This window comes from Condylura cristata, unplaced genomic scaffold (assembly GCF_000260355.1).
Source record: "Condylura cristata isolate star-nosed mole 26May11 unplaced genomic scaffold, ConCri1.0 scaffold00025, whole genome shotgun sequence".
NCBI classification, from domain to species: Eukaryota; Metazoa; Chordata; class Mammalia; order Eulipotyphla; family Talpidae; genus Condylura; species Condylura cristata.
Window position 1 is genome coordinate 10,572,118 of NW_004567126.1, and position 51,630 is coordinate 10,623,747.

The following is a 51,630-nucleotide window of genomic DNA, read 5'->3' on the forward strand; positions in this document are numbered from 1 at the left end:
GTCGGATCCCCATAATTAGCAGGACACTGCTCTGGGGTTTTCACGGTCTGTTTGTTGCATTTGTTTTGTTGTTCTGTTTTCATCTGCTGTCCTCCTGAAAGCTTTCAAGTACAAACCAGCCCAGCATCAAGGCCTTAGGTTGAAGCATAGCTAAGGCAAAGCCTGGCACACTGAGCTCACACTGAAGTGGCAGCGGTCATTCTAGAAGGCAAATCTCAGGGAAGGCTGAATCCAGGAACACAGGAGGAAGGAGACAGCCAGACAGGTGCAACCCCAAGTGAGCCAGCTGAGCAGCCTATGCTGCTAATGATGTGATGGTGATGGTGATGGTGATTCTGCTGTGGTTGAACTGAGGCAGAAAAAAGTCCCAAGTTCACTACCTGACCTCTCTCCAAAGGGTACTTGGAATGACCTGACTTGGGAGGTGATTTATTCTATTTAAAAAAAAAAAAAAAACAGCTGAGATCAGAGATTTCCAAGGATAACTAAGAGTTTCCCTGGTCTGGTTAAGACTCCCACCCCAGTCACACACATACATTCAGGACAGCAAAGGGCACAAACATTCAACCCCACGCTTTTCAGATGTTTACCAGGGAGAAGGAAGGAAACTTCTAAGGCTTTGTTGCTATTGAAAATCAGAAGTTTCACTCTGGAAAAAGGCCAGTAAGGAACTTGAAGAAGCAAAGACCCTGATGAAAAGGTTACAACCACCTTGAAACACAGCTGCCTCCCAGGCCCCTGGGACTGTTCCACCACGGTGCTGAGATGAAGTGGTTTGCTCATTTTGGGAAGTGTTAAAGAGGCCATTTTTTCCATTCCCCTGTTTCCAGAAGTGTTTCCCCGAATGTGACTCGAGTTATTCCTATCTTGTAAATTATCCAGGAAAGAAGATTCTGCAGTGTGCTAGGTTGGAAAGTTGATCCTTTCATCTAATTCAAAGCCAGCCCTCTGTGTTTCTGAGCAAGCAGTGAGAGGGCACACTGGGAGGGAACTTGGCAGGGCTTCCCCTGGGATCTATCGTCAAAAAGTACTTTGTGGCTGTGAGAACCTCCTTTTTGGAAGTAACTTGCCCTGAGAGTCTCATGCAGTGCTGGAACTCTGGAGCTACTGAAAGGGCCTGGATGGATTAAAAAGAGATCGGTAGGTCTCCCTGGTAGTGCAAGGGGTTAAGCCTCAGCACTGTGCAGCTCTCAGCAGTCACTGCAGCATAGGTTCAATCCTGGCCAGGGAGCTACAGACCTCTCTTGCCTCACCTGCTGCTCCCCGCAACAGTATATTTCAGTCGTCCTGGCTTATACCCCAGCACTTGTACACATAAATAAATAGAATAAATCTTTTTTGAAAAGGACAAGTTTAGCTATTCAACCATCAATGCCCCTAACACAGGCAGAGATCAGGGTAGTGGGGTCATGTGAGCTGGCAAAGGACTATAAGGTCCTGATCCCAGGGAATATCCCACAAGGATAACTCAGAGAGGGGTAACTCCAGAGCCTGTACCTGGAGAACAAGACCTTGAATCCAATCCAGACCCACGCCATTACATTGGCGTGCCATTAAGTGCTGTGTTTTATCACCATGAGCAAAGATTATAGACCCTGCCAATCCCCTCTCCCTAGTTTCAGGGTCCTCTCAGGTAGGGGGGGGGTGTGTGTGTGTGTGTGTATGTGTGCAGTGTCAACTGTCATCCTCCATTGTTCCCAGTGAAAGGCCACCTTTCCCGAAGTCCCCCAGTAACTGAGCAGCATTAGAGAGGAGTTCTCAAACAAGCAGTTTCTAGAAGTCTGCTGCCCTCTTAGGGAAAGGCTTAATTCCCTCCGGGGTAATACCACTTGGCTGCCAACCTCACCTCTGGTGATATTTTGTCTCCATTCCCACCCAGCTTGAGGTGAAAATTAACCCATGCCACGTTGTTTACTGGGAAGCAGGATTTTAGTATGCCCTTTCCCACCTCTCTCTAGCTTTAACTTTGAAAGCTTAAACTTCTCCCCAGACCTCCCTCTTTTGAGGCACAACTGGATTCCCATACGACCCAGCAGGGATCGGAACACTGCCCCCGTGGCCGTGGTGTGGCCGGGGCAAGAGGTTCTCGGAGGGTGTGTCCCGGGTACTTGGCCTCATAGAGGCAGGAGGAACTGGGGCGTCCCCCAGCACTCCGCCTGCTGGGCCAGCCCAGCACTGGAAGAGTTAAAGTGGTTCTCGCACAAAGCCCGGAGGAAAAAGTTGGAGTTGACACTTACCGAAGGGAGGGAGGAAGGCGAAGGGGTGGGGGGGTGGGGGGACGACGAGTCTTGCTGACTCCTGATTGGTTTTACATTTCATCCAAAAAAATTTTTTTTTTTCTCCTCTCTCGCTCCCTCTTTTCAGTTTCTCTCTGATCCCAGGGGAGGGGAAACGGGAATAGTGAGAGATCAAAAATAAACCTCTTATGTCAAAGCCGGAAAGGAAGTATAAATACGAAGGGATCGGCAGCCCACTCGGTGCTTCCCGGGGTGGGGAGAAGGCAGAGGCCACCGAGCTGGGACAGCGCGCGGGCCGGGCGGAGGAGCGGCGCACGCGGGCTGGCTGACCAGGACACCAGCTGCTCGCGCTCTGCCGGTCGGGCGATCCGGGCAGGAGCTGGTTGCGCCAGCCAGAGGGGCCGCCCGGGGACCGCCGCCGCCGTCGCCAAGTCCCTACGGGCGCCGGAGGCCAGCGAGCTGCTCGATTTTCTCTTTCTTGGAGAGAGCGGCTGGGCCACGCTCCCGCCGCCCGCACCTGCCCGCGCCGGGCCCGCTTCTCCCCTCTCCCGCGCCGCAGCCGGAGTCCCCATGCCCCGCGCCGCCCCCCGGCGGCGGCTGCTCCTGCTGCTCTTGCTGCTACCGCCGCTCGCCCGCGGCGCCCCGGCCCGACCCAGTGCCGAGGGGTCGGCCTCGGAGCTAGTGGTGCCCACACGGTTGCCCGGCAGCGCGGGCGAGCTGGCGCTCCACCTGTCCGCCTTCGGCCAGGACTTCGTGCTGCGCCTGGCGCCGGACGCCAGCTTCCTGGCGCCAGAGTTCAAGATCGAGCACCTCGGGGGCTCCGGCGGGGCGGCTGGGGGCGAGCAGGACCTGCGCCACTGCTTCTTCTCCGGCACTGTGAATGCAGAGCCCGAGTCGCTGGCCGCCGTCAGCCTGTGCGGCGGGCTGAGCGGTTCCTTCCTGGTGGAAGGCGAGGAGTTCACCATCCAGCCCCAGGGTGCAGGGGGCTCCCTGCAGCAGCCGCACCGCCTGCAGCGCCGGGGGCCGGCAGCGCGCCAGAGAACCCACGGCGTGGCCACTGCTGCCGCGGAAGCCCACCCTCTCCCTGCACGACCAGAGTGGGAGGTGGAGAAGGGAGAGGACCAGAGGCAGGAGAGAGGAGACGACGAGTTGGAGGAGGAGGAGGAGGAGAAAGAGGAGGAGGAGGAGGGCAAGGAAGAGGAGGCAGAAGGCGCCAGCGACCCGCCGCCACTGCTGGGGGCCACGAGCAGGACCAAGCGGTTTGTGTCTGAGGCTCGTTTTGTGGAAACGCTGCTTGTGGCCGATGCTTCCATGGCTGCCTTCTATGGGGCCGACCTGCAGGTAGGACTCGCTTTGCCTGGAGACCCCCCCCCCCCCAGCCATGTTCCAGAGTCTCCAAACCCTTCCCTTTGCAGTCCCGCTGAAAAAGCCCTTCACGCTGCTCCCCCTCCCAAACTGACCACAGACAAGGAACTTATCTTTCAGAGAAAGAGTAGTAACTTTTTCTTACCTCTGACACCCTAACACCTATCCCAAGCCTTCCCCATTCAAGCAGAGATGGTGGTGCCGCCTCCTCTCTGCTGCTTGAGCCCGGATCTCCTGCAGCACTTGGCAAAACAAAACTGAAAGTGGGTTTGAAAGCCCCCCCTACCTGCTCCCCGGCACCTGTCTCTCCCAATAGAGATGCAAATTGAACACCACCATCACCACTAGCCACCCACCCATTCCTCAGCCCTCTGCTGTCTCCAGATCTGAGAGGCGCCCAGGGAAAGGCAGCTGGGGTGAAGAGATGCTATTGTATCCCCTTTGCCTACAGAACTGAGATTGCCAGAAGTAAAAGACATTGTTTGGAGAGAGTTGAACCTGGAAAGGAGCTGCTCAACTTCTGTGCGTCCAGCTGGTTCTGATCAAGGCCATGGGCTACCTTGCCAACCTGGCACTCAGCCCAGTAGAATTTGGCAGTGCCAGCATCAGCTCAAGAAGGGAACCTGGGGGCTCAGCGGGGGGGAAACTGAACCTTCAGTGGAAAAGGGAGGGGCGCAGGGAGGGGGATATGGACTCCTTCAGTTAATCTTCCCAAGGCAGCCAGAAGCATGCTCAGTCCACCCCAGCTGCTCTCAGCTCAGACACAGCTCTTCACTGAGCTGGACAGGAAAACTGAGTCAAGAAACAGCTTCTAAAGCCAGACTATTTCTAACTGGAGATGGTGGAACTTGTCTAGAGGAGTGTGTGTAGTGCTGAGACCCAACCTCCCCCAAGGACTAGATGTAATATAAGAATTCCAGGAGAGAACTAGATTTTCTCATCCCCTGGAGAGCACTGAACCAGAGTTGTCGCAGGTACAGAATTGCTTAGAAGTCAGCGTTCCCAGAAACAGGGATCCTGGTAGCGCAATTAATCATGGCAGGCTTGGCCACAGACCCAATTCTAGGCTCAACCTGTGCCCAAGAACTTTGTCATCCTCTATGCGGACAAGCCACAGTTAGTTTCTCACTGCATCTGCCCTGTGCTGCAGTCACTGGGAAATTGCATTCAAGGTAACCGTTAGGGGTGAGAGGTGTCTGGGGTCACTCTTCTGAGTATGGGAGGAGCCAATTAAACTAGGGACAGGCTCTCTGGTGGCTGTGTTGGTAGTCTCCCAGAGTGGCCAGGCAGCTTTGAGCTAACAAGGCAGCCTGCCACGTGGATTTTGGGTCTACACTGACTTAATATCTCCCCACCCTGAGAGCACCAGCTGCTTTCTCTGGCTCCTTTCCCCAAGCAAGTCCTCCAGAGGGTGGCAGCCCAGGCTTGTCCCATCTCAGGTTAGAACCGCCATGGCTGGCTGCTAAGAGCTCCCCTAGAAAGAGCCTGAAGCACATTCATTGCAAATGCAGCACTGAGAGGCTGAGATGCTGACACCCTATCTCAGCCTGCACCTGTTTCTGACATCTGCCTGAGCACCAGGAGGTAGGACAGCCAACAAGGACACAGAGAAGCAGCATAACAGCCATATTTTCCAGGCTTCAGAGCCCAAATGTCCCACCTAATGCTGCCTGCCATCTCACTCTCTCAGCTCATCACTAGACCCTTGAGCTACTGAGTATTTGCCTCAAGGACATACTTGGCATCTCCAGACTTACCATGACCTAGAAGCACACATGCTCAGATGCTAGACTCTGGGAGTCCCAGGCCTCTGAAGCAGGGCTGGGTTTTCCCAGGTTTGTTGCGCCAGACGAATCAGATGCAGACACTTCAGATTCTGCCTTTCTCTTGATAGAGCTCTATTCACACTTCCACCCTCGTGTAACTCCAGGCTGGATGGTTCAGTGCACGCTTGTCACATCCCTCCCCCTCTACATGCACAGGTTTCTGGAACACTCGTAGCCATGCCTCTGTACCCAGCCAGCCCACATGGCCCAGGAGAGCATCAGGTCCCTGTCAGGCTGCGTTCCTCTCCCTACAGGGTCTGCTTCTAGGTCTGACACCTAAAAGAATGTCTCTTCAATGGGCCAGTCCTTTTGGTCTCATTCTCTCACTGCCAACCTGCAAGGTAAGACTCACAGGAGATGCTGACCTTCTCAAGGTTGTGCGGCTACTAGGTGGCAGGCCAGAGTCTACCACGTCTCCAGAACTCTAGTCCAGTTCTTTTCACTGTGCCCCGCTGCCTCTTTAGCAGAGGATAGGACCAATGACTATTTGAACCTTACCCTCAAACACTTGTCCATGCTCTAAGATCAGGGACCTAAAAGCAGAAGACCAAAGACACCCAGGGAACATGGAAGGCCCTGTCCAGAGCAGATGCCACCTTCAAGCCTGGGAACAAGAACTTGCCCTGTTGAAACTGGGCTCATTGCTCAGCAACAGTGAAATTTTCCAGAACTCTGTACCCTTGAGTTCACTTAATCCCTCCAGAGAAGGGGCCGCTGCCTCCTGCCTCCTTATCTGGTTTCAGAGGAAGGGGCTCAGATAAAGGGGACTTCTGAAAGGAGGGAGCACCTCTTGAACAGACCACTAACTCTGTGTCCAGCCCCCCCACCTCCATTGTTTCATGGATGAAACTGGAGCAAGAGAGGAGTGAGCTGAGCAGGGGCACACACTCCATCTGGGAGAGCTGCCCACCCACGTATCAGAGCAGAGAGGGTGTAGAGATGACACTCATTTTCCCCACAATGAACCCAAAACTCCCAGGATATCGGGTAAGCTACCAGCAGGTGATTTCAGAGAAAAAAGTCACTGTCATTCTGCCTTCCATAGCCTCTGGGAAAATATCTCTCCAAGACCTGGACTGAAGTGACCAAGTTTTGCCCAGGTGGTTGGTTCAGCCCAGTTCTGGAGTGATTAGCAACAGGATTCTCTTTTAGTCGCAGAAGTATCCTGGTTTGAAAAATCATCAAAACAGATACAGTCCTCAGTCCCTCTAGCCACCTAAGTCTTCATGGGTGAACGACAAGTGTTATACTCATGTGAATTAGGTTCTCCCACTGGCAAAAAAGAAGAGTCTTTGCCATTTCTTTTTTTTTTGCTGCTGGCTTTTGCTACAGGTTTGCTGCTCCAGAGAGTGAAGTATATTTAACCCTCAAGCAGCACAGGTTTGAAAGGCAAAGGTCCATCTATATGCAGATCTTCTGGTAAACAACTGATGTAAACTTATGGTATTGACAAATAGGGTGCTGTAAGTGTGTTTTCTCTCTGAATTTCTTTTCTCTCCTTACTTTGTTGTGAGAATGCAGCCTACAATATATGTGACACAGGAAGTGTGTGTTAACCCACTGTTTATGTTATAGGTAAGGTTTCCAATCAACAGTAGGTTATATATTCGTGGTTAAGTTTTGGGGGAATCAAAAATTATATTTGGATTTTCAGTTGTGTGATGGTTAGCACCCCTAACCTTTTTTTTTTTTAGCTTCATTTCTCAAACCAAATGCTTTAATATGCAAGGTCCTTGCATATTAAAGTAAGGAGTAAGGAGGGGTGCATTGACAATGTGAGGGAGGTATTCATTGGGTTGCTTGCTTGTATTCATTGGGTTGCTTGCTTGTATTCATTGGGTTCATTTTGGCCATGCTCTAGCTTTCTTTCCAGCAACAAAGATGGGTAGTAGTCAGTATGTGATTAAGAACACAGACTTAGAAAGGAAACAGAAATAACTGAGTGTCCTCGAGCAAGTTACCAAATTCTCTGTATCTCCCACATAGGAGCAGTGTTAGCAGTGTCCTAGGATTGATTTGAGGATGTAGTCAACTATGAGAAGCACCCAACCCAGTGCCTGGCACATAGAAGGTGCTCAGCTGAGCACAGACTAGGACACTTGTCCTGGATGATGACATTGTCAGAGTGGAAGGACAGGCCACCATAGCCAGTCACTAATGTGACTGCCCCCCTGCAGGGCTGAGGCAAGCCTTTTCAGCATGCTCTGCTCACAATGTTTAAGCTTGTCTCCTCGTGGCTCTGGGGAGTGTGTGCTTTGGAGAAGCTATATGACAACTGGCTATTTGGACAATGAGGAGAAATGAAGGACATTGTGCAGACCCCCTCTTTTCCCTGTGGTTTCCATCCTCTTCCTTTGCTCCCCCTCCACCTTCTCCTCAGTGTTGTCTCTAGCCCAATAGAGATGCCCGAGCCAAACGAAAAGTGGTGTTATCAGTGGTGAGGTCAGAGTCCACTCTTCCCCTCCTCGCCCTGCCAGGCATACTGTGGGGAAAATAGTTAAGATGCACAATGTGAAGAGCAAATGAGCAAAACCTCATGGATGAGTTCTGAGCAGAAGGAGCTGGAAATGTGTTTGGCTGTGACCCAGTTTCCCTGAGATGCACACCACAGTTCGCTTTGGCTGCCATGGGAGCTCTGAGGGAGGAAGCTGTTTGTTTGTATCTCAAAGAATCAAAGACAGCTATGTCCCAGCCTGTTTCACTGGGGTGGTATTTTCTCCTTTCCTGGTCTTGGGGCACCAGGAGAGGAGTAGACTCCCTGAAAAATCCACACCTCCCCTGAGGAGAAGTAGGGCGTGAGATCCCCAAATTATTCAAGAGTCCAACTGGCCATAGGCTCAACCTACCTGACATGGTTGTGGGAAAGGGTCTGTTCTGCTGGGACCCCCCACTCCACCAAGGGGCCTCACATCATTCTTGTTCCTCCAGCAGCAGCCCTGGCCTGTGTAGTGAGCAGGGAGCTATAAATAGACACCAGGTGGTGGAGCATGTGGCCTGACCTCTTTGAGTGACTGTGGGGCCCACCATCCATGGTACCTCATGAGTCAGGCTGTCCCGTAAGCCCACGCCATTGAATGGCTGGAGGAGACTCAGAGATCCACAGGTGATGACACCCATCCCATCCAAGCTTAGTGGACATTTCCCATGCAGAACTGCAAGATGTATAGCAAATGTCAGGTATTCCTGAAACTATTGCTCAGAAACGTGTCACCAAGGAGAAGATAGTGGGTGACTGCTTCTCCCAGTGGGAAAATAGGTAAGGGAAGTAAGAGGGACAAGGATTAGGAGTTTAACAGCATTGGACACTGAATCCGTTCAGCCTTCTTGCAATGGAAATTATCCCCGGAGATAGCAGTCTGCAGGGCCTTCAAATGTGCTGAAGTGGAGCCCACTGCCTGGAAGGGAAATGGCTCTAAAACCAGCTCAGCCGGACAGTTACTTAGTATCTAGAGAAGGTGAGATAAGCTTTCCACACTGCAAAGGAAGATAATCCCCAAAAAACTGAGAGCCAGAGCTCGCACAAGGCCTCAACCTGTTCTATATGCAAGTATGCCCCCCTCCCCTGCTATATCTTAGGTTTTCTCTGGGGACAAGACCGTTGCACGATGTCCCCTTGGCTGCACTGCCTGAGAGCCTCAGCCTGACCTGGTCAGCTTGGGACACAGCCTCTTCTAAAGCTCGAGCATACATGCTGTATCTTCTTGCACCCGAGCTGACCAGCTGGCTTCTCTTATCATCACACCTTTATAAAATAACATCTTCCCCAACTCTGAGTTTGTGAAATTGGAACTCAAAGGAAAGAAACCATACAAGGACAGTTGCAGATTTCCTTGGAAGAAATTCCAGGGGTCCATCATGGCTCAGAGGACTCTGGCCCTTCCCTTAGGACAAGAGACCAAAAGACGCTTTCTGTTCCCTGAAATTATGAAGACCTGGCCAGGAAGGGGCCTGCAGCAAGCCACCACCACTCAGTCCGCACCCCCTGTTGCATAATGATGTGATTGCTTCTTCTCCCTTAGGAATCCAACTCCAGGAGCAAAAGCCAAGTTTCAGCTTTACTGATAAGATGTTTACATCAGCCTAAACATAGCTAGAGTGCTTGATGCTCTAAATAACCTGCCAACCCCTGTTTGTAGGGCTTACAAAATACCTGGCTTGCTGCCGGCGAGGTGAACAGACAGATCCCATTCACAAATAATGGGATTCGTCTGGAACGCCCACACATGGCCTCTACTGATGGAATGTCCCTCTCCAGTCTTTCAGTTCCTTTCCCCTCCTTCCACTCCCAACTTGGGGACTATGGGAGTAAAGAAGAAGAGGCTTATGGGAGCTGGTGCTTAATTAAGGCACAGAGAGACAGAGCAAATGAGGAGCAACTGAGCTTACCTTACTCCTACCTCAAGAAACACCTGCCTCAGCCCCTTTATCTCCCCTTCTGCAAATGATGCAAGAGGATTCCTTTCTAGAGGCCCTAGGGGCAGAGCAGTGGGCTCTAGCTGGCCTCCTCGAAAGCCTGGGGCAATTGCAGCGCAGAGATAGGCAGGAGCCAAGGGATAAGGCAGACTCCTTTAGCTGATGGGGGATGGAGGTGAGGGAAGGACTAAAAGCAGGTATGAGCCTAAGCTTCTGGGTCACATTAGGTCCACTGCATCCTCTCAAGCAACAGGCTGCAAGGAATAACCCCTTTGGCGTCGTCCATGGCAAAGCCAGAAGGCCAATCACTGCAAGACTTAACAAGAAGGAGTGTCAGACACAGACCCGCAGGCTGGCATCCTAACTTGAAGAGCTGTATGACTTCAGAATGTTCTTTAACATGCATGAGCCTCCATTTCCTCATTTGTAAAACTGGAATTATCATACCTACGTCAGAGCATTATTGTTAGAATTTCACGAGGTGGCATATGAAAAGTGTAGGCCAGACTGGCACAGGGTAGCTAATGCAGGTAGTGATTGTTAGAGGAAACTTCTCACAGTTAACCATCCATCCTGAAGAGTTTACCCCCAACAGGTATTAGGGACATACTCCACTAGATTCTATGAGGGAAATTCTGCTAACCTCAAGCACTCAGATCATTGCTTCTGGGCTGAGAACAGAGAAGGTTGTGGGTGACTGGCAGGGAAGCAGCTGATGTCAAGGTTAAAGCAGAATAAGCAGTGCAGTCAGACAGAAATTTCTGTGATTATGGAAATGTTCTGTCCGCTCAGTTCAATACATAGCCAAGAGCCATCAGTAGCCCTTAATGCATTTAAAATGTATCCGGTGTGATAGAGAACTGTCATTTTAATCATACTGAATTGTCATTGACTTAAATTTACACAGCCACATGTAAGTGCTCTAGATGTCAAGTGCAAGTGCTTGGGGTCCAGGCAGTCTGGGTTCAAATACTGGCCACAAGCTCATTAGCTTTGTGATGTTTGGTCAATCACTAAACCTCGTTTTTTTTTTTGACATAGAAAATGAAGGTAAATAACAGCAAGGTCTCAGGGGTCTTCCCCAGGTGTTCAGCACAGAGCCTGGGCACGTGGGATGCACAAGAAGGGGTGGTGGCTGCGGGTAGGCAAAGGCAGGATTTAACTTTCACTCTGCTGCTCCCTCCTCCCTGCAGAACCACATCCTGACACTGATGTCCGTGGCAGCCCGCATCTATAAGCATCCCAGCATCAGGAACTCCGTCAACCTGATGGTGGTAAAAGTGCTGATAGTGGAAGATGAGAAATGGGGTCCAGAAGTATCCGACAATGGGGGGCTCACTCTGCGCAACTTCTGCAGCTGGCAACGGCGTTTCAACCAGCCCAGTGACCGGCACCCAGAGCACTTCGACACGGCCATCCTGCTCACCAGACAGGTCTGTGGGCTGGCTCCAGAAACCCCGGAGAGGGAGGGAGGCGGGATGGGCAGATCAAAGCCAGGACCAGGCCTGCCCAAACATGGGAAATGTCTCCCTGCTGGTCCCAGCTGGACGCCAGGAGCCTCAAATGTGGAATGACGAGGAGGAGGTCATGAGGACAAGTGTGAGGTATTTGCAAGGGAAGGAAAGGAATCTCAGAAGGGCTCTTTTCCAAAAGTTTGTGACCAGCTGTCTGCTGAGGTCATAAAAAGAGGAAATGGGCTCAAACTGCCCAGAGAGAGAGAGATCTCGAATTGGAGGAAGAGAGAACTTCATCTTCTATGGCTGTTAAAATAGGGCAGGTAACCAGGGTGTTGCCTTGAGGTTTCCCTGAATCGGACACCTGTTCACCTATCTGGGGCAATTTAAATGTACAGCTTCTTGACGAAGAGAGTAAAACCACAGGGACTAGGCCCCTTTCACTCCTGCATCTGCAAAGCCACCCCACAAGTTTTAGCTCCATGTTATAATCAAGGAAACTGAGGCCGAGGGCCAGCACCATAGCCAAGCCAAGGCTGTCCTGCCACAGGTCAGTGCTCTCGGCTGCTCTGCTGTCTACCTCCCAAATGAGCTTTCACAGTTCCTGTGAGCTCTAGGAACGCCAACATGGAAAGAGAAACAGCTCCCTAGCATGAGAGTCCTATACACACTAATAGACATTGGCTTTAAAATTTTCCTTTCTCGGGGCCCTCCCTGGTGGTGCAATGGATTTAGAGCAGCACTGTGAAGCTATCGGCAGCCACTGCAGCAAGAGTTTGATTCCTGGCCAGGGAGGTGACCCACATGGCGTGGCAGACTTCTGACCTTCCCTCTCCTCAGCAGTGTACTTCATTCAGTCTGCCTATTCTGCTTCCCACTCTGTCTCTGGTGAATCCTCTCACACCCCTACACCTCTGGCCTGTACCCCAGTTCTTGTATGGATAGATAAATCAATCTTTTTAGAAACTCCCCTTTATCTCAGGAGGAACAGGAGTAGGGAGAGTCTTCTCTTCTGTCTGTGCTCATGCTCTCACTCTCTCCTTTGAGCAGAATTTCTGCGGGAAGGAGGGGATGTGCGACACCCTGGGCGTGGCCGACATAGGCACAATCTGCGACCCCAACAAGAGCTGCTCTGTGATCGAGGACGAAGGTCTGCAGGCAGCCTACACTCTGGCCCACGAGCTGGGTAAGCCCTGCCCTCCCAGCCCACTGACAGCACCGGTGGGATGTGCTCTTCCCGCCCAGGCTAGCCCAGGGCCTGAGGAACACGCAGCCCTCATGCCAAGCCCCTGCCCCTCACACAGCCGGCGCAGTGATTGTAGACAAATACATCTTGTGCTTTCACCACGCCCACCCGAGCAGAAGGCCAAAATAGTAAAAGTGTCCTGCCCTCATCAGAGGACACCAGGAAAAGGCCAAAACCTGAACCAAATGCCTCAGTAAAGTAGACAGGATTCTGGGAAGATGGACTGTAAAGAAAGGAGAGTAGAAACAAGAGAGTGATTGAGGCGAGTGTGGATTTAGGACAGACTGAGGCGGAAAATAACCTGTGAAACCTGAAACACAACTAAGAGGGGAACAGTAGTTCCCATGAAGAGCAGGTTATGGGTTAAGCCTTCTTTTGTCAGCAGAGCATGGGTCTCCCGCAGGGGTAGGGGTGGGGGTCATGTGGCCAGTCCCAGGGCAGGGCAGATAGCCAGGAGCCTTTGGCATGAACGGAGGGTCTCTCCTCACAGGGCACGTCCTCAGTATGCCTCACGATGACTCCAAGCCCTGCTCGAGGCTCTTTGGGCCCATGGGCAAGCACCACATGATGGCGCCCCTCTTCGTCCACCTAAACAAGACGCTGCCCTGGTCCCCCTGCAGCGCCATGTACCTCACGGAGCTCCTGGACAGCGGGCACGGTAGGCGTCCTCAGGCCTCTCCCTGGCAGGCAGCTTCCTCAGGCTGCTGCTGACATCGGTGCCGTTTCTGCCTGTGCTCTGTCACATCACAAAATGTTCTAGACATTTTGTAGAAGAGACTACAGAGATGGGTCCCTCATACAGCCTCGTGTGCCAAGCATTCTGGCCATTGAGTATACTCCTCCTGGCCCAGTCTTCCAGCAGCCTGGCTTCTGATTTAGATTAGTCGTCACCCAGCAGGTAGAATTGGTCAAAGGTTTGTCTGGAGGAAGCAAACAAAGCAGGAAGGAAAGGAAGAATGTGGCATAGGAGAGAGAAGACAGTCTCTAGGGCTGGCATAATGGATCTGTAACTTAAAAATGACAAAGGGGGCCCTCCCTGGTGGCACAATGGGTTGGGACGCAGCATGCAAGGTGGATGCTGCCACTTCAGTGCAAGTTCAATCCCCGGCCCCGGAGGTGACCCACATGGCGTGGCAGACCTCTCCTGACCCGCCCACTGCTCCCCTCAGCAGTGTACTTTGACGATCTGCCCGTTCTGCTCCCCACCTGTCTCTGAATCATCTCACTGCCCCTGTGCCTCTGGCCTCTGTATGCATAAATAAATAAATCTTTAAAAAAAAAACAAAAAAGAAATGGCAAAGGTTGTTCACAGGGATTACAGCTGAGATGAAAAAAAAAGGTACGAAATGAAGGATAATGTAAATATATATATGTAATGGCAAAGGCAGGAAATAGGGCACGGGGGGGGAGGGGGACAGTAAGGTGGTCAGGGGTTCTATGCTAGCTGAAACCATTGCAATTGTTGTGTTCAGCAGTGAAAATTTATTCTACTTCTTCTCACTGATGATGTAAAAATCTCATTACCTGAACATCACCACTTGGGTGTGATTTTGCCCTCAGGTGTTTTAAGACCCCGTTTAAATCCCCCTCAGATTTGTGATTCCATCCATGTGTAACAAGACAAGGAGCTAGCACATCCCAGGTGTGCACAGAATGAATGCTAGATGCTCTGAACAACAACAGAAATTCAATCCGACCCAAAAAATTGTCAACAATTGGATGAATCTTTATAGATGATTGACTGTTGATGCTTTCTTGAGGTGAAGGTTTATGTTATGTCTAGACCTAAAACCCCGTCTTGGGAATGTAAGTGTAATCTGGGAAGCACTAGAGTTGAGAAGGCGACTCCAGCCCTGATTCTTGCTCCTCTGCTTCCTCCATTTCTCAGGAGACTGCCTCCTGGACGCTCCCACCTCCGCCCTGCCCCTTCCCACAGACCTGCCGGGCCGCAGCGCCCTCTATGGGCTGGACCAACAATGCAAGCAGATTTTCGGGCAGGGTTTCCGCCACTGCCCCAACACGTCTGCGCAGGATGTCTGTGCCCAGCTCTGGTGCCAGACCGAAGGCGCCGAGCCCCTCTGCCACACGAAGAACGGCAGCCTGCCCTGGGCTGACGGTACGCCCTGTGGGCCTGGTCACCTCTGCTGGGAGGGCAGCTGCCGGCTGGAGGAGGAAGTGGAGAGGCCCAAGGTGAGAAGGGGCTGGCCAGTGCTGGGGAGGGGAGGGGTAGGAAGAGGGAGGGCTTGACAAGGGCTGGGGTGGGGGTGGGGGGCTGTCAAGGAGGAATTCACACTTGGGAGCCATGAACTAGGAGACTTGGGGCCAGACTGCAGCTGACTTCTAAGTATGATCACTCATCTTTTAACAAACATAGCAATGCTAATTTATTCCAGTGCATCTTTCCAAGTCCGTGGAGGCTGACTTCTAGTGAATGGAGTGACACAGCAGAGCTCTGGGCCTGTTGGGAAAACCCCCTTTGGAATGGCTTTGGAATTGACTTGAAAGCTTGTGAGGCTTGGTGATGGATGAGAAACTCCTCACAAGGTCCAGACGGTGGGCATGCACTAAGCGGGAGCTTATGGTTTCTATTGTAAACAGATAGAGTGACAGCAGAAGAGAAATAGTCAGTGAAGGACTGAGGAGAAAGTACTCCCATCCTACCCACGTCTGAGCTGGGTTCATAATTAGAGGTCAGGAGAGTGAGAGTAATTGTGGGATTTCCCTAATCAAAGAGGAGAAATTAGAACTGCTGTGACCAGGCAGAGAAAACTTGGCCCAGGACAGAGTCAACTTGCAAGAAAAAACAAGGCCATGCCAGGGAGAGCTTTTAATGATTCACTTCTGTGCCGTGCTCCTAATACTTCCAAACTGTGGGGCTGACCACACTTCTCATCTTGCGAGAGTTGAGCCATCTCTGGGAAACAGCATCCATTGTGCCCACAGCCGGGACCCAGCCCAGTGCCCACCTAGCTCCCCCTCTCTGAGAGGATGGTCCTCAGTGGCATGTCCTTCACTCTGAGCCTCAGGCCACTTGTTGAGCCTAGGGAACCACACACCTTCTCCTAGCCAGAGCTGGGCAGGTTTCGTGACCTCATCCTCAGCCATCGCTCACCTCCCTGCTCGATACGAACTGCTCTTAGGTCCCATCCTCTCCCAGGAGAGACTTCACATGTTACTGGTGGAAGGGGGGCCTCCAGTGTTCCCCAGCACCAAAGCCAGGTTCAGCAAGAGGGGATGTGGGCATGAAATAACTCTGGGGTGAGGTTAGTCCTCTATATGTTAGGGGAAAATAAAGTCCTAAAATATGATAGCCATGACAGAACCCTATCTTTGTAAAATAGAAATGGTCCATCTTGATGTTCATATATTCTGAGCAAAAGCATGAAAAAATTTTGATGAAAATCTCTGCCAATTTATCTGGGGAGGGGTGTTTATTTAATAACGTTTCTTTTCTACACTTTTCTGCATTTTTCAATTTTTACATAAGTAAATATTGCTTTTGTGATTTTTTTCAAAAGATGTATTTTATTTATTTATGCACAGAACAGGGGTGTAGACCAGAGGTGCAGGGGGTGGAAGGATTCCCCAAGACAGAGTGGGGAGCAGAACAGGCAGATCTATTGAAATACACTGCTGAGGGGAGCAGTGAGGAGGTCTGCTGTGCCATGTGTGGTTCAGCTCCCTGACAGGGATTAGAGCTGGGGCCTTAGCCCTGAGGCAACCCCTAGGCCACCAGGAAAGGCCTGATGTTTCTTTTTTCTAATTATCTTCATTTTGAAAACTCTGTAGCTGTCAAAGACAAAGGTTTGTTTTTCCTGGTCGGTTGTGAAGCCGAAGCACTTCTGTGTGTTCCAGGCATTACCATCCCACCGAACAGTAGCTGGCCGATGGGTTGCAACACACCCAGCGACTTTTCCCTTTAGTCTCGGCATTGATCTGACCTTGGCAATGGTGACCTTCGGGCTTCACTGGACTTGGTTGTTGGGTGTCCTCCAAACCCCTTTCCTCCACCCATCAGCGTATGCCTTCCTCCACTGTGACAACCAAAATGTCGGCAAACATTGCCAAATGATTCTGGAAGGCAAAACTGGCCCTGATGGTGAACAGCTGCCTTAGACCCAACCTTATTCCCATAAAAGATTTTCATTCAACAACTATTACATTGAGCAACTTACTAAGGGTCAGGCACTGTGTTAGACACTGGTGGGGTGGGACCAACAGTCCAGAACAGTCTCTGTGTTCACAAAACTACCAGCCAAGTGGACCTCACAGTCACTAACCCATGATCGGGACAGCAGGGTGAACTCAGAGAAGCAGAATGCACCTCGCCTCCCACATAGCATCACCCAGAGATCTGAGTCCCCCGGTGCAGGGTGACCTTTTGTGTTTCAGGCCGCGGTCGATGGAGGCTGGGCCCCATGGGGACCCTGGGGAGAATGCTCTCGCACCTGCGGAGGAGGAGTCCAGTTTTCACACCGCGAGTGCAAGGACCCCGAGCCTCAGAATGGAGGACGCTACTGCCTGGGTCGGAGAGCCAAGTACCAGTCGTGCCGCACAGAGGAATGTCCCCCCGATGGTAATGCCACCTCAGCCATACCTGCCCTGGCAGCTGCCTTTTGCTGATTCCCCAGAGGAGGGGTAGGGTGGGTCTCCCACAAGACAGAGCTTTCCTACCATCACACATAAGTGGACTCTGCCAGGCATGTAGTTTTAAGGCAGATCCTAGGGACCAAAAAGCATGCTCGTGCCTGAAGACCCTAGCAAAGTCGAGGGGAGTGAGATTTCTAGAAGAGAACATCGAGGTGTCAGTCCCAACCAAGCTTGCTCAGGATGCCAGGGTGGGAGCGGGGTAGTCTTCGAAGAGAGCTAGTATCTAGGATAATAATCCTGCTGGATGCATCTGAACCCACGTCTGCATGCAAAATGGAAGTGTTTTCCAAAGCAAGTGTCAGAGCCAAACCTCCAATATCTTTCCAGCCAACATTCAGCCCAGGGCAGAGGGAGGATTTCTGAATCTGATTCTAGTGCACATTCCTTCTCAGGAGAGCTGCCCATCTCCCCTTAGGGCCGTGGCAGCTGGCTGACAAACATCCCAGGGAGCAAAGCTGCCCCTGCATCCCCTTGACATTGCCCTACCGCCCTAGGGGTTGCTAGAAATCACGCACATTGACTCAGAAGGCAGTCAGGGGCAGCCGCAGAACTGATGAGAGGGAACCATTGTAAGTTTTCCCCCACCACCCCATCCAACTCCAATTACTGGCAGGCAGCAAAAGACAAGCAGAGCTTTAGGAGAGCTTCATCCAAATGCCAGACACTGGCACTGTATCTAGTGAAGTTCTAGAAATTTGGCCTCAGGATTGCAAGATATATAGGGCAAAGTGCTGCCGAGAAAGAGAAAGAGATGGAGGGGTTTGTAGATGGGTAGTCAGTATACATACAAAGCAGATGTGGGTAATAGTTTATGTGATTTCAGATGCACCAGGATCAGCCATCTCAATCAAGTGGTTTTTAGCACCTCTTGTGTGGCTTGAACTATAAGAGATGCTGCCAATGACGTAGAAATGCAGAAAGCATGGTCTCTGCCCTCAAGAAGCTGGCAGTTTAGTTAGTGATCCAAACCCACTTTACAAAGCAATTTAAGTTTAATCTATGAAACCCAGACCCCAGGTTTATGAGAAATTCAAACAAGAAAAGCCTGAGCTCTTCAGAAGCTTCATGGAGCGCAAAGGCTGAACAATGAGATAGAGACAGTGATGCAGTATGGGAGGTTGAGCCAGCTGGAAGACCAGGTCTGATTGGGCTGTGTGCACTCTAATGGAGTCAAACAACATGATGAGCGGTCAAGGTCAGATCACATGACCCTGAAAGCTATCAGAGCATCTGCCCTTCCTTTGGGTCACTGTCCCATCAGGTCACTTGGGAAACTTCTTCAGACACTGGGGCCCAGAACCCTCAGAGGTACTGAATCAGAATCAGGAATATTCCTGATGGCCTTTGCATGGCCATCTATGTCTGGAAAAGTAGCCACAGGCCATCTGAGTGTATAGCGAGGTTGGAGAACCTGGTAAGATAATGGAATGAGAGAAGTTTAATTTGAGGGTTGAGGGAAACTACGTGCCTTGTTGAGACAAATTATTCTGGAAGCAGCATCCAGAAGTATGAGGAAACGCTGGCTGTTTGTAGGGGACAAGGTGACACACAAAGTCATGAAGCCACGACTTGGGAGCCATGGACCAAGATGCTGACAGTGAGGTGGAGACATATAAAATCACAGGTTGTTCTGAATATAGTGTAAGACTTAATGAACACATTGGAAATAGTGTGTGCAGGTACTCAGGCATTCAGCCTGAGGCTGGAACATCCTAATTTCACCCAATGAAAATCAAGCCAGTTCATGGAGGGCTTTGCTGAGCTGGAGTCATCATGGTAGCTAAAAAAGAGTCCCTCACCCAGCATTAAGACACATGGGAATAGGAACTAAAGCAAAAATCTACACATCCATCATCACCAAGGAAATTAAGGTAGAGCACCATTAGCTGAGACCCTAAAATATAGCTCCCTGCCTCATTTTTGTGCCTGCCAAGCTTACTGAATTGTTCCCTGTTCCTGTCTAAATTTTTCCATGTGTAAAGTGGAATTAACATCTTCCCCAAAGGGAAAGAATATTTATCCCAGGAGACCCAGCTGAGACCAGATGCTCCTTTTTTTTATCCCTATGATGAAGTCACACATGGATATAGCTCAGTGTGTGTAGGCCCAGGTGACAGTGGTCCTGTGTCCTATGGGCGGATCCAAACCAGGAAGACGGAAGGTGCTTAAATCCACATGCTCCCCTGATGGGTCTGCCTGCTTCAGCACAGCGTGTTAACGCCATGCCGTTTCTTCCTCCTGTAGGGAAAAGCTTCCGGGAGCAGCAGTGTGAGAAGTACAATGCCTACAACTATACTGACATGGATGGGAACCTCTTGCAGTGGGTCCCCAAGTATGCTGGCGTGTCCCCTCGAGATCGCTGCAAGTTGTTCTGCAGGGCCCGGGGGAGGAGTGAATTCAAAGTGTTCGAGGCTAAGGTGAGTCCCCTGAACTCAGACCCACAGCCAGGGAGGGGAGCCTCCTGGCCTCGCCCACCTGCAGGCTCTACCTGCCTTCTCCTTGCTGCAGGTGATCGACGGCACCCTGTGCGGGCCAGAGACTCTGGCGATCTGCGTGCGTGGCCAGTGCGTCAAGGCTGGCTGTGACCATGTAGTGGACTCACCTAGGAAGCTGGACAAATGTGGGGTGTGTGGGGGCAAAGGAAACTCCTGCAGGAAGGTCTCTGGTTCGCTCAACCCCTCCAGGTGAGTCTCCCTGATAGTTGCACCCCCAGTTGCAAGAGCAGAGAGGGCTTTGGAGTCACATCAGCCTCAGTATAAATTAGGACTGTTCCTTCCCACTCATGGAGAACTGAACTTCAAGTTTTTTTTGTTTGTTTTTTAAGATTTATGTTTATGTAGAAGTGGGGCGCAGGCTAAAGGTGTGGAGGGGTGAAAGGTTTCACCAGCAATAGAGTGGGGAGCAGAACAGGCAGATTTACTGAAACACACTGCTAATGGGAGCAGCAGGGGAGACAGGAGAGGTCTGCTGTGTCATGTGGGTCAGCATCCCAGCTAGGGATTTAAACTCAGGCCTATAGTGATGTTGCTGAGACTTAACCCCTCGGCCACCATGGCGGCCCCCGAGTGGCATTCTTGATAAAATATTGGCAGTCTTGCCTGCTTTGGGCCCTTGCGAAAGTGCAGACAGAGCTCCCTGGCAGGGTCTGGCCCATTGAGAGGACAGCACCCCGGACAGCCGGAGCTCACGTGGGTCAAGATGTTGCATCGCTGAGTTGTCAGCAATAGTGCTCCGCTGAGTAAGCTGGATTCTTCTGGGACCATATGTGAAAGACATCTCACCCTGTGCCTGGCAAGTCCTTTCTGCAGGTGGATGTTCAGAAAAGAGGGTAGAAAAATGGGGGCAACACAGCCACCTCACTGCTTTCATGGATCTGAGAACTTCACATTCTCACTTCTTAATGCCCCCATTCAGAAAGCTTCTATATTTGCTTCCACTTCTGTGGCACAGTTAGATTCCACGACTGTGCTCAGGGTTGCACTGATTGTGGCAGCCAGGAGGAGAAGCCATGTGTCTTACTCCCTGGACGGTTTCTTCCTGCCATTGCATGTGCTTCCTGAGGAGGAAGGGCAAGGACAGCTGCTTCATGCCACCGTGCACCCCTCTGTCTCGCTCACCCCAGCTGGCTCCGAGAACAGATCAGCCCACAGCAGACAACATGGGCATCTTCTCAAATTTAAACTCAAAGGAGATAGACAAAAGGAGCATGGAACATGGGAAATTCAGCAGCTGAGTCCCTCAGCCTGCTTCTCTAGGCATCTAGGCCCATGGAGGCCTAACAGCTGCCCCAGACAAAGCTGCTAAGCTCAGCTGGGCACAGGCGATCATGGCCAAGGACCAGGTGGTTGTCTTCCTCTAACCCCTTCAGTTTCTCCCAGGCTTTATCATCCAGATACTTTTACTCCAGAAGGACAGAAAACAATGAAGTGGTGTCTCCATCCCACAAAAGCCCTAAACCTACAATAGAATGGAAACATTTTCCCAAAACAGCATCCCAGCCTGTGGAAGGGGTGGCCCCTAATGTGGACACATCCAAAAGGAGGCTTCTTGGAGGCAGCCTTCCACCCTGACTCTGACTAGAGCCCCATTAGCCCATCCTCGGAGTTGATGGAATTTAGCAGGTGGGCTGAGGTGGCCCTCCTGGTGGGGAGAACGGGTGTGTGGGGCAGACTTCTAGTTGGGTGAGCTCTGGGTTGGGAAGTGATGCATCGCACATACACCAAGGTGGCAGGTTTGACAGCCCCACGTGGCTTTTCTGGGCTGCCTACCCCTCTGTGCTGCTGTCATGACCCAGACATCGACACTCAATACCAACATTTCTTTTGTTGTTGTTTGTTTTTAAGATTTATTTATTTATGCGCACAGGAACTAGAGTACAGGCCAGAGGTGCAGGGGGGTGAAAGGAATCACCAGAGACAGAGTGGGGAGCAGAACAGTAAGATCTGTTGAAATACACTGCAGAGGCGGGCAGTGGACAAGACAAGAGAGGTCTGCTGTGCCATGTGGGTCACCCCCCGGCCGGGGATGGAACTCATGCTGCAGTGTCTGTGAATAGCTTCATAGTGCTGTGTTTTAACACCTTGCGCCACCAGGGAGGGCCTCAATACAAGTATTTCTAAGAGAGTTGCCAGACAAAGCACAAGTCCTTGAAAATCTCAGTGTACAGACATTCCTGTCAGCCTCAGTCGCTGATTTATTTAGAACTTTGGGATAGCTGCTGAGTTACTGCTTCATGGGTTTTGTCTGCCCAGCCCCAGTCACCAGCATGCTTACTTCCTGAGGTACTGAGCTGTGTCTTAACTGTCTCTCCTTCCTGTCACAGTTACGGCTACAATGACATCGTCACCATCCCAGCCGGTGCCACTAATATTGATGTGAAACAGCGGAGCCCCTCGGGGGTCCAGAATGACGGCAACTACCTGGCCCTGAAGACGGCTGACGGGCAGTACCTGCTCAACGGAAACCTGGCCATCTCAGCTATAGAACAGGACATCTTGGTGAAAGGGACCATCCTCAAGTACAGTGGTTCCATTGCCACCCTGGAGCGGCTACAGAGCTTCCGGCCCCTGCCCGAGCCTCTGACTGTGCAGCTCCTGACCGTCCCTGGTGAGGTCTTTCCCCCCAAAGTCAAATATACCTTTTTTGTTCCTAATGAGGTGAACTTCAGCATACAGAACAGCAAAGAGAAAGCAACCACCAACGTCATCCAGCCCCTGCTCAATGCGCGGTGGGTCCTGGGGGACTGGTCCGAGTGCTCAAGCAGCTGTGGTGCTGGCTGGCAGCGGAGGACAGTGGAGTGTCGCGACCTGTCAGGCCAGGCCTCAGCCACCTGCAACAAGGCTCTGAAACCTGAGGATGCCAAGCCCTGCGGAAGCCAGCTGTGCCCCCTGTGATTCAGGGGAGCCGGAGCCAGACTTGTGCTCATAGACTCGGGGCCCTGGGGTGCGACGAGGGTCCCCACTACGGTGACCCTATGTAGAGAGGTGGCGTGGGCTGGCCTGCCCAGGCCTCCCGTTGCCACAGCCCCTCCAGTTTGGCATGAATTCATAAGAGGGAGAAGAGGATGGGGACAACAGTCTACACCTTGTGGAGTGGACCTTGTTCAAGTAGAAGGCATAGGTTAAAAGATACAAATGTGCACTTATTGACCCAAATGGGAGATTCAGTCAGCCCATTTGCAAAGGACTAGCAAACACAAATGAAAACCATTTTCTATTTGATTTCCCCGATAAATAATCTACCTCAGAGGGGAAAGACTTAGTGAAACAGAGGGGTGGGGCCGGGGAGTGAATGGTGAATGTCAAAGCAAGCTCTATGGTTCCACTCCCGAGCTGTCTTCAGAAATGACCATGGCTGTCTTCAGTATTAAAACCCACTACCTAACTGGCGCAGAGTTGCAGGACTATGGAAGCCACCTGTTCTCAGGCTCCCACCTGCAGGGCTGGATCATGTCAAGTATTTAAGCAAATGTGTCTCTAAACTAAAGTATGATCTTATCCCATTGTAGTGGTCTGCTCTGTGTAGTATTTCTTTGGGAATGGCAGGGTACCCAGAGCCCACAAAGACCCAACTAGGTCAGCGCTACTTGAACTCACACAGGCAAACTGGCAGTTCACTGAGTCCCTCCTGGCCTCTTTCTGGGTTCTCATCCTGAAATGAGCCTGCCGAACCCCATTTACGGTGACAACTCTCCACTCCAGACCAGTGGGTCTCAAACATCGGATGGGCTTTAGGCTATTCCAGAAGGCTTCTTAAAGTACAGACTGCTGGGCCCCACCCCAAGAATTTCTCATTCAACGGGTCATGAATGGAGGGACGGGTAATTTGCATTTTTAACAAGTTTCCAGGTAACGTGGGGACTGCTGGTTTTGGAGACCATGATTTGAGTACCACTGCTCCAGTGGAAACTTCCAATTCGGAGGTAATGGCAGTTATGTGATAATGCCGGACTCATTATTCTTTTGAGAAAGGCTCTTGCCTTACTCTTTGCACATATCCCCATCCTCACACTTACATACTGACCAGCTGGGGGCACAGGGTTCTCTTAGGATCTGAGGCACCCTAGGGACATCTTAGGAACATCATCCCAATGCCTCAGCTCCTGCTGTCCACACCAAATTTCACTCCAACCCACAACTCTTTGTCCCAAGCACCTTGCAATGATCCCAGTCAGTCCTTTTGCTCAGAAAAGCATCCCCACAGGCACCTGATAGCTCCCTGCGCACCTCTCAGATCTGCTGTTCCTCTGCATAACTTCCCGCTGCTTCTTGGCACAGAGGACGCATCTCACTTGATCCTCCCAAGAGTCTGATATGGGGGAACTTAGTCCTCAGGCAGAAATGGGTGAAAAGAAACAGCCAACATCAAGAAGTGGCCCTCTAGCAAAAAGAACAAAATGTCCAAATTTGCATCTTCCCCTTTTCCATCACTGGTAATATCTTGGTCCTTCCCTTTAGCTTTCTCCCAAGATGCTTCAAATACATGGTGACAGGAACAGAGAGGAGGTCTGTGGAACTTTGGGGTGAAAGAGAAAAAGGGTGCCCTCGGGGAAGCTCAGACCCTTGGGGCACAAAGCAATGCAAATGAGATTTCGGTGTGCCTGCCCTGCCCTGTGGATGGTGCACAAAACTCTACACCACGGTGGCCCTGGATGCAGAATTGACCCCTTTTCCCAGCCCGCTGACTCACCAGTGAGTGGAGGCCAGGCTTACCTAAACATAAACAAGCACATACACAGCATGTTGATGACGACTCGTAAAGCCAGAGCTTTCCTTGCTGTGCCCCAGCATTGTTGAGGCTGAAGTATCTTTCTGCAGCTCTTCATCTCCTTCCGTTTCTCATTCTCCCAAAATAATCAAGGCCAAGTGTGTCCCTCATTAACTGCCACTGCCAGTCCAGCTGTGGCATCCTTGCTGCCTGCATCATTACCAGCCACAGCATATGCCCTGGAGTTCAGCCGGCAGCAGAGCCACTGATGTGCAAAGCAGAATGGAATCCAGCTTGGCTCTTCCTTGCTGTGTGGGCTCGGCAAGGCTCACAGAATACATACTTGTTTGTGTCTGGGAATTCAACAGCTGCAGCTCGGGGACTTAGAAAACAGATCTGCAGAGAGAGAGCACTCTTTCTCCTGGCCAACCATGACCACCCTTTTATCCCAGAGAAGGGAAAACTGAATCTCCTGTGCTGTGAGCTTGCATATTCCAGCTAGTGCTCCCACTGGATATTAGTGCCCCTGATGGGATTCCTAATGGCTCTGTCTTGGCACCTAACATGGTCATTACCTCTGAGCACCTGCCAGAAGTATTCCAAAAGTGGTACATTAGCATCAAAGTTCACATCCAACCTTTGCTCCTTAAAAGAAGGAAACCCTTACCTAGGTTTACTCTTTGTCCTTTATGCCTCAGTAGCTGACCAGAGAGGGTGGTGAATTTACAAAAGTATGCAACATTATGATCTGCTTTAGCACACCACCCCAGGGACATTTTCCAGGAGTGATGGGCCCACCTTCCCACTAGATCCATCTCTTATTCTCTGCTGATGTCCACTAGTTTCTAGATCCTTCACTCTGGACTTTTTAACCAAGAGGGTCCTCATAATAAGACACCCCCTCCTTTCCCAAGTCCAAATGTGTAGTTCTTATTTTTCTCTGGTCCTCTTCATGTTTTTTTACTGCCTTCTCCACCAAAAACAAAACAAAACCAAAAAACACACAAGAACCCTAGAAAAGTTCTTAAGAGTACGCTGACTATTGCTTTCTCTTGATATTTTCGATTTGTGCTGCAGGGCTAATAAAGAGGTCTTGTCACCACTGCATTCTTGAGTCTGTAAAGTGAGAAGGCGGCGTTGCTGCTTCATGCCAGGTCTTCACACAGCCCAGACTTCTGCATCCGAGTCTCCACTGGTTGTGGGAAGAGACTCGCAAGCCCACAGCCACCTTTCCCACACACACTCTACCTCAGCTCCCAGGCCCCTCAGGAAGCCACGAGTCAGTTTAGGATTAGGGGAAGTTTGTGTACAAGAGTGGAAGGAAAGGGGAACTGACCTATGAATCAAATGCAACATTACCCCAGGGCTTGCGGCCTTGTGATGCAACAGCTTCAGCACTCCCACTGGCTGTGACACCCACTTGAAGCTAAATTATTGAATGCATGGCCAAAATGAGGCTTGACAGGGGATGATGGAGACAGGGAAGGCAGCTGATCACCCCCAGATGAGCAGGCATTGCCATTGGCTGGGGTGGGGAGCAGAGGAAGGGGGCCCTGTAGCTGCATGTCCACCTGAGAAGCAGACAAGGATTTGCTTGCCGATGGTGGCCCTCCGCTGTAGGACAGCTTTTGGTGGAAGTTTCTCCTGCAGCACCCAGGGTGTTTCCCCCTATGGTTCTCTAGTCGAGCCTGCAGCCTTGAAAAAGCTGCACATGAAATGTGAAAGAATAAGGAGTTGGCCATATAGGCTGACATTTTTGTGGATTTGGTCTGGATAATCACTAACATGACATGTGATGGTTCTATCAAACTTACATATGAAAAAATTCTAAATGGTACAAAATAACACACCAATGGGAAATAAAAGAATGACTGAGTGGGCAGCATGGTTGGCTTGGAACCTCCATGCTTGCCATGGCTCCCAGGCACCTTGCTAGCCTTTCCCAGGCATCTGTCAGCCTTCGAGACTTTATCAAAATACGTGTGCTCCTTAACAGCTTGCTTCGTTCTTCTTCAGTTTCTCTGAGATTCTGCTCAGGGAGTAGTTGGCCTTCCTTGCTTAAAATTGAGGACCACACCACACACCTCAAAAAGCTCCATAAAATGGCTCCTCACAGACACTGTTCAGATAAACACTAGGAAGCAAAGGATGAAACCCAATATATATTTGCATTCTGAGCTAGAATGCTAATGCAGGGAGAGAGAAATAATGCAGTCTTCAAGGGCACCTGTCTCTTCTAGAACATACTTTCACTCAGGCTTGGATTCAGCAAAAGAAACTGAAGTTCCGACCAGCCCATCACCATGGCAGTCCACCCTACCCTTGGCAGACACATGATTACCCCAGGAAAGGGGGGAGTAAAGAAACCATCCCCCCAGATCTGACCATTCCTCATTCCAAACATCTTGTAAGTCCCGGGGGCACTGGAAGAGTTTGTCATCTGCCAAACACAACTTCCTGTTTCTAAGAAAGAGAAGAAAAATAACAGTTGAAAGGAGTTTTGGACACTGGAGATTTCAAGTTTCTGTAAACGCAAATGAATCAGACACATGTGGAAGAAATTTCTCCGGAAGTTAGAAAAGATGTTGTGAGTTCCTCTCGCTGAGCCACAGACTAGGAAAGGATCTCTGAGACAGGAGGTAGCTGAAAGGAGCAGAAAAGCCACATGAACACCAGGTCAAAGAGAGGATCCCTGCAATGACAAGTCAGTGTGAGCCCTCCTAAGGCCACATCCTGGACTTGCGTGGTACTCAGAACTTCCCCACCTCTGCAGTCAAACACCTATGCACTGACTGCAACTTCCTTCTAGGTCTCTCACGAGCTCCCACTCGGCTTATTCTTGGGTCCCCAAAGGTCTCTGACCAACCCCACACTTCCCTTCTTTATTTCTCCTGCCTCTACTCCTCTTTCTCTGTGCTAAATCCACTTCCAGTACTCCAACCTTAGTCTCTCCAACATGGCCCCATGATCTTTCCTTAGCATTTAACAAAGCAGAACCACATTCCAGACCACTCACCTCTCTGGCTCATCATCTGGGCAACCCAGCTGCACTGAGCATGCTGGTGCCGCATTGAGTTGGCCGTTAGGGGGAAGCTCTGGCCAGCAACCCCAGTGGGCATCCCTCCTCAGCTGTCACTATTTTCTGTGAAGTTACTTCAGGCTTTCTCTACGCTCCTCAAACTTGGAGTTCTGCCACATTTTCCCTTCCTCTAAGAAGATGACCTCACCTCCAGAACTAACTAGACCCCAATCTGCCGCTCCTGTGATGAAAGGAAAAAAGGAACATCTCACTGTAGACCGGTCAAATTAGTCGTGAATCTGTAACCAAGCAACGAAGGGGTACCAGGGACCCCAAACCATTATGGGGCACATTCTAAAAGGGTCCTGCCATCCATGCACACAAGGACAAAAAAAGCACTTTAAAAGCTGATCCTCTTCCTCTTTGCACTGCATAATGAAATCTGTTTCTACCATCACAATTAATTCCTTCTAGATGTCTGAGTCCCCTTCTCAAGAACCTCAGCCATGAAAACCCTCTTGTGGATGTGCTTCTCCCTCTGCTGGCTCCTTCCCTTGGTACCTAAACGTGTTGCCTCATTTCACAGCCACCATTTTGCAGCCATATCTCTTCACCCTCCTCCCTGCTCCCTAAGCTCTTGATGTTCCTCCAAAGTAAGCACTCTTACTCTCTTTAGACATCACTCCCCACTTCACTGTGGTCAAGTTCCAGATTCAAGGTCACTTTATCAAAGAAACCCTCAGGTTGGGTTAAACACCCCAAAGCAGAGTGTACTTCATTTTTCGAATACTTCACAAACTGGTAGTTCCTTCCTGTCCTCACTGCAGGACCACACTCTTCATGTGGCCTGAGCCACATCTGGTGTTTGCTTGCGTCACTCTCCTCAACCTAAAATGGGCACGCCACCCAGGAGAAAGCAGTGGCCAGTCTCTTTTCCAACTTAGAAGTAGGACATTTACACCTCCTGTGGCTTCCTTTCTACTTCTTTCACTGGCACACTGGAAAGAATTGCTCCCCGGCTCACCTCTCTACAAGTCAGACTGCTTCCCCCACTGCCTACAGGGACTGGGGAAGGTCAACAATGTCCTTGTGCTAAACACAGCAGACAGGCCTCCCTGTACTGCCTGAGTCGGGCCCTCTGTCTCCTCAGCTTCCCTGAGTTGTAGAGACCTTCAGGGCTTTAGTCTTCTGGATGACTGCATGTGCTCCCATGGTTTCACTGATCACACTGATCACTCCCAGATTTTAATTTAATGAGGCTGTGTCAGGGGTCCCCCCAGATGCCCCATCACTCAGAAATTCGCTAGATGTCACAATACTCAGCGTGTAGTTGAAACTCCTGAGCAAGGCATCGAGCGATCATAAAGGACAGACACACAAGTGAAACCTGGGGGAATCCATGTGAGCCTTTCTTTTGCTCTTTCCCTCTGGAGGGGAGGAGGATTCACACAGAGCTAATTCTTTCAATTCTTTCCCCAGAAATATGTGCATGATGTATATGATGTTTTGCCCAGGGAAGCCCTAAGGGACTTAGTGCCTTCGATCTTAATGGGAGGCTGGTCATGTGGGCACCCTCTCCCTAGCATACACCCAAGTCCCAGCCCCCTGTAGAAAAGCAGGTGGTCAGGGTAAGTCACACTGTTTGTGCTGGCCGCTGAGGACCAGCCTTATCAGGTAACTGTTGACTAAGGACACTCTGAGAGCCAAGTTCCCCAGCATCAACCTCTCAAAAAGGCCTTTCTAAGAACAGCAAGGCAGGCCAGCCATGTTCACTCCCTTCTGCAAAGGCTGGCTCTATCTCTCAAACTACAAGTCCAAATGTTTGCAATTTCCCACCAGCTTTGTCCTGAAACTCATCCTTTTCCTTCCAGATGTGTCTATGACCTGTCTTCTCCACTAGCCTATCCACTGGCCCTCAAATGCAACCGCCTCCCCCTACTCCCACCACTTGCTCGGGATTACTTCACCCAGGATGACGACATCAGGCCTCAGAATGGGCCTCTCTTGTTCCACTTGACAGCCCTCCAATCTGATTCTCACAACATTTAAACACATAAATTGGATCATTTCACTTTCCCACTTAAACCCTTAGACCTACGAGTTCCTAAGTTGCGTCACACTCCCCCTCTGGTGACATTTGTATCTTGTCAGCTTCTCAACAAGTCCCTTCTTATCCAAAAGCTGCACTCAGGCTCTTCCCAAGGCTCACTCACTCCTCTGCTCTTAGACCTGATTCCCCTTGACTCATCTGTCAGGGCTCAGGATGAGGGTCACATCCTCAGGAAGTCCTCCCCCACTTCCTCCAGCCTAACTGAGACCACGTTATTCCCTTTCATAATTAGTAGTTATATATATGTATATATATATATGCTAACTACAAAGGTGAAACGTGTGTGTGTGTGTGTGTGTGTATCTTCCATGGGTTGTTCATTTCAAGCTTCCAGTTCTTTCCCACTAGACTACCAGCTCCATAAGGAACAAGGACTTCGTTTACCCCAGATGTTTAAAATCAAGATTCCATGTTGTCTCAGTCAGCCCAGGCTGCCATAACAAAGACAGTCCTGCTCTACCTAGCAGCATTTTGTCGACAGTGGATCTCGTACTCGACATCGGTCACTGTATATAGCCTAGGTACGTATAGGGTATACATCTAGGCCTGTGTAATTACACTCTACAGCATTCACACAATAACATTTCCCAGTGACACATTTCTCCGAGCTTACCCAAGGTGTGAACCCTACAATAGAAATTTCTTTCTAGTACTTTTCTAGCCTGAAAGTCTGAGACCAGAGTGTCAAAATGCTTAGTTCCTGGTAAGGTTTTGTTATCAGGACCTGTTATCAGCATGAGGGGCATCCCAAACTTGCCTTCTCTAAATAGATTCTGCCATTTACCACATGAAGACAAAACATACTCTAGTGCTTAAGGCTTTAATGGAAAAGAACTTGAATACAATTAATGTACAATAATAAAGATGTGAGAAGGGAAAAACAAAGAATATATTGATAGCTTCCAAATCAAGCACCCAAACTTACCCATCCCCTCATGGGTAAATGCCCAGCCAAATAGGGTTGGCTCAAATCAGGACCACTGAGCTCGCCACAACCCCACCTTCTGATGGGGAACCACAGGAAAAGGACAGAAGGGGCCAGACAAGTGTAGAAGGAAAAAAGCAAAGTCAAAATCAAGATAAATGCTGCTTTTTTTAACCTCCCCACTGATCTTTCACCCTCATCTGTTGCAGGTGTCTCCTTCCACGTCCCCCAAGTCCAAGGCTGAGAAGAAAGTGCCGCTTCTTCACATCTCGCTCCACGTGCCTCCTCCAGGTCCCCTTCTTGATCCCCACCATCCGGTGTCTTCCCTTCTCCCAGTCTTTTCTCCAGCTTCTCCTTCTCCCTGCCCAGCTCCACCCTTTGTTGGGTGGGGCAGAAGACCTGGAACCTCCCATTTCCCTGGGGACCGTCTCACTTTCTGGCTTGCAGGTGGCTGGCTGCCTTTTGGTAGTTTCCTGCGGGCTCACCTTGACTTTGTGCCTGGCTCTCCAGAGTATCTCCTCACAAGCACTAGTCTCATCATGAGGGCCCACCCTCAAGACTTCTCTAAACCTAACTGCCTCCTAAAGTGATCCCCAAAAGCTCCCCTTCCTTGTTCAGGAGTGTGTTCAATGCTCCAATCTTCTTTTGTGTCCCTGCTGAACCCTAAGGCAAGTTAGGGGTAATTAGGCAGCTTCAGAGACTTCAGAAGAGTTAAGGGAAGATCCAGAATAAGGGCAACAAACTCCAAAGGGGGACTAATCACCGCCCCAGAAGTAGGGACAACAGAACCTTCCAGAACAAGGACAATAAAGAAAAAGAACTCTTAAGATAAGGGCTGGGACACAGAGACTTAGTTCTGGGCACAGAGACTCAGTGAGTGAGACCACAGAGAACTAACCAATCACAGAGACTGGTGGAGCTTTAGCATAATTAGGGAAAAAAGGCCCATATTCCTGGAGGCAGACTCCACTTCTGAGTCCTTGCCCCTCCTGGCTTGGTTCCCAAGGCCTGGGGGTCCCACTTTATTTGTTCCTTTTCTCGGTAATAAACTTTTTCTTTCTCTAAACCACTTTGCTTCCCGCTTGCTTGCCTGAGCATCTGCAAAGTTCCTTCTGTGGCTCCGTGAGACAGCAACCGTGGTGGTCTAGTGACAGGGACTCAGTGCTGCCCCTGCAGCCTGGGAGCCATTCCTGGCTGGGAGACGCAGCCTGGAAACCTGACACTGCAGCATCACTGCCGCCACTGTTACTGGGCCTATGGTGGCACCGACCTGGTTCTCCTCTTCCATGGGCTACAGTCTGCTGCAGCCACGCTTTGAGGACACTGAGGAGATGGAGGCAGCAAAACTGCCAGAAACCTGTGCTCCTAGTGCTGGAATCGCCGAGCAAACACATCTGGGGGATGTGAAAACACATTGTGAACATAAATCACCTAATTTAATGAACACCACAAACAATAACATAAATTCTGTGCTTGATGTCAAGTTGGAGAAAATAAGTGGGGACGAAAGAGCAAAATGAATGTGTTTGACTCAGTGGTCTGGGACTTCAATCTAATGCCAGCCCTGGCAGACATGGGGTGGGGGGCGGGCATGGCTCACATCCTCACCCCCTTCTGGTGCTGAGTCCTTGGGAAATAAACACAAAATTTGAAGACGAAAATATTAACTTTATTTTTCTTAACAATGGCAAAACCAAAAAATGAAAACAACTAAATGCCTGTCCAAATGGGACTCAATGAATAAATCACAGCATTTCATTCAAAAAAGCCTTTTTTTTTTTTTTAAAGTATGGGTCACATGTGTGAAACAGCAGGGCTGAGGGAAAAATGTTAAGAAGGACATGGAATGACAGGCTTCCAGGCTGAATTAAAGGATTATGAGAAAAATAAGTGGTGTCATGGTGTCATAGGCCACAAACTGGCATGAGGGACAAAAAATGAGCAGCTGGTCCTGGGTGGTCCTGGCATGGAATTGTGTATCCTTCATGGACCTGAAAAGGAAAGGGGATTGTAACAGGGTGGTCCTCAGAAAAAGGGGAGTTTCCAGGTTCCCTGCCCTACCCAGAAGGATGCTGGAGCTGAGCAGAGAGGAGAAGAATCTGGAGAGGAGACTGAGGAGGAAGGAGGCGGATGGAGAGCCAGGAGACCTGAGGGAAATACACAGATCAGACAGACATGTGACGAAGCGGCTCTTATTTCTTGGTCCTGGACTGGCTGAAACAGATGTGGGTGAGAGACCCATGGGAAGGTAGACTATGGCAGCTTTTATCCTGCTTCTGATTTTGCTCTTTTCCTCCCAGAATTGTCTGGCCATTTCTGACCCTTTTCCATGGGATCCCCACCAGAAGTTGCTTTAGACTTGTGGCAGACTTTCAGGCCTTGCTGTGGGCCCATCCCTTTTGGGTGGACTTTTTACCCAAGGAACAGGTAACATTGGGTATTTGATTTATAAACTATAGTCTTTGTCTCTCCTGTATTGCACACTAATTGTATTAAAGTCCCTTTCCATTAAAGCTCTTATATCTTGTCTCGATGCAGCAGATGGCAGAACCTATCTAGAGCGGGCAAGTTCGGGGGTTCACGGGTGCCCCTCTCTGCCCTGCAACAGGATGATGGCCTTGGATCTTGCAGACAAGATGGGCAATGGCCACTCTCACCAGAGCATGACTCAGTGTAATCCTAAGGAAGCCACCTCATTTCCTGGCCCCTCACACCTCTGCATTCCCTCCCCCACATTTAGAAAAATCTCTCCGTCCAGTGTCCTGACACTCTGTTTTACATTTGGTTTTGTTCAGCAGCAGCCTCTGCTTAGCCAGTTTCTGCTTAGATGCCAAAGCGCCAAGAAACTACACAAGAAGAGCAAAGCCTGGGTCGGATCAGAAAATGCCAGAGATTTTGCCACCAAATCGCATCCAGCAAAACTGCCAGGAGAGCTTTACAAATGGAATCAATCTGTATGGGGCTGATGAGAAACATCTGAATGAAAGATGCCAGTACAAACAAAACCCATCACATTTCCCACTGCAGTAGCCTCCAGTGGCTTCCCCAAAGATTCTGCTTCTACTCCTTCACCATTCTATCACAAGGAAGACACAGGTTTGCTACTTGTGCAAGATCAAGGCCATCATCCTGTTGCAGGACAGGGAGAGAGGTGCACCAGTGAAGCCCCAAACTTGCCAAACTTTCCTGCTGGAAACGTCTCCAGAATATACTGATTAACCCTGATTCCACAAGCCCCACCTTCCCTCAAGTCCACTGAGCACCTCTGTGATGAGTTTGTCCAGGGGCTATTTGCCTTTGTAGCTATCTGTTATACATTTTGCTGGAGGAAGGCAAGAGGGAGGGAGATTTCATTTACTGCAGCAGGTCGGTTTTCCTCTGGAATTTGAAAAGGTCTAGAGACCTCCCCTACAGGCAAGGTATGTCCAAAATGCCTTAAGGTCGTGAACCTCCCAAAAGTGATCAAAGAATTGGGAGGGATCCTATAATTGCCTCAAAGAAGAATACCTGAGGCCAGTTAAGTGGCACCTCTCCCAGCACAGTCACAGATGAGGTTATAATAAATGTCATTGTTTGCTTGGAGCTGAGAAAAAGAGGCAGTAAAAGCTAGTGAGTCGCCCTGAAGAGAGCATGCTCTAACACCTGGTGTAGGATCCTAGAGGGCTGTGTTGTCAGAAAGGAAGTCGGGGACACCCCCCAAGAAGTGTTAACGTCCAGGAGATGTTGTTAGGACAGTGTCCACACTCATTTTCCTGATTCCATTTCTGCCACGCTGCCATCTCCATTTTGACTGAGGCAGTCGGCCAACTCAAACTGCACAGGCAGGTAGTGACCGTTCAACCCGTTGGCGTTGTGCTTTACCAATCAGAAGCTCTGTGGTTACCAGGCATGAATCTGGGCTTATGCCAAGTAGGGCTTTGGCAGCTGCAAAGTTCTGGTCCATACCTGGTGATTGATGGTGCTGTGAGTCGATGCATAGGACCCACAAGTATCAGAGGAGAAACAATTATACCACTTGGCCACGGAGTCTCTCTACTTCTTAGGTTTGCTGAAGGATGAGTTAGCTAGCCATGTGTGACCCTGAGCATAAACATTATGCCGACCTTGATCCAGGAATTTAAACAGTGTCATTTAATGTAAACACTAGCACATGCCCCCTGGTTGACCTGGCCTGTTTTCAAGATGGTCAGGGATTCTTTGCTACAACAGTTTTTTTGGGGTGTTGGATTATAAACTCCAACAGAGTCAGACCTGCAGGTCTCTAATTTACACTGTTTGGTTTTCCAAGCATCACTGCCAGTTCTAAGGGTGAGGGAGCCCTCTGCTGATGGCTTGGGTGTAACTTCATGGGGCAAAGCAAGGAAATCTGGGTGAAGCCTAAACAACTCTGGCATCTGAAAACCGCAACCTGTCTTGAGACCAACAGCAGACTTTTTCTGAATAAAGTCAGAGTTTAGAAATGTCTCTAAGTTACTCAAACTATCCTGATTGTTTCAAGTTTTATTCTTTCATGAAGTAGCAAAGATCTGAAAATGGTCTTTCATCCTCTGCATGGAGATTTCTACAAACACACACACACACACACACACACTAGGATCGTAAAGCTTTGGTCCACTCCAGGAATACTACTGTGTGTGTGTGTGTGTGTGTGTGTGTGTGTGTGTGTGTGTGTGTGTGTGTGTGTGTGTGTGTGTGTGTGTGTCCTGGAGGGAAGGAGCAGAATGCACTAAAATATATATGGAATCCCAGAACCATGGGACAGGATTTAGCAATATTTATCCTTTGTGATGTGTCCAGATGAAGATCTCTGATGTGGCCACAACTTGAAAATGGAATTCTTCCCAGCAGCTGTGGCCTTGATGCTGGAGGTTAACAGCTTAACACCAGGGTGTGGTGCCTAAATCTGAATGCTAAAAATTAATGGTGATAAGGGTGGGCCGCCTGCCAGGGCTGTGGTGTGAATCCCAAGAGAAGCACCTTCTATTTTGAGAGCTCTCTCAATCCATGGCATGCTGGCCTGTGCTTGGATGCTTCTCTCTCTCCAACTCCTTCATCCCTAAACTTTCAACCCATGAACAGTGACAATAATTTACTCACTGGCCCATCTATCGATAATACATCAAAAGAACAAGTATGAGGAACGTGAATCAAATACCTGACCTGGATGACAAGAAGAAGAAGCAGTGGTATTCCCCTTGCTTTGCCAACAGCATCCAAGGAAAGAAAAGTGGCAAATAGAACATCAAACTAAATCTAGACTAAGGGGGATAAAGGGATAATAAGGTCCTTTTCTTGACAAGACTCCTTAAGAAAAGGAAAAATAGGCCCCTCCTTGGGGGATTATAGCACAGCACTAGGAAGCTGTCTGCAGCCCCTGCAGCATGACAACCCCTGGCCAGGAAGGTGACCCACACGGGGTGGCAGGCTTCTCGTGTCCCACCTGCTATAACCCTTAGTGTATCTCTGTCCATCTGCCTGTTCTGCTCCCCACTCTGTCTCTGGTGAATCCTCTCACCTGTGACACCTCCGGCCTGTACCCCAGTTCTTTATGTATAAATAAATAAATCTTTTTTAAATTTTTTAAAACTTTTCTTTTGAAAAAGAAACGTTCAATCTTGTTCCATGTCGTATAGTTAATACTGTCCAAGGATTGTACATGCAAAAGGAGCCATCTTTGGCAAATCAAAAGATCAAATGCTGCTAGTCCTCCGCTTAGAAAACTGCCGTGCCTCCCCACGTGTTTAAAAGGATACCCAGATTTCTGTGCCTCACTTTCTGCAATCCCCACCTCCACTCCTACCCAGAACTACCTCACTTTCACTTTGGCTATTAAGCCACTTTCACTTCATGTGTTCCCTTTGCCAATTGTCAGCAACCTGTTTATCCTTCAAGAGGGAGTTCAAATGTCCCCTGCTTCATGAATCCTCCCTCAGTTCTCCCAGACAGAATACACTCTCTCCTCTTTGCTCTCTCCACTCCCACCATTATAATACTTACTATATATTGTCCACAGAGTTCATTCTCCTCTGTTGTTTATAAATTGAGATCAAGTTTACCTATTCCATTTTGAATACTCCCTCAAAATCTCATCTCATCTGTGTCCTTCCAACCCCACTCCCAACACACACATCAGTCTCCATCCTAACTCCTGCTGTTGAGGGCCTGTCATAGAATCTTCCACACGAGAGATTCTGAAGACACTGTTTGTTCCATTAAGGTAAATTAGTAAGAATATCGAGAGAATACAGTTCACTACAGAGACAGGAAAGGCAGTACCATGATATCAAGCATGTGAACATATCCAGATTAACTACACTAACCGTTCGTTTCCATTTTTCTAAAATGTAGCTAATAAAATGCCTCTTCACAGGGTTATTTTAGGATTAAAAGAGGTTTTGAAAATCAAGTGCTTAATGACTCACAACAAATACTCAGTAAGTGGAAGCTACTATTATTACAGTTATGCTTTTATAATTTTATAGATTTCTGAAAATTCTCTTTTGGAATTACCTTCAAAGTCCTTTTATAAGTCACAAGCAAACAGTTTGAGGTTTCAAAAATTTTTACATACACTTTTTGTGCTAAACTATTACCATATTTGAGTCTCCATTACATTACTCAGATTTATCTGAAAATTATATTTAAGTCAAATGCACTGTTTAAAGAAAAAGTTTTTTTTAATCACTAACTATATGTTTCAGGTGCTTATGGAATTCCAAAGGCTATGTGCAAAACCTAAATTTTGTATAAAACGAATTTATACCCTATACAAATATCCCAGGCATTCTTCATGATATTAGGTAAAAAATTAAACCTGGGCCCTCCCTAGTGGCGCAGAGGGTTAAAGCACAGCACTAAGAAGCTAAAGCCACTTCAGCACAAGTTCAATCCCAACCCCAGAGGTGATCCACATGGCACGGCAGACCTCTTCTGACCCACCCGCTGCTCCCCTCAGCAGTGTGCTTCATCAGTCGGCCTGTTCTGCTCCCCACTCTGTCTCTGGTGAATCCTCTCACCACCCCTACAACCTCTGGCGTGTACCCAAGTTCTGTATGCATAAATAAATAAATCTTTTTTTAAAAAAATTTTTTTAAATACTTAAAAAAAAAAGTTAAACCCACTGTCCCTTACTTTGTTAAAATCATCAAGTATTATTTGAGAAATGACAGACAATTGTCAAAATTAGGTCTTCTAAGTCCATGGCACAGAATTTCAAGAAACCTAAAATTGTGAAAGCAACCCAGCCTGGAAGCAGAATCAAGCTGACATTCTAGATGGCTCCAAGGAATTTCAGTAAAATAATATTCTCTGAGCTCCCTTCTGGACCTGAGAATAACTGTAACCATTACCTCATATCCCAATTTTCCACTGCTCAGCCAAGGAATGTCCTTGAAATGTCTCTAGATTCATTTAAAAATACTGTCTAAGCACTGCTTTTTCAAGAGTGGATTGTTCTTCATTCCATCAATTACCACCTCTGGATACTCTTATATATAAGCTAAAGTTATAGATATAACCATATATAGAACTTAACACTGCAAGAGTTACAAAGAAAATAATCTATGACCTCTAATCTTATGGAAGTGCTAATCTAGGATCTAGAATGAAATCTAGAATTCTAATCCAAAAATCTGTCTATTCTAATCAGATGCAAGGTTGTAAAGAATATGCTGTAAGTAATACAATTACACATTGAGTAAAAAATATAAATAATGCATACTAAGAAGAGAATGACCATGCCTGGCAGTGGTCATGGAAGTCCTGGAATTGAACAGTTTTAATGCATAGAAAGGTTTTCAAGAGGTGGAAAGGAAGGAAACTGTACTGGGGATTATGAATGCTATAATCATGGAATAGTGTGATGTAAGTGGCTTTGGAAAACAGAAAGTAAACCAATCCACTTAAATAAAGGCTAAATTAAGGATGCAATCATGATAAGATGGGAAAGCAGTTTGGGACCAGATGGTAAAGAATCTGAATGGCAGGCAGGGAGTCATACCTCCCCCTGTGGAGGCAAGGGACCCTCTTGCAGCACATCCTAGACAGTGGGCAGGAAACACAGAAATGCTGGCCTGTCAGCGGCCCCTTTAACACTAGCTCCATGGTCAGAGGGATTCACAGGCAAGTGAGTCTAAATACTTTGCATTTAAAAACAAAAATACAAGTTGGGGGATTCGCTGTATGTTCTAGTCCTTTAGTTGCACCCCATCCTCTTTGACCAAAGATCATGGTAATGGACGGTGGAAGCAGTGTGAAATGGGAGAAACCCAGAGTTGTACAGGATGGTGCCATCCTGCCCCTCTAGGCTGGGATAAAACAGTGGGATTAGGTGGTTTGCTGGCGCAGGGCATGGTCTGTGCTTCTGTCAGCAGCCTTTCATCAACATGCGACAGTGTCGCATGCAGTGGCGGCTGATTTATGCACTGGATATTAAATGCAGGCCTACGTGACCCTCTATTTATACATGCACCCGAGCCTACTGGATGACTGCCATTCCATTCAAGGGAGGTAAAATAAAACCCTCTGTGCAGCACGCCGAGACACACCACACATTCCTGGAAGCAGCAGGCAAGCGTTTGACCTCCAACCGCAAAAAGGAATCCAGTAGGGGAAACCGCACAGCAGCCTGCAGACCACGAGAGACATCCCTCCTCAGAGTGCAGAAAACTGGTCTTGGTAAAAGCATCAGGTGGGATTTCAAACAGACCCCACCTGTTTTGAAGGCTAGGAAGGTAAGATGAAGGGCAAGGAGGAGACAGTGGATGAGAGGGTGGGAGGGGGACACCACCTGCCCCATTTCTATCAACTAACTCACAAAGTCCAACCTTGTTGAAAGTCTGCCTTCAGGAGACCACGTGGTTTGCAGGAACTTCAATTCCCCAGGTCACTAGGCCTATCATCCATCTGTCCTTCTCCTGAGACTAGTCCAAAAGCAGAGCAGACTGCAGACATCCGTATGGCTGATTGGATAGGAACTGGAAGACGTCTCCTGACCCGCCCGCTGCTCCCCTCAGCAGTGTACTTCCTCCATCTGCCAGTTCTGCTCTCCATTCAGTCTCTGGTGGGTCCTCTCACCCTCCACACCTCTGGACTGTACCCCTGTTCTTGTACGCACAAATAAATAAACCTTTAAAAAAAAGAGAAGTCAAGACTAGGAGGAAGAAAGAGGGAAGAGCTGGCAGAGGCCCATAGAGCAGAGAATTACTAAGAAGCCACACTTGCTTCTCAGCCTGGGATTTGTACCAGGGACTTGGGGCTCATGGAAAGAGACACTTGAAAAACAGAGACATGGGTGAGACCTGTGTTGAGTCTGACAATGGCGGCCTTTGTCTTGTACTTTGATTTTGCACTTTTCCTCCCAGACTTGCCTGGCCCTTCCCTATGGGCCCACCAGAAAGAGCCTCAGACCTGTGCAAGCTTTCAGGCCTCAGTGGCTCTGCTTTGGGCGAAGCCTGTTTGGCTGGGCATTTACCCACGAGGGGATGGGCAACTTTGAGTGTTTAACTATGTTCTCCTCTCTTTCTTTTATCTTCTCTCTATTGCATTGGATTTAAATTATTTTCTACTGCTGGTCTATACACAAGCTTATGTGTATCCTTGTGTGCTGGATGGCAGAAACTTTTCAGAGTATGCACGATTTGGGGTCAAGGGATGTTCTTCATTCTGCTCTCTAATGCCACCACATAAGCTCTCTGATTTCCTTTATTTTCATTAAGGGCTTACCAAAGTTTGTTTTCTTATATTCCAAGGGAAAAGAGTATCTCTAAGAGGATAACAAAGGAATTGCCAGGTGATAGCAAAAGCAAGCTAGCATTCCGGTAACCTACATTTACCACCTCTTTATCCATTCATCCATCTTAGGGCACTTGGGCCATTTCCTATTTTGGCTGTTGTGAATAGTACAGCAATGAACATAAGGATGCATATATCTTTTCAAATGAGCGTTTCCATATTCTTCGGAAAGATACTTCGAAGTGAAATTACGGGATCATATGGGAGTTCTATTTTTAACCTTTTGAGGAACAGCCATGGTTTTCCATAAAGCCTGCCCCAATTTACATCTCACAGTGTCCTGGGGTTCTTTTATCTCCACACCTTTGCCAACCACTCCCCTTGACTTTTAAAGCAAAGGGATACATATATGCAAAACACAAATACTGCTCAAAATAAAGGTTATGATGCAAATAGTATCATCGTCTGGTCAAACTCTCACTCCCTCTGAACAGATGGTTGATATTAAAATCAGTGCTATTCAAATAAAAGTGGGAGTCCTGGCAGAAGTGACCGCCAGCCAGGGGAAGAAGCAAATGTAAGGATTCTTTTTCTTTTCTTTTCTTTTCTTTTTTAAGATTTATTTATTTATTTATTCAGAACTGGGGTACAGGCCAGAGATGCAGAGGGTGAGAGGATTCACCAGAGACAGAGTGGGGAGCAGAACAGGCAGATCTACGAAGTACACTGCTGAGGAGAGCAGCCGGCGGGTCAAGAGAGGTCTGCTGCGCCATGTGGATCTCCTCCCGGGCAGGCGGGAATCGAACTCATGCACAAGTGGCTTAAGCTTCTTAGTGCAGTGCTTTAACCCCACCACCAGGGAGGGACAAATGTAAGGATTCTTACTGCCAGTTTCTCTCACTTCCACCCCTTCCCTATGGTTGCCACAGTCACACCTCCCCCATCAGACTTAATTAACATTCCCTGTGTCCCCAGATACTCACTGAAAGAAGTGTTGCCCTTACCCCGAATTGTCTTCCAGTCAAAGCCCATTGAACTTCCCATCTTTTTCTAGATACCTTAATGTTTCCCAAACATATCCCATATATTTCCACCTCCAGGTCTCTGCTCAGACCCTTGTTGTGTAAAGGAATATTGTCCCCCACATCTGCCAATCTGCATTTTATTTATTCCTCAAAATTCAATTCAGCCGCTTCATCCTTCATCAAGTCTTCCCTGAAACTCCTTGCTGGAAGCAATTTCTCTTTTTCTAAACTCTCAGAGCACTTGGCACTGTTCTTATTGTATACTTAGCATGCTCTATATTAATTCCTATGCACATCTTGTCTTTCCAATTAAACCAGAAACTCCTGAGGAGAGAAATTTTTCTCTTATTCCCCATAGTGTCATACATTGCTAATTTCACATAGGATGTCTTCAATGAATATTTGTTCAATGAAGAATGCATAAATGAATGAGCATGTAAAGCAATAGTAAATCACAGAATGGAAAGTATGGATTGTTAGTATTTCCCAGATTTAAAGTAAAAGAAGTTACCCTAGATATTTATCAGGTTGAACCTTTTGCTTTTAGTTAGGTTAGTCATTATCAGCCTCATTTTATAGCTGTGGAAGCTGAAGCCAACAAAGACTAATCCTTATAGCAATCACACTGTTCAGCATAGAATTCTTCCCTTTTGGCAAAATTTGGGCACAAAATTTTGGCAAAATTTAAAGCAAAACTTGTTTTAAATCAGTGACAGCATGTTGCTATAATAAAACTATCAGCTATGAAGCACTCTGCAGTTTTTTCCACCATCATTTCATCAGCCCCAACCCTTTATGCTGTTCCCACCACATGAAGAAATATAGGACATATTTTTGTAATAGATTGCACCTCCTAATTCTTGCATTTCTCACACATAGATTGCATCTGCCGTGGAGATAAGGATCCCTTGAAAGCAAGCATTCATCCTGCGAGTTAGAAAGTTACCATATGCCCTTAAAAAAAATACTTTATTACTGAGTTAGAAAGTTACCATATGCCCTTAAAAAAAATACCTTATTACTGAGTTAGAAAGTTACCATATGCCCTTAAAAAAATACTTTATTACTTTAATTAATGTGAGTTGTTTTTTTTTTCCTCCTGAAATCAGTCAACTTGTTCCAGTGGCATATAAGCTACACCCTGCCTTGAAGGGAAGGAGAGGAACAGCAGGCCAGAACTCTCTGCACCAATTCTGCTTTTCCCCTTACTAGTCCTCATCTTACCATCCTACAGCAGTAACTATTATTTTTAAGGTAACACTCTATACCATTCCAATCACTACTAGTCTCTGTTCTTTCAGTATGTGGTACATATGTCATAGGACATATGTAAAAATCAAGAAGATCAGAAAGATACCTCATCTTTTTTTATATCTGCATGTATTTTTTTAAGGCACTATTTATTTTATTTTATTTTTCATCATTTTGTGCATTTTTCCATCTCAGCTGTAATCCCCTTGGGCTTCCCATCATCAAATCACCCGTGTGCCACCACCAAAGTCCAGTGCATTTCCCTCCCCACACTGTTTTTGACCTCATTCCCCACTCCATCCCCATAAATTGTCTCTAGATACCCTCATTTCTTTTTTAAGATTTATTTATTTATTCATACAGAACTGGGGTACAGGCCAGAGGTGTGGGGAGGAGAGTGGCTTCACCAGAGACAGAGAGGAGAGCAGAACAGGCAGATCAATGAGGGGAGCAGCAGGTGAGACAGGAGAGGTCTGCTGTGCCATGTGGGTCATCTCCACGCCGGGGATCAAACTTGCACTAAAGCGGCTACAGTGCTGTGCTTTAACCTGCTGTGCCACTAAGGAGGGCCCAGGATACCTTCATTCTTTTCATCCTCTCAGTAATCCCTTCTTCATCCACTCCTTTGGAGTGGGCATAGATGAACACCTATAATGTGAAGGTGTCATAATAATGCGGACAATCTAAAAAAGTGCAAAAAAAACCACAAGTCTTTCAAGATCAAAATATTCCCCAGATGAGCTATGGTCATGGCGAGGCAGAAACTTCTATCAAAAGATACAACCTAATTATGCGCAATGCGAGAAATCAGCTACGGTCCCTCTGTCAGCAGGCAGGGCAGGAAAATAGCTCCCTGCAAGGGTCCTTATCTCCCCTGCCAAAATACCAGTAGAGCAGATGCCTCCCTGGACTTGGTTCAGCACCTACAAATGGAAATTATCTGGGCAAGCTTGGTTTTCTTGCTCCTAGCAAACTGTTGTAGAAACATTCCAACTTCCCTCTGCCCCCACCACTGGGATGAAAGGTAGAGGCAGGCACCAAATCAAAAGAGCAGAGCACCAGCTTCCAGAAAAGAATGGACCTGGTTTGGTAATGGCTCCAAGCCCTAAGAGATGTGAAGACCACTAAAGAGGCTAATTCTGATATAGCTGGAAGAGTTAAGCCTGGTCCTGGGAAATCTCTGGCAAATGTTTTCACAGTTTGATTTGTGAGAACAGCAGTTCCTGATAAAAATTCAGAAAGAAGATAGTGGCTATTAACACCCTTGGGTGAAAGCCTGTAATTCTTCTGACAGTCTTTGTGTGAAGGTGTGCAGAAAGTCAGAAAGATTTACAGGTAGGTAGCAATCTGAATGGCCACCTGGAGTCAGGAGGTAGCTATCTACCCCCTTTTTAAAAGATAGAAAGCTAAATGATTTTGTGCTTCTATTTCCCTGACTGCATATTGCTCTTAGGGAAGGACTGTTGTGCTTGTATGTGAAGTACCAAATCTATATTCTATGATGAAGCCCAAATGTCTTCAAGCCACATCACCCTGGCATGGGACACTGGCAGAACAGCCATTTGAGACCCAGTCCTCACCAGCAGAAGGAGCAGTCCTCACACGCTGCTTTCTCCCTGCTGCTCCCATCACTCATATGGTGCTTTTTCTTTTTAGATAAAAATTAAAGAAAAAAGGAATTAAAGAAAAAGAAATTAAAAATTAAAGAAAAAAGGAATTTTAAAAAAAAGAAAAAAATGCCTTTACCATTGGAACCTCGTATGCACGCTATCTTTGGACACTGTCCTAGAGACTGCACACTATCAGCAATTAAAAGATCTCCTCTGGCCCTCCCTGGTGGCGCAGCGGGTTAAAGCACAGCACTGAGAATCTGAAGCCACTTCCGCATGAGTTCGATTCCCGCCTGCCGCCTGCCCCGGAGGAGACCACATGGCGAGCCAGACCTCTCCTGGCCTGCCCGCTGCTTCCCTCAGCAGTGTACTTCGTAGATCTGCCTGTTCTGCTCCCCACTCTGTCTCTGGTGAAGCCTCTCACCGCCCCTGAGTCTCTGGCCTGTACCCCAGTTCTGTATGCACAAATAAATAAATAAATCTTTGAAAAAAAAAAAAAAAAAGATCTCCTCTACACTTTCTGTGGGGGAGGTGGAGAGGACCGGGAGAGAGTCACTGAGCAGTGGACATTTTCTGGACTTTTTAATCTAGGGGAGGCACACATTGTACATTTTCAAACTAAGCTGATCATAAGAATCACTGAACATACTCATTAACCAAAGAGAGTCCCAGACTTTAGCCCAGATTGATTGATTCACCAATAATAAAGGCAGAGGAGGCAAGGGAATCTGAGAATCTATATTTTAATACACACTCCAGAAAGTCTTGTAAATATGCAAGTGTGGGAAACACAGGAGAATAAGCATGGGCTTTGCAGGGAGGGCAGGATTGCACAGTGACTCAGTCTTTAACAGTTGTGTGACTTAGAGCATGTCACTTAATCCCCCTTGCTTCCATTTCCTTATTTAGAAAAGGGAGTTAAACATACTCGCCTGTGGGAGAAAGGGCTTATATGTGAAAGCAAATTACCTTAAGGAAAAAGAAATCAGTCCTAAGAGAAGAATTTTGTGGAAAAGTCTTACTTAGATGTGGTAATTCTTGATAGAGTTATAAGAGACAATCTTCCCTGGATGCACCCCAAGAAGCGATTTACGACAATTGAGTTCTTTTTGGGAGGTTCAGGAACACAAATCCTTTCAACTGGAAATAAATCTTACACTAAAGTAAGATATTCCAGACCTCCTTTAACTCATCATGAAGAAACAGTGACAAATTTGCATACAATCATACACTTATTTATTGTGTTTTCTTGGTAACTGCCCCTAAATAACCACCCCACTAACATCCTTTGTCTTTAGCTGATTATTTAAGGAGGTGACTTAAGCTATTTTGGGGAATTAGTTTATACTGGGTCTCTCCCATGTATACAGGAGGTATAAATATTATTAAACTTTCTTAGTTAAAAAAAAAAAAAGAATAAACATACTCGCCTGGTAGGAACTTTGGATGGATAAAAAAAGAAGAAGAAGAAGAAGAAGAAGGAAATATATAAAAAATACTTTGCACAACTTCTAGCACTTTTACTACTCATCTTTATTATGGATAAGGGTCTGGGAGAAAGCATAAGACTTAAATTACAACCAGCAAAGGGGTTTGTTCTTGAAGTAGAGATGAAAATACAGTGCTCTGTTATTGTTTTTGGGACATCCATACTCATTTTTCCATTCTGTCTTGGAGAATCACTACCACCTTCCAAGACTAGTTCATGTAGTTCATGTTAATGGATTTGACTCTGCCTGTCACCTCCAAGAGTAAAGCAATCGATAGACTTCATCACACCCCGCACCCCAGTGATCATGATTAGTTCAGAGAGCACCATGACCCAAACTGATCCAATGAAATTCAGTATCAGCACTTTCACCAGAGCTGTGAAGCTGGAGATGAATGCTTGACTGTCATCTTGCCAGAGGAGGGGACAACACACTAGGACTGCAGTAACAGAGGAAAGGCCATGAACATATAGAGAGCATGGGATCAAACCTTGAAGCTGTCTTTGAGATCTGGGATCTAAACAAGATGAAACAATTCCATCATGGGACTTTCAGTTACTTGAGCCAATAAAATTTTTTGCCTAAGACAAGTTGAGTTAGATTTTCTGTTGCATTCAAAAGATTCCGACAGTGATTTTTATGGCATTCCTTCTATTTTAAGTCTCCAGCTTACTGTGTAATCATACTAGCCTTTTTTCTTGTCTGATACATTTCCTAACTTCATTAGAAAGAATCAATCCAATGGTCTAGCATCTCGACTTGATGCTACCAGAATGCTAGCCTGTCTCAGTTCCCATGGCCAATAAAAGGAAATAGTTCAGGGAGAAGGACTGCAGTTTAACTGACTGACACACTGAGGAGGAGGGCAGCAGACGTGGTCTGAAATACTGCTGTCCTGCTGTTTGGAAGATGCAGGGGTCTTTATCAAGAGTTGCAAGAGAGTAGAAGAGGGGGTGAGACACATGCCTATTCTTGCAACACAAGCATCTGGAGGTTTTGGTTGATGCCAGCTTGCTTTTGCCATCACTGGTGGCCAGCAATTCCCATGTTATCTTCCCAGAAACTCACTTTCCCCTGTGGTTGTAAGAAAATTAAGTTTCTTAAGCTTAGAAGGTAAATAAAGGAAACGGATGGGAAAGCTTAATCTGTGGGGCAGAGACATATGCTTTGTTGCTGCATCATTGGTGGATACTGGAAATTGCTAAGGCATGATCACTTTCTGAAAATTGAAAACACAAATTCTTTCCATCAAAATGGATTCTTTCCTCTCAGCGTGGAAAAGAACTGATATTTAGGTAGACCTTACTTTGTTCTCCAAACTCTGAAAAAGGCTGTCATTAAAGGGCCATGCAACAACTAAAAGCTGCTGGATATGGGCATGACAAGCTTGGCTGGAATGAAGTTTTATGCAGCTGAGATGATTATTCCCAATGAATGGGCAAACACTATACAATTGTCTCTTTCAAGTTCAGCGTGCTAATATAGAATACACAATTAGAGGGCATTGTAGATTGGACTATAACTCATTAGCTGCTGCCAATTCTTTACCCCCTGGAGATAAAATAATCTGTTGTCTATAAAAGCCATTATTTTGCATCATTTTCATTTGCAACTATAGACCAGGTGAGGGGTTTCCGTTTGGGGAAAACCCAAATGCAATTGGGAATAGAAACTCCTATTGAAATTACTTAAGGCAAAACCATTGGTTAGTGGGATGAGGGTTTGGTGTGGGGGTAGTAGGTAGATTTTGACCTTCTCTGTCTCCAACCAGTAACTTCAGGGCCCTCAGCAAACCTGGCTAAGGCAGTGTCTGCCCTGATGAAGGACATCCCAGAATGGACCTGTCCCTGTAAGAATACACAGAGAATACCAAACGGATTGGGTCATTTTATTCAAACCTGGAGGACTTGGCTGCCCAGGCACATGCTCTGAGGATGAACTCACTTTTGTTTTAGTCCCATATGGCTGCTGAAGTCTGAGTAGCTCAGACAGCAAGGGACAGAGGTGAGGAGAACACAGGGCGGGTGATCAGAGAACTCTAAGGATGAGGATTAGATTACAGTCAGATGTCAGGGTGTGGGAGACTCTGGGACAGATTTTTGGGAGAGCCTCATCAGCTGGCAGGGAGCTGAGAACTGTCACAGTCTGCTGTGCTGAGCCAGCTGCCTTGTGTATGCATGCAAAGTGCAGGCTAGCTGGGAAGACAAATCTCAACAGTTACCAAAAACATCCAGCAATCCTTCAGCCCACCCAACTGGAAAGTATGTCTTTTAGGTTCCAAATCCACCAAACCAAAGAGGAATTTACAATGTTACCCAGTCTCTGCTTCACAGGACATGTCTCTACCAGTTTTTCAACGAACACTAAGAGCCTTCTAAATGTCCAAGCTGTGCTAGTTGCTGGGAATATGGAGGAAATATATACAGTACTTCCCACTAAAACCCTCACCCCTAGAAAACAGCTATAAGAAGGGGGGAAATGCAGTAGGAGTGGGATAAAAGAGAGTTCAGGTATTATTAGAAGAGACTCTCAGAAAAAAGGCAATAGATCATAGAAGTTGTGATCTAAGTCTAGTTTGTCTCTTCAAGCACATTAACCACTCTTCAAATCTCACCCCAGTATTATGCTCACCAAATATCATCCAATCCGATCTCTTATCCATGACCTCAAAATGGCAAGAATATCCCCCATGGCTGTTAGGATCTAATAATTTAACCTATTATTCTGTTCTTGTATATGTCACATTTTGGTGGGTCTTGGTTGTTGTTTGTTTTTTAGTATTACTTAATCTGTTTGATAGAATATGATATTAAGAGGTCAGGGATTTAACTTTAAGGACCATTTAGCTTCATTTGGAATAAGAACAGAACCCCCATGACCAGCAATAACCCACCTAAGTCAGAGCCTAGCAAATGTCTACTGTGTCCTTGGTTATTGGGGGTCACATCAAGACACCACAGGTGGTTTGCTCTATTGGAACCCATCATCATTCCCAGATACACTGTCAGAGGACATGCAGTCTTTAGGGTGTTTGGCAGTATCATTATATTCACACATAAGGATATATGTATTGGGATCTGTGTGCATGTACCTGTGTGATGATTTGAACCTTTTTGAGGGCAACAAAAATAATGATCACTATGAACCTACACACAAAATCCCAGATCCTGACAAGGCACACTCCTCCACATTTTTCTGTGCTTTATTGTCTGTTCCAATTGTACCTCCTCAGAAAGCTTCTCTGACTGCCACTAGAAAATAAACGCACATGGTTGGTCTATTTTATTCACTGTCCATAAGGGTAAAATCCAGAGCTTTTAATATCACATTCTAACAACTAGATGAAACAGCATCCTCAAAAAGAAAGTCAAGATGTGAAAATATATACAGAGAGCTCATGCAGAGAACACCAATATTAAAGTGTTACTAGACTCAAATGGTCTGGGTGATATATTTATCACATTGAAGTCATGAATACCAGACTAGATGGTACAAGAAAAACTGTTGTACGGGCATAATGGAGGACGAAGCATATGAAGGGTGGTTTATGAGACCAAAGACAATCACGAACTTTATGAGTAAGTGCATGAGTAGGTGCTACCTTCTGGGCACAGTTCCTGGAGTACTTCCTGCCACTTGGTTGATGTTCAGTGACTGCCTAGTGAATCAAGTGCTTTTTTTTTGAGAAAAGAACAGGTAAATTTATTGAAATACACTGCTAAGGCAAGCAGCAGCAGAGACAGGATAGGTCTGCTGAGCCTCTTTAGTGAAATCTCCTTTTATTTAATTTTGTAAAAAGCTATGTTGATCAATGTCAATATTTTAGTGTAAAAAGAAAAGGCAAAGCCCTATCACTCCATTCCATCTAATCCAGTGCTCATCATCTGCACAGTAGTGCCCCCATAACCATTTTTATTTTTTACTTATCCTTCCAGATATAGAGTGCAAATCAAATATAATTGTATTTTTATTTAATTAGACAAGGTAACATACAATGTACTTTGATATTAACCTTGATTTTTTTTCACTTAATAATATAACTTGATGAAGAGTTAAAATATGATATAGGTACCCCATGGGATATTATCCAGCCATTAAAAGGAAATGCTACCAGTTGCAACAATATGAGTGGACCCTGAGGACATTATGTTAATTGAAATAAGTTGAACCTCCCTGATGGGGCATAGGGGTTAAATCTCAGCTCTGTCACCACCACAGCTTGAGTTCAATAAGCCACAAATGGTGCAGCAGACCTCTCCTGTCTTGCCAGCTGCTCCTGTCGGCAGTGTATTTCAGTAAAACAGCCTATTCTTCTCCCCACTCCGTTTCTGGTAAATCCTCTACCACCCCCTCCTTGCACACCTCTGACCTACACCCCAGTTTTCTACACAAAAATAATTAATAGTTTAAAAAAAAAGAAAGAAGTTAGACAGATAAAAACAAAATGCTGTACAATCCCCTTAAAAAAACCAAAGTCGGGGCCCTCCCTGGTGGTGCTGCGGGTTAAAGCACAGCACTAAGAAGCTAAAGCCACTTCAGCATAAGTTCACTCTCCACCCTGGAGGTGACCACATGGCGAGGCAGACCTCTCCCGACCTGCCCACTGCTCCCCATTCTATCTCTGGTGAATCCTCTCACCTCCCCTGCACTTCTCGCCTATACTGCAGTTCTGTAGGCATAAACAAATAAATATTAAAAACAAAAATAAAACAAACTCATAAAAGCAGAGATTGGTGGTTGCCCAAGGCCCTAATGATTCATGGGCAGGAGAGATAGGTGAAAATGGTTAAAAAGTATAACCTTCTAGTTAGAAGGTAAATACATAAATATGGGGATATTGTATACAAGATGTGATATGGACCAAAGGAAGAAATTTTTACATTTTGAGTTGTTGGAAACAGTTTACCTCTACTCCCACTTAAAATGTCCATTACTATGGTGAAAAGAAAGAAATGCCCGAAAAGTTCATAGATCAAGTCCTGGGCAGAGTTGTGACCAGGAAGGAGAGAATGGCCTGACTGTTCCCTCACTTCTTTAGGTAAGACTTAGGATAAGGTATTTGAATAGCTTTTGGTCCTTAAATCTTCCCAACACAGTCAGCTCTGAAGTTAGCTCTGCAAGACGGAGGGGTTTGAAGTTATCAATCATGTTTCTTCCTTATCAATTAAGTGTGAAAGAACCCCTCCTTTAGATAATTGAAAATGTCCGAAATTAATTCTATATCTTCATCCCTTTGTTAAAAAAAAAAAAAAAAAAACACCAAGTACACATCTTCTGTATATATAGTTTACCTATGTAAACCAAAACCAAAAAACTCCATGGACCAAAAACTCCAGGGGTAAGCTCAATCATTCAGAGAAATCTAGTAGTGGTCTCCCCGGCCTAATGCCTCATCTCTTTAATAAATTTCGCTTTCACTAAACTTTGAATTCATTTCACAGAAGTTATTATTTCAGTAAATAGTGGCAATACGGTAATAAATATTGAAATTGCTGGGAATAAATACATATACCAAATCATTGTGTTGTGTACTTTGAGCTGATACAATGCTCTATGTCAATTATAGCTCAATTAAACTAGAGGCAATGTAACTTGGAGATTCTTTCATATTCAACTTGGAAAGTGTCTTAAATTTTATCTATTGGTCTAATCAATTCCATTGTATGAATTTTCTACAGCTCACTAAATCAGCCTATGTGGAAGAGCATTTGTGTTCTTTCCAATCTTTTGCTATTAAGAAACAAAAGCATTCTATACCATATACTATTATAAATTCCCGGAGTTGCTAGGTCAATCTCTGTACTAGTAAATACATATAGCCAAATTGCCTTCCAAAAGAGTTGTACAAAATTTATATCCTTACCAGCAATGTATAAAGATACCTGTTTCCCCACCTGTTTGCCAAGAGTCTTGCCTAACTTGGAATTTTTTTTAAAGATTTATTTATTTATGCATACAGAACTGGGGTATAGGCCAGACGTGCAGGGGCGGTGAGAGGATTCACCAGAGAGAATGGGGACCAGTGGGCCAGTCAGGAGACATCTGCCGCACCATGTGGATCACCTCCGGGG

The 51,630-nt window shown here is 47.4% G+C and overlaps 1 protein-coding gene across 1 annotated transcript; it reads left to right on the forward strand.

Annotated features, from left to right (window-relative positions):
• The first annotated feature begins 2,807 nt into the window (after window positions 1-2,807).
• Window positions 2,808-23,153, forward strand: ADAMTS8 (ADAM metallopeptidase with thrombospondin type 1 motif, 8). Its single transcript, XM_012729483.1, has 9 exons — window positions 2,808-3,578; window positions 11,035-11,274; window positions 12,346-12,481; window positions 13,032-13,199; window positions 14,430-14,731; window positions 16,934-17,117; window positions 19,436-19,608; window positions 19,700-19,875; window positions 22,014-23,153. Exons 1-9 carry the CDS (start codon window positions 2,808-2,810, stop codon window positions 22,582-22,584), a joined length of 2,721 nt encoding a protein of 906 aa, XP_012584937.1. The 3' UTR covers window positions 22,585-23,153.
• The last annotated feature ends 28,477 nt before the right edge of the window (window positions 23,154-51,630 follow it).

Bases quoted from the DNA above. Each gene is read 5' to 3' on its own strand.
- ADAMTS8 (XM_012729483.1), top strand. From the start codon at position 2,808: ATGCCCCGCGCCGCCCCCCGGCGGCGGCTGCTCCTGCTGCTCTTGCTG. The intron at 11,275-12,345 runs GTCTGTGGGCTG...TCCTTTGAGCAG, and splicing joins CCATCCTGCTCACCAGACAG to AATTTCTGCGGGAAGGAGGG. The intron at 13,200-14,429 runs GTAGGCGTCCTC...TCCATTTCTCAG, and splicing joins GCTCCTGGACAGCGGGCACG to GAGACTGCCTCCTGGACGCT.